General features: G+C 39.6%; 2 protein-coding genes across 5 annotated transcripts; both read left to right on the forward strand.

Moving 5' to 3' along the window:
• The first annotated feature begins 3249 nt into the window (after positions 1-3249).
• On the forward strand, positions 3250-17479 carry tlx2 (T cell leukemia homeobox 2). 4 transcript variants are annotated; one of them, XM_061726131.1, is made up of 5 exons: positions 3252-4418; positions 10849-11061; positions 12555-12792; positions 16354-16534; positions 17054-17479. In XM_061726131.1, the coding sequence occupies exons 1-5, from the start codon at positions 3896-3898 to the stop codon at positions 17063-17065; spliced, it is 1167 nt and encodes a 388-aa protein (XP_061582115.1). In that variant the 5' UTR covers positions 3252-3895; the 3' UTR covers positions 17066-17479. The 4 variants fall into 4 exon arrangements, with proteins under 4 accessions (XP_061582113.1, XP_061582116.1, XP_061582115.1 ...); XM_061726130.1 differs by lacking the exon at positions 17054-17479 and having other exon boundaries at positions 3309-3359; positions 3445-4418; positions 16354-16570; XM_061726129.1 differs by lacking the exon at positions 17054-17479 and having other exon boundaries at positions 3250-4418; positions 16354-16570.
• Positions 17480-28117: 10638 nt separating this feature from the next.
• npm1b (nucleophosmin 1b) lies at positions 28118-59695 on the forward strand. The gene is made up of 11 exons (XM_061726133.1): positions 28118-28199; positions 28481-28563; positions 31844-31963; positions 32083-32176; positions 32366-32457; positions 33787-33872; positions 33985-34048; positions 44593-44685; positions 57155-57250; positions 57334-57408; positions 59267-59695. Exons 1-11 carry the CDS (start codon positions 28151-28153, stop codon positions 59318-59320), a joined length of 906 nt encoding a protein of 301 aa, XP_061582117.1. The 5' UTR covers positions 28118-28150; the 3' UTR covers positions 59321-59695.
• The last annotated feature ends 12394 nt before the right edge of the window (positions 59696-72089 follow it).

The raw sequence follows: 72089 nt of genomic DNA on the forward strand, positions 1-72089 counted from the left end.
AAAAAAGGAGTTTAGCTCCATTAAGACTGAATATTAATGAAATATAATTTGGGTCTCCATCTATACGGTCAAAGGAAAGAAAAAGCCCGCCATTAAAAACAAATTAGCACTAATGGTTTGAAAATGATTAAACTTAAATCCCTTTAGATCAAAACACCAAATCGATGCAACTACGCTTAAACTGCGAGCGGGAAGTTACGCAATCCATCATTAAGAGTCCCAAACTGCACATAGAGATCAGATAGCTTTAAAAAAAAAAAAGAAAAAGGAAAAGGAAAGAAAAATCCCTTTGAGTCCCTGGTGCTCAGGGAGGTAATCACGGCGAAAAACTGTTGAGAATAATGAAAAGAGACACTTGGTGTCTTGTTGTCAGGCTCATTAAAGGGAGCTCTGATACCGGCTCTGCACTGGGGGTTTACGGATTTACAGCTGTGTTTGACATGACGTTCACAAAATGCACAGAAGCTCCTCTGGCATGAGCAGGACAGGTTTCAGATATAGAGGTTCATGATTTATATCTAATGACTGTTATATGGAGGATAAAAAAAGAGAAATGATATGGGAAAATCTGCAAAGCAGAGGGTATTTTGTCGTGATGGATTATAAGGATATTACATTTTGGAAAGCGACCACTCCATCCTGAAACTAAAGCACAAGAATGATTCATTTTGGTTTTGGGGGCAGGGGCGTCGATTGGGTATGAAGGTACAGCAGCCGCCACACCTTGGCTTCAGGGGAAAATGTAAATGTTTGTTTTTTTAAATACATTTATGGAATTACTCTGTCTATTTGTATTGATTATTCTATTATTTAATACATATAAAATAACTACAAATGCAAATCAGAACAACATGATCGATATTACACTGCAAAACCTCAAAATCTTAACAAGAATATTTGTCTTATTTCTAGTAAAATGTCTAATTTTTAGTAAAAAAAATTTCATTACATTTAAGACAAGACTCAAAAACTCAAAAAACAACAATTTTCACCTGTTTCAAGTAGATTTTCACTTAAAATAAGTAGAACATTTTTTCTGCTTGTAATGAGAAGATAAATCTTGTCCCACTGGGAGATTTTTCTACTTATTTCAATTGAAAATGTACTTGAAACAGGTGAAAATGGTCAAATAAGTTATTTTTCTGGCGATGACTCTTGTTTTAAGTGTAATGAGACTAAAAATGAGACATTTTAACTAGAAATAAGACAAATATTCCTGCTAAGATTTTGAGTTTTTGCAGTGAGCGAGACTGCATTTGAAAAAGTTCCAATTTTCTTGACCACACAGATAAACTACATAAACTTCTGTGATGAGTATTTGCTGGACGTGTTGATTGATACTCTAGTTAAGTTCTGTGACTCGTAACCTTGCCATACCTTAGCTTCCACTGAATTGACGCCACTGTTTGGGGGGGATTTATTTCCTGTTGTTTACGTTTCAAAGTGCGCCTTAAAACTGTTTTGCAGAATATTAGGCAAACCTTTTCTGTTGTGACGTTGGGAAAACCTGTTGCCATGCATAAACAACTGCCTGACAAGGTGGCCTCACAAGCAGGCATCACATCTCTGCAGCTGACACCAGCCAGACAAAGATGTGTCACCGCACGGAGGCTTGGCAACATTATTTTCTGCCTTCCTGCCCATAGATCCTCCTGGTTTTGCATAAACGACCAATTACCTCCCTGGTAAGCTGATCTGCGGCTCGGCGCATCCTCTCGTCCCTATTCATTTCGGTGCCACGCGCAAATATAAACAGGCCTAATAGCGGCTTGACGCGCGCTCCTCTCGTCCCCGCGCCGTTATTGATATGGCCTCCAAATCACACAATTGATTTTTATGCTTCCCCCTAGCCACCTTGTGCGGTTGAGAGATATCTTTATTCGCACGGAAAGTGAAATAAGTGCGTAATAAAACGGTGATATATTAAATTCGTTTTTCCCCGTGTCGCGCTTTTATTATGAGCCATTTTTCATTTTTATTGAATTGAGACCCCGGCGATCTGCGTCGTCGCTGCGGGCGGAGAAAGGTTAAATAATTTGTGCAAATCAGCAGCACCACACGCTCCATCCATCCATCTATCCATCTATCCATCTATCCATCTATCTATCTATCTATCTATCTATCTATCTATCTATCTATCTATCTATCTATCTATCTATCTATCTATCTATCTATCTATCTATCTATCTATCTATCTATCTATCTATCTATCTATCTGGAAACAGAACACATCTGGCTTTGGGTTTACATTTCATTACTTTGTGATAATAGCTCCACTGAAATGAGCATATGCAATCTCCTATCCAAAGGCCCTTCTCTGCACACTTCCTGTCAAATATGGATGAATGTATGTCTTAATTGTCCATCAAAATGCAATATATGTCTGCTTCAACCATTCCACAAACATATATTTGCTCACTTTCTTGCATCACAAGCTTAAATGTTCTGGAGGCCGCATCTGCTCGTCAGGCCAAATCACCCATGCGCATTTATGAGACCACTATTCCGGGTTTCCATGACCCAAATGTGAGTCAGCTCCTCCGAGGAGTCATCCGGATCACGTTGGTTGTTTGGTTTAAAAAAAGACAGGCAAATAAACCAAATTTGGTCAAATTGCTTTCAGTTGTGCAATATTTTCCAGGAATTAAGGGTTCCCTTCAACTGAGTTTTCAGCAGACACCAAAGCACAAACAATATGACATTTTTTCATCATAAAATGTTAAAGACGATCATTCTGAGTAAATTAAATGCCCCAAAAAGGCTTAAGGTGTTTATTTTAACAGATGCCATATTAGTGCCAAATTTCCTGGTTCACTTTTGTTACATTTAAGAAAAAAAGGATGTGTAAAACGTAAATACGCTCTCTTAGACTGGACATTTTCCTCAAATCTCACTTAAGCGGAGGGGGGTTCGCGTTAAAGCTCCCGGCTCGACGCCGCTCGACGCCGCTTTCGCCGCATTAAAACGCACAATAAAGGGCTGATTTATGGTTCCGCGTTACACCAACGCAGAGCCTATACGGCGTAGGGCACGCGTCGCCGCGTACCTTACGCCGTAGGCTCTGCGTCGATTTAACGCGGAACCATAATTCAGCCTTAACTCCCGTCTGAAAGCAGAAACCCTGCAGAAATGAGAGCGCGCTGCGGCCTCTTTAAGACAGCCGAGCAAAACAACTGTCCTCGCGTGGAGGAGGGAGGGATGTGAGGAATGGGAGGGATAGAAGGGAGGGAGGGTTGGCTGGAGGACCGAATGGCAGCTTTTACGCAGAGGGCTGTCACACCTGCTGAAACGCACTTCACCATTCAGCACAACAGAGCCCTCTTTTGCGCTCAACTCCAATTAATACACACTCCTGCGAGGTCAGCGCTTCCGTCCCGCTTCTCCGCGTTTGTTCCTGTGTCTTTTTTTTTTCTCCTGATTTTTTTTTTTCTTTTATGCGTGTAGAGCTTGGCGATCCTGTCATGCCCCCTGCGCATGGATTGTCTCTGCCAGAATAGGCGAACAAAGCGCATCAAGTCTCTCCAGAGAGCTGCCTATCACGGATTTCTTGTCTGTAAGTACAGGCTTTTCGGGATAAACATTTGGCAACGTCGGCTTATATCGAGTTCACTTTGGATAGAAAGGCTCTATTAAAGATGGACAGGCTAAGCTTTTTTCTTAGCCCGACGGATAGCCATTTAATTTAGGAAATATTCCGACTTTGGTGGACTAAAAATAATGGCACGGTTTTGGATAAAGCGCCGGTTGCTGGTTTCCTGGGATTAGACTGAAAGTAACTAAACAAATCAGTACTGCAATATACAAAACAAACATTTTACTGCCCCAAATATATAAAAATATAGAGACAAGCCCAAGGCTGCAGAGAAATAAAAACAAACCATAAAAGAGGAAGACTATGGAACACACTGGGATCGAGGAGGTGAGCCAGACGCACCAGCAGCAGCATGAACCCATCAGCTTCGGCATCGACCAGATCCTCAACAGCTCGGACCAGTCCAGCGGCTGCATGCTGCCCAACCGGACCGGGCAGGAGCCGGAGTCTTACGCGCTGGCGGCCCCCAACGTGTACGGCAACGGCTACGGCGGCGTGTACAACCCGGCCTGCTCCATGGCGGCCGGCCTGGCCGGCTCCTACAACGTCAACATGAACATGAACGTCAGCATGAACATGAACGTGAACGTGAACTCCGGGGCCGCCGGGGCCGGCGGCGTGATCCGGGTGCCGGCGCACAGGCCCATGCCGGCCCCGCCGCCGCCGGGGGCCGCGGCCGCACCACACCCGCCCCCCTCCGCGCACCATCCGCCCGGGATCGGACACGGGATCCCCTCCGTGCCCGGCATGGGGATGGGCGCCGCGGCCAACTTCACCTTTCCCTGGATGGAGAGCAGTAGGAGGTTTGCCAAGGACAGACTAACAGGTAAAAATGAGCTACTGAAGTTGGATGTTTTTGCTTCTGAAACTAGAGAAACTAGGGCATCACAGAAAAACAAAACCTGAATTATGGTTCCGCGTACCCTACACTGTAAGATCTGCGTTGGTGTAACGCGGAACCATAAATCAGCCTTTACGCGCATGTTTAACCGCGACACCTTTTACTATTTGGGCTGCAGCTGAATTCTGCACGTTTAAAACTGTGCCAAACATCAACAAAGTGGAACTGATGTTTTAATCTATAGTTTGTAATCTGCAACGAGGCATATGCTCGTATATGCGCGCACAGCCGCTCGTATTATGCTGGAAGGCCAGTCTGATAAACGAGAGGAGAAATTGACACGGACATGCTGATGAATCTGTATTGGACCATCACTCTCCATTTACAGCAGATGACGGATAACGATGTTGCCCATCTTCTTTTCTTTCTTTTTTTCCCTCATAAGGATGAATGGGTTTTTTTTTCTTCTAGGGGCCAATTCAGAAAATAAGAAAATGAGGCACAATAACATCCGGCAGCCTGGAATTTCTAAATTATTATTATTATTTATTATTATTATTATTCGATTTTAATTTTACACAGTTAAAGTTTGCACATTAACAGGCCCTAATTCTGTTCAAATCACAAAAAAAATATTTCATACTCTTTCGGTGGAGCTGACACTTTTCTTCACTTGATTTAAACAATATCAACCAATTTAGTTTCTTACCTTTTTCCCCTATAATATATCAATTAAATATCACGACTAATTCATGATAATACTATGGAGTTCATATGGTTCCTGAAGTGAAAAAAATGCAATGCACGTCTTCTTTCAAAAGCAAAAAAACACACAATGATACTTTGCCCTACAAATAATCTTATCGTGAAAAATTCAAATTGAATGTAGTAGATGCGTGCTTTTAAAACCCACGCACTCTCATATCCCATAGTACCGTTTTATTTGCTGCTGAAACATTTGTATTAACTCACTGCAGCATTTGCCTTCATGTATCAACATATGTTGAATCGAAACGGCAAAAACCTGAATAAGAGCTGGAATCATTCATTTCTTGGATTATATGTTTTAGAAAAACGAGCTTTTGCAGACAATATTTTGTGACAGTATAAGACCTACTATTGGTGTTTTTAGAGTGCATCAGTCTGTTATCTTCTCTTGGAGGTGGAGGTCAGTTCTTAAGTGTTATAATGATGAAAATCAAGATCCCCATATAGCCTGAGTGCGCACACTCACCCTTCCACTCCACGCATTAAATATTCATATTCCAGTTCTTTTGCTGATTAATTATTTAATACTCGAGCACGATATGTCATCTGCAAAAAGATACAGTGTAAATAGGCTTATCAATTTTACTCATGGTCACCGAGGGCCTCTCGATTAATTTCGCTCAGCTTTGTGTCGTTGTAATTATTTCGCAGCTTCTATCTTTTCCTGTGTATTGATCAGCCAAAGATGAGCAGCAGCTACACAAGCATCATACACACACATAGACATATATATCACACACACACATACAATCACACACACTCCAGATTTAGCCTGCAGGGTTTCCTGTAAAAGGCCGTAAATCAGGCGGACCATCATCTATCCTCATAGCATTTTCAATTGTTTTTTTCACAGTTTTTTTTTTAGTTGTTGGGTTTTTTTCGTCGCAGTTTAAGAGGGAACCGGATGAGGGAAGAGATCAACAAAACGGCAGCTTTAAACAGATGTTGCCAAAGGCTTCCACTTGGCATTCCCGGAGGCTGGCAGAGGCTGTTTTGTAAACGAAACCTGTTAAATTGCACCAAAGGCTCTCGTTTTTCACGGTTTGTGGCAGAAATCCATGACCTGCATCGCGGCAGCCAGAGCTGAAAGAGCTGTGGAGTTACGGGCCTCGGATATCTGTAAAAACGTTTATTCTCTGGTGGATTGTGGATATCATCATGTCGTCTCTGCAGGACTAGTGGGCGTGAAATCATTTATGTCGTCTCCCTGGTATTTGAATCTCCAATTTTGCCACAATATCCACGTTGTGTAATAGTTGTTATTATTATAATCATCCTTATATTACAGTAATAGAAAGGAGGGCAAAACTGAAAAATACATTATTTTCTATTTTGAATCTTTCCTTGAACAGAATATTATTGGTATTTTTTCTTTGTTTAAATACATATCTTATTTTATTTCTAAATATCAAAATTTCGTACGTTTATACTTTAATCCTTTCATTTTTTTAATGTATTGGTATTATTTACATCTTGATATATTTATTTCATTTTTAGAATTTCAGCATTTTAATGACGATTCTTTCTTTTCTTTTTTTAATTATTTATTTCTGTTTTGCTTCAAATCTGTTGCGAGTTTTTTTTTTGTTTTTATTAATGGTTAATAATATGACCTTTATAAAATAGATGTTAGTGTTTATTGGTAATATTTTCCCCTAAATGTCAATTAATTTTGTAATTATTCTAATTGAGAGAGTTATTCTGTTTAAAATATATTAAAAAATAGGAAACTCAGTGTATGTCGTGAAAAACGCTTCCTGTACAACGTAGCCAAATTTGTCAAAAATGTTCAAGATTAATTAAGATATAGTGGAATCTAAAATAATGCAGTTTTAAAGAAAGAAACGTCCCACTAATTCATCCTAAAAACTACTTATTTTTAGAACACCATACCACCAGCAGATATACTAACAATAATAATGGTGATTATGATTATCAAATAGTAATAATGATGACAGAAGATGATGCGGATGTTGATGTATTTTAACAATAAACAGAGTCATAATGCAACATGAGCAGCTCAATAGTCCACCCACCACCAATAAAAAACATAATTAAAGCCTTTTTCTGTGCAGTAAATCTGTGCCTGGACGTTGCTGGCAGCAGCTTCTCTCCGCAGAGCTGCTCGTCCTTCTGTGTGACAAAACAAACGCATCCTCTCCTCTTTTTCCCCCGTATAGTGTAATAAATAGCAATGTGTGTTCACGTTATATTTCAATATCCCCTTTAGAATCCTTCACGGATGTATTTATTAGATTGCTCCAAAGGTAATATCCGCAGTGGGGAAGGGAGGCGCTGTCACCGAGAAGTGTTATTGAGTATAAGTGGTTTTATTATGGCAAACATATTCTCCACGGTGGCATTTTATTTTTTGATAATGCGTATGCTAAATTGTATTACCCAGGCAGCAGATTTAGTATTTTCACCATGTGTCCCTTTTCATTTGATGAAGATGGCCTTAAATTCACATTATGCCATCTTGTTGTATTTTAGTCTCACATGCAAAAGTTTAAAAGCCTCAGTTACTCCTAGTCTTTTGGTTTTATCAAGGTTTTGAAGATACGTATTTTTTTCATGGACATTATCAGCATATAAACAGACAGTATAATAATGTTAGACGTAGTTGGCTGAGATATATATATATATATATATATATATATATATATATATATATATATATATATATTTTTATTTTTATTTTTTTTATTTATATATTTATTTATTTATTTATTTATTTATTCATATATTTATTTATTTATGGGATTCAAGGGACACTTAATTACACTGATTTTTTTTGTACTTACCCAAACTGTACAGCATTGGTTTGCTTTGCGCCATAAGATAACTTTAGTGTAGAATTGGCGCTATACGAGCAAAGTGAAAAATTGAAGGTGAATATTTATTAGGGATGATTCGTTTCATTTTGGTTTAAGAGAGTGAGGTTTCTTTATGCAATGTCGGTCTGTTAAAATGTTTGGAAAATGAATTATGGCAGGCATATTGATCTGTTTATCCAAGTGTTAATGACAAAGACTTTTACATATAAATCCGAGGATCTCGACGACAGTCGAAGGATGATGATGATGATGATGATGATGATGATGATGATGATGATAAATCCTAACATACAGTATATTTATATAGCCTACATTTATGATCCAACCTGAAAAAATGACCCCAAATGCTTGAATGTATTATTGCAATGGTCATATTTACTAATTGATTGTGACGCTCTTGGGAATGTTTGTTTGGACATATTTTTTCATTACAACCAGATTTAGAATCTATAATACTTTAATTACACAGCTACAAACTGATGTTGTCGGTGTGACACCACATCTCATTCATTTTTATTGTGAAAGGCCACTAAGCTTATAGCAATAACAAAGATGTCTTTTTTTTTTTAATGATTTTTGCAAATTTGATTTGATCTAATGGAGTCTTGTACCATCTTATGTAAAAAGTAGAAGGTTTTAATTGTTGCAGTTTCCTGTCTCAGCCTAATATGTTTTACACCTTCCCCTGCAGACACGGTGTCCGTTGCACCGGCGGGTCGTATATTTATATATTAATCTGCGTCTCAGCCTGTAAGGAAACGCCTGGCAGCAGTTGGCATCTCCAACACGGCCTGCTGCACGTCGGGTCGCCCCTGAACGTGCTCGTATGCGCCTGGCCCATTACTTAGCGCGCAGATGGCTCGAAATAGCCTTCTAATGCAGTAATATTTAGCCAGACCTGCTGCAGAGAGCAACAACAGCCAGGCCTGCTGCAGCTTCAGCTCCATCTCCCCCCACCCCCAATGACCCGTAACACGTCACATTGATTTAGGCAACAATATAAGTAAAAATATGATCACTCCCATCAAACAGGCATCGTGAGGAAGTTATTGTGAGAACCTGCATTTCACTGGAGATCCATGAAGCGCGTTCACGAGTAAACTGGTAAGGGCCAGAGAGGTGTTACAGCCTGTCTCCAGCAATATCATATAAATAAACGGGGCCTTTGTCATTATAAAGTCATTATTAAATACCACAGATGCCTCTGCAAGTCTCAAAAGGAGTATTAGAGGGGGTACAATTACGCCTTTATTATTATTGAGCATTGGAGCTCGTTGTAATGCGAGGCTGTATTTTAAAGTTATAAGACTATTACCATGCTGGAGAAGATTAAAAATAACAAGAAAGAAAGAGGGGTGTTCGGTATTGCTCTAAATCCCGGATAAAAGCCAATAAAATCAGCAGGTTTACGCGTCAGACACTAAATCTGTTTCTCATTTACGCAAACGTGATGTAAACCTGCAGCCTGTAAACCTGTGTGTGTGTGTGTGTGTGTGTGTGTGTGTGTGTGTGTGTGTGTGTGTGTGTGTGTGTGTGTGTATAACAAATGAATTTTCAGTTTGCTGCAACTCCGCGCGTCTCAGCCCCCCCGAGGGGACACCTATGCAGATGTTTTCATATTTATTTCAGCTCCTGGTGAGCTTTTCTGACAAAACAAAAACAGATAAACAGCCTGTACAACAGCAAGCCAAACAGGCTTTCAACAAGGATGCAGGGAGAGAGGGAGAGAGGGAGAGAGGGAGGGAGGGAGGGAGGGAGGGAGGGAAGACACAAACTATTTATTCAGCTTCAGAATGAGAACGTGGCTGAGGGAGTGGATCCGTGGCCAACGATCTAGTTACATTTATTGATCTCCTGTTTATCCCCGGCTGACAAAATAGACAGGATTCGTAGATATTTTATGATGCAGAAGATAAGTTATTAATACTCATCATGCAGCGTGTGAGAGTGAACCACCGAGACAGCAGGTTTGGAAAAAGAGAAAGAAAAAGAAAAAGTAGGATGGATATGACAATCAGGATGTGATTTGGATTTAAAAATATAGTTTCCATCAAAGTAAATGAAATGAAATGGCAATACATTTGATTCCCTAAAATGAATATGTTATTCAAACAGTATGTGATGAATCCTGCTGAAATTCTGTGACAAGAACGTGTTTATTTCTTCTCCCATTAAGGTCCCACTGCTGAAGTCTGAGTAACAAAGTTATGAAAGAATATTTTGTTGGAATATATTTACATGTAATAGTCCTGAACTGTTTCTTTTTTGTGGTAACACAGATAAATAATACAGAGAAATATAACAGTGTTTGAACTTGAGCAAAATCACCAACTAGACTGTTTTATAACAAGCATGTTTTTTGATTCTTGGAGCATTTGTGAGAACTAACAATCACAGGGATGTCTAACATGTTTTTTCTGGGCAGTTTTGAACCAGGGGGATATGTGCAGAGGTCTCTGAAATCCAGTTAAAGGGTTAAAGAGCTTTTATCCCTTCATTTGTAGTGGGTGACCCTGATTGCCAGGCTCTGACTGGCCCCTGCTCGTGCTTGATTTATCAACGCAGCGCTGCCAGCCGATTTCTCAGAATGGCAGATATCTCATTGTATATCTCATTTTGTAGTAAAACGTCTCCAAACGCAAACTGAAGAGACTCCCGTAAATGACATTAAAGTAGACTCTGTTGGTGATTTAGGCCTCCTTCATGTGATTAAGTGCTGTGTGTCGGGGCCGCCCGGCGGCAGCTGCTGCTGCTGCTGCTGCTGCTGTTGCTCCAGATGTGGGACCTTACTGTGTCTCCCTTTCCTTTAGGGGAGCAGGCAGAGGAGAGCCGAGCCGGGGAGGCCACGGGGGGCCCAGAGAGCGCCGGGTCCCTCTGTCCTCTCCCCAAGGGAGACATCGGCAGGGTCCCCGTTTGGAGCACGGTGGAAACATTAGCCAAATGCTATTACCCTGAGCTTGCCCACCTGCGAGACGGCACTGGCCTTCTAGCAGACTATCCTTTTCCAAAGGGGGCTTGCCCAGGTGAGTCCTGTGTCCTAGAGACATCTCTGACTGTCTTCATCTCACATGTTTAGCACTGATGCTGCACCACATCTTTGAATCTCTAGTTTTTCTGTCTTTCTTAGTGACTTTAAGGGCCAGTCCCAATCCCCCCATAGTCCTACTTTTCAGCCCTACCCATACATTTTGTGCGTTCCCCTGAGGGTAGTGGTGTCCCAATTCCTCTTTGCATGTAGGGCTAGTGGACATAACGAGGGCTAGTGTGTATGAATCTAGCCCTTCACAGCGAGGGATTTCAGATGCTGACTCGCTGATCGAGGGCTAGAGAAATTTCCCAGAATGCTTTACGTCATCATTTGCAAAAAAACATGGCAGACATTTCTTATTTTTTAGTGAATAAGATCAATATTTTGAGGTAGTTTCTGCATAAAAATGCATTTTGATTACATTTTTAGCGAGAAATATATATTTTACTTTCATAATATTCACTCAGTGAATGTACATAATCACTCGCTTGGACGTTGTTGCGAAGTCTTTTCAGATCTTGCCAGAATAAAGGCTGATTTATGGTTACGCATTACACCAACGCAGAGCCTACGGCGTAGGTTACGCGATGACGCGCGCCGTACGCGGTAGGCTTTGCGTTGATTTAACGCGGAACCATAAATCAGCTCCTGAGCCGGCGGCTCTTCTCATGCCCGAAAACATCGGAGCAAATTTCTTAACAGGCGTCATTTGGATAAACTGAGCCCAGGTTGGGCGGACATTTCTAATTTTTAGTGAAAAAAATCAATATTTTGAGTTAGTTTCTGCATAAAAATGCGTTTTGATTACATTTCTAGCGAGAAATATATATTTTACTTTCATAATATTCACTCAGTGAATGTACATAATCACTCGCTTGTCCGTTTTTGCGAAGATCTTGCCAGAATAAAGGCTGATTTATGGTTCCGCGTTACACCAACGCTGAGTCTACGGTGTAGGTTACGCGGTGACGCGCGCCGTACGCCGTAACCTACGCCGTAGGCTCTGCGTTGATTTAACGGGGAACCATAAATCAGCTCCCGAGCCGGCAGGCATCGTAGCAAATTTCTTAACAGGCGTTATTTGGATAAACTGAGCCCAGGTTGGGGATCTTAACGGTTACTTTTACGTCTGAAAAAATATAAAAACTTAATAAAGTGGCATATTAACAGCGCTACAGCGGAAATTAAAACAGCTTTTAGCTCTGGGCTTCCTGATATGGTGTGACGTATGTGCAAACGTAACTACGCAGTCGCTTACGTACCCGAACGTAAACCATGCAGTGACGTAGCAAGTGGTGTCCCAATCCCTAGGGAACATTACAAGGGCCCTACGGTTTGTGGCTTCATTTTTAGGGCTAGTGGTAGAAAGTAGGGGGGGGATTGGGATTGGCCCTAAGCGTCTCCAGCTCACATGTGGAGCTTTGTGAGCTTTTCCAGCCTCAGCGTGACCGTCAACTCACACGACTATTTTCCCCACTCCCTCCCCAGCTGCCCTCTCACCCTTCTCCGTGACCCGGCGCATCGGCCACCCGTACCAGAACCGGACGCCGCCCAAAAGAAAAAAGCCTCGCACCTCCTTCAGCCGGGTGCAGATCTGCGAGCTGGAGAAACGCTTCCACCGGCAGAAGTACCTGGCGTCGGCCGAGCGCGCCACCTTGGCAAAGGCCCTGAAGATGACGGACGCGCAAGTTAAGACCTGGTTTCAGAACCGGCGGACAAAATGGCGGTAAGACTGCAAGCAGGAGGAGGAAATTCTATTTCTATTTTGCTTTTTCTCCAATATGACCTCCTTCAGCAAAACAAGCAGACTCTGATGGATTTTCCAGAAGCTTTTTGACTCTTACGAAGGCAGGATGTTGAGTCAGAGCAAATGTTTTCAGCTTTGAATGAGTCTCTGCTCTGCCGTTGCTTGTAAAATGATTACTGATGTCAAACGTTGAGCTGATGCTTTTGGAGCAGTTGTACAACACAACACCTATTTTTGCTTAGCTGTGCTCGCCGGTCGAGGCCAGTTCACTTTACCAAGCACAATTACTCCCGAGCCTCCTGAAAGACCTTTTAGAAAGCTGCTGTCCGAAGCAATACAGGAACACTCACAGGAGGAATTGACTGCCGAGTCCATCTCCAGAACACGCAGCCCTCCTTCACTTCATTCTAACGGTTGTTTATAGCCATTTGGACGTAAATGAGTAGGAAATTAAATTATGATTGCCTGCCCATTGTTAAAGGGGCAGCACACATGTTTCAAAAGCACATTACAACAACTAAATTACCTTAAGTCATTACCTTAAGGGTTTTTTTTATGCTTAAATGGCCCTAATGCTTTTAAGAACACATCCTATTTAATGCACACGGAAAACAGTTAAAAGCTTTGTTCTGTTTCTGTTTCAGCAAATTTATTGGCTTCTTTGTCTTTAGATAAACACATAATATACCAATTAGATTAAATGATCTTTTCAAAAAAGTAAATAGTACAAAAAAAACAACACCCTCCAACACCTCGGTCTGCTACAAGCTGTAATAAAATGAATGTGCTCATAATAAAACACTGCAGCGCTGCATCCTGACTGAACGGCACGTCACGAGTAACGAGGGAATAGGTTTAACTCGTTTTTCTGATTTCCTTCTTTTGCTGAGATTCAAGCTGTTTCCCCCGTCGTGGGCTCCTGATAGGATGAGCATGAGGGATGTCTTTGCGTGACGACTACGCTAGTAACAAGAGGATGATCAAATCAACAGCCAGGGAATCAGATTATGATAATGCTGTTAACAATAATGTGTGGCTAATGGATGGAGGTTGGTGTGCATGAAAGAGTGTTTTTTTTTTTTTTTTTTTTTTTGGGGGGGGGGGGGGGGGGGGGGGTCGTGTCTTTGAGAAAGAGGTATGCTCCTGTTTGTGATTCCTACCTGCTGTTTGGATTTATCTGCCTCGTTTTGTGATGATGTCAGGCATCTGTAATTTATGGTTTTATGAGTGGAATAAATATTAATATATGAAATAGTTTAGGCTTAAATTTACGGAAGAGTATTAGGGCCAGGCAAGAGAAAAAAAATTTGAGAGTGTAAGATTTTTTTTTTATTGTGCACTTCGAGAAAAAAGACGAAATGTCGAGAAAAAAGTGGAAATGTCTTTTTTTTCGACATTTCGACTTTTTTCTCGAAATTATACTTCAACATTAATCTTGACTTTTTTCTCGACATTTCGACTTTTTTCTCGAAATTATACTTCAACATTAATCTTGACTTTTTTCTCGACATTTCGACTTTTTTCTTAAAATTTCGACATTTTTCTCAACATTTCAACTTTTTTCTCGAGATTTTGAATTTTTTCCTCAACATTTCGGCTTTATTCACGAAAGTTTGACTTTAATCACAAAATTGTATTTCAACTTTATTCTCGAAATTTCGACTTTATTCTCGAAATTTCGACTTAATTCACGAAATTTCGACTTTAATCACGAAATTGTACTTCGACTTTAATCACGAAATTGTATTTCAACTTTATTCTCGAAATTTCGACTTTATTCTCGAAATTTCGACTTTATTCTCGAAATTTCGACTTAATTGACGAAATTTCGACTTTAATCACGAAATTGTATTTCAACTTTATTCTCGAAAATTTCGACTTTATTCTCGAAATTTCAACTTTATTCACAAAATTTCGACTTTTTTCTCGAAGTGCACAATAAAAAAAAATCTTCCCTTCTCAAATATTTTTTTTCCCTGCCTGGCTCTAATACTTTTCCATAAATTTATAGATAAAAAACAGGAAAATACTTGATGTCTCCATTCATTCTGCAACCAGTAGCAATATACTTTTCACATTTCTTTTATGTAGAAACAGAACCAGAGTGTGGACCTTATTGAGGAGCCACATGTTCATATTGTTTTCACCTGGACATCTCTCTAACATGCAGAGACTGGATCTGTTGAATTATGTTGAATGTTAAAAGGAAAACAGATGTAGCGTTTCACCTCGAGACAGGAGGGGCTCTCCATCCCTTCCCCTCGCTCCCCCCCGTCCATCCCGCCAGCATCTGTCACTCATCTTGATCAGCTGTCGCGTAGCCTGCAGCTAAATTCGGGCGGTACAGGTGTTGAATAAGAATCCAGGCGTCTGAGCCATTTTGCAAAAGAGCATTGTTTATTTGCTCGTTTGTCAAAGCCTACAGAAAACGCTCTTCTTTCCACCCATTTATCTTGATTCCCTCATTGTTTGTGCATCCTAGTTCGACGGCTCCAGTTTCACTAACATCATTAGACCGCAAACCCAAACAAAACAAGAAGAAACAACAAATGAGGATGACACTTTTGGCAAACTGTCTCCTTTATTTATTTTTAATGTTTTAATTTTTTAATTTTACCCCTCTATATATGAAACTCTGACTTATTTAAAAATCGAAACCGGGGAATAGTATGAGACCTTATTTTCCCCACTTTTGTAACTCTGAAGTCACCAAATAAAGCAAATCACATGAAAACAGGTTTAATTTCTTTTCTAAATGCAGTTATTTATCTTTAAAGTTGGTTTGTATTTAGTTGCACCTGAATCTTATGCAGTGATCAGTCTCACATGAGTCCATAAACCGGATTAGAGTATTTATTTTTCTTGCCTTGGTTCATTTATTTATTTGAGACCTGAATAGCTCAAAGAAGCCAGTAATATACGGTTCAATTATGAAAGGAGTCTGCAGAAAAATAATACAAGGTTTCCATGTTATCCTCCTTTTCAGAGGAAATCTAAATATAATTTATATTTTAAAAGAAGTAATTACTTTTAAAACATAAGTAAAACAGTTCAAAAGTGCTGAGGAAAATGATGCATGTGCCTCCATGTAAGCCACTTGGTATGTTAAATTCTTTTTACACACCCTACTCTTAACTTCTGTTCTCCGCGCTGTACAGTCTCTAGCCAAAAACCTTTATCACTCCTTGCAATTTATAGTATGTTTTTTGTTTTGTTTTTGTCTTTGTTTTTTTGTCTTTGCTTCTTGTCTAGATACCTCTGTTACTTGTCCAATATATCCATTCTTTTTCAATGTTTGAACCCAAATTATTAGTTTTGTTTTGTATAAAACCTCCTGAGTCGAGGTTCATAAAAGGGTAGGCATAATACGCCTTGGCTTCAGCCTATACCTTTTCGGTTAAAATATTGGACCTTTTTTATGTTGTATTATGTTGTATCCAAATGGACTGAAATAAAAACTCAAAATCAATCAAAATCAATGACTATAACCATGGTACTGGATTTAACACAGCTCTCCTCTTGTCTTCCTCTCACCTGCAGGAGACAGACTGCAGAGGAGCGAGAGGCGGAGAGGCAGCAGGCCAACCGGCTGATGCTGCAGCTTCAGCAGGAAGCTTTCCAGAAGACGTTGAGCCAGCCGCTGCAGCCAGACCCCCTCTGTCTGCACAACTCCTCCCTCTACGCCCTGCAGAACCTGCAGCCCTGGGCAGATGACAATAAGGTGACCTCCGTCACCTCCGTGGCATCTGTGGTGTGAGTGCGTGTGAGTGTGTGTGTGTGTGGGAGTGTGTTAGTGTGTGTGTGTGACGTAAAGAAACTGGGAGGGAGGGCGAAGGACAGAGGGAGGAACAAAGCTGGGAGTGAAATGCCTTTATCAAATGGTCGTCAGTGTGAATGGACGAACGAGAGGAATTTCCTCCGTTTATTCTGTTTCTCACAATAAAACCTGGGATATCGTAGCTACCAGGAATGATGCTCGCTTTGGAGAAGAGAAAAAACTGGGAGCTTCCTCATTGCTCATTGATCGCTACCAGCACCGTGATGGGGGTGTGTGTAGACAGAGACAGCTATCTGTTACTGCCAAGACCTGCAGAAACACTATGCGGACTTCACAGCTCAGGAGCATTGCACTCACATTGCTGTTTGTCAAAAATTAAGCAGGTCTACAACTGTTATCTTAAATTTCTGAAGTCTGTTGAGTCATATCCTGCCTTACACCAAGTTTCCGCTTTTCCTTCAGCTGTCGGTCTAAAAGAGAAGAGGGCACTTACCCCTAAGTGCCAGGAAACAAATGGACACCTCTGTACATGCCCAACTATCAAGACTGTACTCCCCCCTTCACTTTGGCTCTGGATCCCTCACAATGCGGCAGAGACTCTCTGCCAGTAACGGCAAATTTAAAGCCCCCCCTCAACCCCCCCTTCCTTTTTTTCTTTTCTTTTCTTTTTCTTTGCTTTTGACTTTGTACAATGTAGTAAATGCATGTTTTAACCCTTCTCTGTGTGCACTTGGAAGTACCACTGACGTCAGCAGCTGTGGAGGCGGATCTCCGACCACGGTGGGGCAAACTAGTGGCTGCTCGGCCCCGGTCATGGATTCCTCCTTATGTTCAATTCAAAAGTGTTTTATATTAAATGATATTGTGACTTTTTGAAAAGACGCCAAACCTCTCTCTTTTTTTTGCCTCGCTCACCTCATTCACTGCATGTTTGGTTGTTTATCGCCACTGTGAAAGCAACGCAATAATACTTTATGATTTTAGGGAGCGGCTATAGCCTCTCTGGATTCAGTAATGATCGCCCGGATAAAGAAGCTTGCAGAAGGACGGTGCGAAGCTTCTTTGTCCATAATAACTGATGACTACAGCTCCCACGTGTGAATGTGAAGCAGGGCATTGGCAAAAAAACTAGAAAAACTGCAAACGACACCCTCCTCGGATAAACGAGGGCTCAAAAACCAACGTTGTAATGCAGAAACCTGGTTTTCTGAACCCTCTTGTGTCATTTCAGCAACTTTATGTTCAGATCTGATCTGATCAGATCTGTTCAGCGATTGGAGAGCAAAAACCAAAAGTAGTGCTGGGCGGTATGACCAAAAATTTATATCATGGTAGTTTTCAAAATTATATCGGTTTCACGGTATATAACAGTATTTTTTTTTTTATGCACAACTGGGTGTTAACCACATTTTCTAATGATTTGGAAAGGAATTGCTGCAGTAAATTGGCTTAGAATGGCTTATTTTACTGTCATGAGTAGGAAATATTGTAGAAAAACATTAATGTCCATACTAGTATAAATATAGATTTGCATGGCCTAACAAAATGATGCCGTTTACAATGAGTTGGCGGCACTTATGATTCTAATGAAGTGAGAGAATCAGAATGCATGACAGTTGTAGTCAAAATACAGAACCCTTTTATTTATCAAAATTTGCAAACAACGTTGCGGAGAAGTGGGGAGCGGTAGCTACGTCTGCTTGTAGCTTAGCTCTGTGCTTTTCGTATAAGTTGGGGATTGCTGTTTGGCTAAAATATTTTCGACTCGGTATCTCGTATCTTGGATCCAGAGTTTTGATCAACTCCCTGAAGCCGTGTTTTTCTACGGTACTAAGTGGTACCATGTCTTTGGCTAGGTGGACCGTGATCGCGTTTGTAATCTCAATCCACCGTTTGCTCTTTTTATCATAGGCAGTCCCCCTAGCAAAGGCGTCTTTAAGTGTTGTCTGACTTGACTTTTCTCCCGCACTTCTAGTGTTACCTGTAGACGTGGTGGACGCAGATCTCAGCTTCATGCATTCTTGATATTCTATCACATGTTTGCGGCTGAGGTGGTGGAGCAAGTTGCTAGTGTTGCCTCCCGCGGCTACAACTTTAGCTTTAAACACTTGCAGATGATTGTTGTTTGTTGGACATCGTCTTTTTTAAAGCCAAAGAATTTCCACACAGCCGACACGGCTCCTCTTTTCGGAAAAACAAGTTCCCCTGTGTCATGTTCTGGAACAGTTGTGGGACTTTCGTTTTCAGCCATCTTCACCCACATGTGTCCGCTGTAAACAATGCAACTGCTAAACAGTCCCCTCACAAACAGTGTCCAGCGGTGCTACGTTCCACCGCCCGGCGGGACGTAGCGCTGCGCGGCGTTCCCAACTTTGTGTACGCTACTGTACATACTCACCGGTATTACGGTATATGAAAAATTCATATCACAAGAAAAATAAACACCGGTATTCGGTATGAACCGGTATACCGCCCAGCACTAACCAAAAGCAACAACATTCACAGCTCCTCAGTGGTTGAAGGTTTGTTTCCTGTTCACTGTGACTTAAACAGAATTTTTCATTCTCATTCAGCTTGCTGTTTATTAGAAGCTTAATTTGAGTTGGGTCTAAGCCAAATGAAAAAAAAAGCAACCCGTGTATGTATTTGTAGTAGGACAGTCTTTCACAACAAAGCTTTTTTTCTTCCCTTTGTGGCTTCCATTGTTATCTCGGCCAACGAGACACCCAGCCGTCGTAAACAGTCGGTATCAACACATCCAGGTTATCATGCGAGCGCTTATCGCTCGAGTCAAAACAAAAAAACAACCTACCTAGAAACACAACACATAATTCAGGTTCCCTGCTCGTAAATGAGCCGCCAACACCGCCAACGTCACAGGAAGTGAGCGTCGCCACGCCTTTCACCCGCCTTTCATGACTCTTTGACCCGAGAGCAGAACGCTGGCCTCATGTTGATCTTGGCTGCTCCTGCTGGAAAAAAAAACACAACAAAACCTGTCGCAAGAGTTTTTTTGTGGGGGGGTTGTTGCTTGGCAGAGGTGTCAAAAGTATTCACATTCATTACTCAGGTAGAAGTATAGATACTAGAGTTTAAAAATACTCCTGCAGAAGTTGAAGTATCAACTCAAGTTTTTTACTCAAGTAAAAGTATAAAAGTACTGGTTTCAAAACTACTTAAAGTATAAAAGTAAAAGTAATGTAAGGGGGAAAAAAGCCATTAAGGACAAAAGCCATTGAAAATGAATGCATCTTAGTATAATGCAAATATATTAAAGAAGCATATATGTGTACTATTGAGCATTAACATGTGTTTCAGAGAGCAGAAGATATGATGACTAGTTGCCTATAAGTATTGTAATGGTGCAAAAAGTCAAACTTAAGTGGCATGTTATCATTTATCCTAACCTTTATTGGAATGTACATCCAAGTTTAGTTTCAGGAATCTGAGGGAACGGATGTAAGAACAAAACTGGACAAGAACATCTGAAACAACCACAACCAAATTCACTCTATCCGGATGGAGCAATTTAACTGGATAGTTTTTTTTTAAAGGCCAAAATGAAATAGAGTAACGAGGCTGTTTTTAAAATGTAAGGAGTAAAAAGTACAGATAATTGCGTGAAAATGTAAGGAGTAAAAGTAAAAAGTCGTCTGAAAAATAATTACTCCAGTGAAGTATAGATAACCAAAATTTCTACTTAAGTAAGGTAACGAAGTATTTGTACTTTGTTACTTGACACCTCTGAAAACCAACAACAAAACCTGTCCACAAGACATGTGTTTTTTTGGGGGGGTTGTTGCTTAGATATGACTGTCATCTGCCGGGTGGAGCCTGCAGATCTTTGCTCGGAGCGGTTTGATGATCAGGTTGGAAGCAGCTGTCTGCAAACGCAGCCACCCTCGACCAAGCCTCCGCTCTCCGCAGGGCACAAGGCCAGCGTTAGCCAGTTTTTCAGGGCGTCTCGCCTGGTTGGGATCGTGTCAATAACACGCAGCTCTTCCAGGTGACGCCTCCTCAACCCCCATTTCCTCTCCTCCCTCCCTCCTTTCATCTCTCTGTCTCGGGCCCTGAAGACGTGACTTGGCCCATTTTAGAAAAATTCCTTCCCTTTACTGTTTTCAAAACCCTGCATTGTGTTTTGCTACAGGTGCTTAAAGATTTTTCTCCTCTTCTGTTTTTTTTCCATCGCCACCAGAGAGCCCTGTCCTTATCCAATAAAATGTCACCGCACAAGATGAACAAGCGCCCAATTCTCAGGGTATATCAGCCTTCCTATCAAGCACTTTGTTGTGAGCGCCGGCACTACAAAACTATTTACTACATGCGGTTTGTTTAGCTGCTTTGTGTCACGGTCTGTCTGTTCTCATCCGCTGTTTCCACTCCTGAAAAACGTACCAAACATGTATGTCACGATAAGACAGCTGTTGATGCTCCTTTTGCATTCAGAGCAGTCGTCTGAAATACGTCGCAGCTTTGTGACAATCAGATAACGTAAAAAAGTTGTGTAAATAATATAAAGCAGGTCGTGTAACATAAACAGTGACACGTTTTTACATTATCGATACATTTTCTCATGTCGTGCACTTGGTGTAAAAGCTCAGCGGCTCCTATAGCAGGGGCGTCAATTGGGTATGGCAAAGTACGGCAGCCGCCACACCTTGGCTTCAAGGGAAAATGTAAATGTTTGTTTTTTAAATACATTTATGGAATTACTCTGTGTCTATTTGTATTGATTATTCTATTACTTAATACATATAGAATAACTACAAATGCAAATCAGAACAACATGATCGATTTCGCTAGTTATTTTACACTGCAAAAACTCAAAATCTTAACAAGAATATTGGTCTTATTTCTAGTTAAAATGTCTAATTTTTAGTAAAAAAAATCTCATTACATTTAAAAGGAGCTTGAGGTCGGATTGTGGCAAGATTTATGAAAAAAATCCGTATACATTTTAAGTTTTCTAATAATGTCAGATGAAGCGTTCCAAACCCAAAAGAATGACGCTGCATGCGCGTTCTCCCCGTTCTCCCGTGCCGGCTTCACTGTTGGCTGCAGTACCCCCAACGGCCGTCGTGGTGAAGGGTGGCGCTAGAGAGTCTCATTTCTTAAAAGGAGCCTCAAGCTCCTTTAAGACAAGACTCAAAAACAACCATTTTCACCTGTTTCAAGTAGATTTTCAATTAAAATAAGTGGAAAAATCTGCCAGTGGAACAAGATTTTTTTGCTTGTAATGAGAAGATAAATCTTGTCCCACTGGCAGATTTTTCTACTTATTTCAAGTGAAAATGTACTTGAAACAGGTGAAAATGGTCAAATAACAAGTTATTTTTCTGGTAATGATTCTTGTTTTAAGTGTAATGAGATTTTTGACTAAAAATGAGACATTTTAACTAGAAATAAGACAAATATTCCTGGTAAGATTTTGAGTTTTTGCAGTGAGTGAGACTGCATTTGAAAAAGTTTCAATTTTCTTGACCACACAGATAAGCTACATAGACTTCTGTGATGACTATTTGCTGGACGTGTTGATTGATACTCTAGTTAAGTTCTGTGACTCGTAACCTTGCCGTACCTTAGCTTCCACTGAATTGACGCCACTGTCCTATAGGCACCTAGGCAACGACCTCAACATCACCTCTCACCTTTTTTCCTCCCTGGCAGATGAAACAATATCACTCTGTACTTTTAACAACCAGTTTCGGGCTTTGACAGCTGCTTGATTTCAGAGGAAGGCAAACACTGAGTGACAGTGCTAAACTCTATAAGCTCGCTGCTAATTTGTTGACAAGGGAGGACTGTGTTGTCAAAAGGCTTCACGGTTCCCGCCCGTGAACTCATGCCACGGTCCGTTACTCCGAATGACTTGTGGAATAACAAGTGCACAATGAAGGGGGAATTACAGTTAAAACTAACAAAAGTCCTCCACTGTTATTTGTTTTAAAATCTATAATTGTATATTCACAGAATCGTCTTGTGCTCACCTGCAGCAGAGCAGACTCTCCCTAAAGTCTGGTCAAGTATCAGCCACTTTACCTTGCAAGCGAAGCAGCAACTGTGACAGTCTTGGTTCAGAAGTGCAAGGGCTTGTAAATGTAATGGTTGTTCTGATTGTTATTGTTGTTTTTATCTTCTTATCCGTTGCTTCTGGAGATGAATACTTCCCAGTGATGTGTGCTGACTTAAGAAGAAGGATTTACATTTGTGTATTTATTATTTTTGCTGAATGCCTTAAAGAAGGTATGTGCTGCCGTTCGTGGGCTGTTTTTAATAGTCCGGTTAGGACATGTCGGTAATAATGAGGTCACTTTAGAAATGCCTTGGCTTGAAAAGTTTCATTTTTTTGTCTTTTCTTCCTTTGACTTCTCAGCCATCCATCCATTATCTCTACCCACGTCTTCCTGTGTAGGGTCACAGCCTATCAGAGGTGTCAAAAGTATTCACATTCATTACTCAGGTAGAAGTATAGATACTAGAGTTTAAAAATACTCCTGTAGAAGTTGAAGTATCAACTATATATATAAAAGTATAAAAGTAAAAGTAATGTAAGGGGGAAAAAAGCCATTAAGGACAAAAGCCATTGAAAATGAATGTATCTTAGTATAATGTAAATATATTAAAGAAGCATATATGTGTACTATTGAGCATTAACATGTGTTTCAGAGAGCAAGAGATATGATGACTAGTTGCCTATAAGTATTGTAATGGTGCAAAAAGTCAAACTTCAGAGGCATGTTATCATTTATCCTAACCTTTATTGGAATGTACATCCAAGTTTAGTTGCAGGAATCTGAGGGAACGGATGTAAGAACAAAACTGGACAAGAACATCTGAAACAACCACAACCAAATTCACTCTATCCGGATGGAGCAATTTAACTGGATAGTTTTTTTTTAAAGGCCGAAATGAAATATAGTAACGAGGCTGTTTTTAAAATGTAAGGAGTAAAAAGTACAGATAATTGCGTGAAAATGTAAGGAGTAAAAGTAAAAAGTCGTCTGAAAAATAATTACTCCAGTGAAGTATAGATAACCAAAATTTCTACTTAAGTAAGGTAACGAAGTATTTGTACTTTGTTACTTGACACCTCTGGAGCCTATCCCAGTCCTCTTCTGGCAAAAAGCAGTTTGGGTTTTTATCCTGTTTTGGTCAGATGGTAATAAAGAGGACAGGACATATTCTGAAACAGGCTGCTAAATGAAACACAATCATACATATATACCCTGAAGACTTTGGTGCAAATGCAAAGAAAAGAAAGCTCATAGATTTTTGTTTATTACAAGTAAAAAGGGTAATAGCCTTGAAGTGGAAGGATGTTCAGAGTCCTAATTCCACGCAGTGGTTAAAAGAGATGTCTTCACACCTAGTATTGGAAAAATGTACATACATTCTAAGAGGTAAAGTTGGAGAATTTAATGACATATGGTCACCCTTTTTACGTTTTATGGACAATCTGCCCAATGATTCTCATGGACAAAGATTAGACGACAATTAATTCGTTTTATTTTTTTATTTATTTTTTTTATTTATTTATTTATTTTTTTTATTCTTTACTTTTGATTATTACTACTAGTTATTTTATGTATTAACATATTTTCTGTTGAGTACTTTTGCTGAGGACCCTGGGGGGGAGGTTAGGGAGGGGGGGGTGTTTTTGGGCTTGTTATGTATGTTTTGTATGTTTATTATAAGAGTGAAAATCAATAAACAGAATTTGAAAAAAAAAAAAAAAAAAGAAACACAATCAAATCAAAGATATTAAAATGTGAATTAAAGTGATAGAGTGGTGACGTTAGCAGGGTGTCCCTCCCCCTTTCACCCAATGATGCACCGCTGTGACTGAGAAAGATAAAGCGTGGACAAGGAATGCTTTCAGCAGATAAACTACATTCGTAAGAAGAAAGAGAAAAAATATATCAATGCTGTGTCAAAGAAGTGTGAATGGTAATACTAGATGGTTTGAGAATATGGTTTTTAGATGACAACCGGCTGCTCGAGCATGAAATTCCAGGAGCTTCAAGTCCCTTCCAGCTGAGTCAAGTGATGAATGAAGAACTCTTTCAACACGCTGACAGCTACAGATGGATTTCAGAGTTGGCTCGACGGGCTGGCAGGACACACTGTCACGACTCTTTCAGCTACTCATCCACGCTCTCTCACACACGGTTATACAGATGCATGTTTGACTCCTGGAACACGTGCAAGGACTAAATCTAGTATGGACACAAACACAAGGAGTAAATGATACTGTTTTTCTGGTAATGATTAACCATGTCTTGTCTAAACCTCAGAGGATACCAAGCAACGTCAGGGTTTTGAACTGGCTCTGTGGTGATGAAACATCAACATTTTACACTATATCAAGTAAATGTTAAGGAATCTGAATGAAAGTGTGTGAAAGTGAATGGAAATATGTTCAGTGACTCCTTCTGCATCAGCATCACATGAACCATGACAGACCTGCAGACGTGTCCTGACAGTCTGTGACACATTAAGGCTTTCACAAATTTTCAGCCACGCATGAAGTGGACTCATTCCTTTTAGCTGCTGCAGGTTTTAAAGATTAGTCACATTTATTTCAGATAATTTTATATATTATGTTTGGGAAGACTGAGATAACTCATCTGCTGTTTTTGTCGACTGCAGATTAGTTTTTTTTGTCCTGCAACGGAAAGTATTTTGAAGCATTTTGACGAACCAGCTCACTACAGGTGTTTTGTGGTGATGTCGTGGAGGTTTACACACAGAGGCAAATACATCTACATCTACAGATTCATTTACAGTGTCAATGAGTAAAAACACACTGCTCGCAAAAATTATTAGTTTTTATCACTCAGGCCCTGTCCCAATACACCCACTTCCCCTACTTTTCATCCCTACCCCTAAATTTTGCGCCTTCCCGTGAAGGTAGTGGTGTCCCAATTCCTCTTTGCATCTAGGGGTAGTGAAGAAAACAAGGGTAGTGGCTATGAATCTAGCCCTTCACAGCGAGGGATTTCGGATGCACTCTAGTTGACCGAGGGCCAGAAAAATTTCCCAGAATGCTTTTCGTCGTCATTTGCGGACTGAATAAAAAAAAAAACATGGCGGATATTTCTTATTTTTTAGTGAATAAAATCAATATTTTGAGTTAGTTTCTGCATAAATATGCGTTTTGATTACATTTCTAGCGAGAAATATATATTTTACTTTCATGATATTCACTCAGTGAATGTACATAATCACTCGTTTGCCCGTTGTTGCGAAGTCTTTTCAGATCACGCCAGAATAAAGGCTGATTTATGGTTCCGCGTTACACCAACGCAGAGCCTACGCCGTAGGTTACGCGGCGACGCGCGCCGTACGCCGTACCCTACGCCGTAGGCTCTGCGTCGATTTAACGCGGAACCATAAATCAGCTCCCGAGCCGGCAGGCAGTTGTTATTCCGAAATTTTTGGAGCAAATTTCTTAACAGGCGCAGGTTGACCCGGCCGTGAGCTGCTGCTGCGCCCCGGACCGGCGACTCTTATCATCGCCGAAAACATCGGAGAAAATTTCTTAACAGGCATTATTTAGATAAACTGAGCCCAGGTTGGGGATCTTAACGGTTACTTTTACGCCTGAAAAAATATTAAAACTTAATAAAGTGGCATTTTAACAGCCCTACAGCTGAAATTAAAATAGCTTTTAGCTCTCAGCTTCCTGATATGGTGTGACGTATGTGCAAACGTAACTACGCAGTCGCTTACGTACCCGAACGTAAACCACGCAGAGATGTAGCAAGCAAAATTTAGGGGTGGTGCTGAAAAGAAGGGGTAGTGGGGGTATTGGGACAGGGCCCTGGGAAGATTTCAAGTGCCCTAAAATCTGTGGCTTCTTTTTTTAGGGGTAGTGGTAGAAAGTAGGGGGTGTATTGGGATTGCCTTAGCAATCAGAATATAAAACTCAAACTCAAAAGTACTTTATTTTTCCATTAGGAACTTCGTTGCGGGAGCACAAAAGTGCAAGTGCAAAAATCACAGTCCACGCATCCTTACATGCAGTACAATAATAAAAACAAATTCCTACATAAGCACAAGTACTCGTAGCAAGGGTTAAAAACAATCACATAGGCTACAGGATAAAAAAGTTACATAGGGTAAAAGAAAGAGACAGGTCTATAGAAAAAGGAAAGACGGGTTAAGTGTTTAAAAGTGGGATTGAGGTGGGGATGAAACTGGATGATGCTCTCTTTGTCCGGAGTGGGAGTGACCTGTATCTGATTCTGATGGTAGTGTAGTGTAGTTGCCATGTAATGTGTGTGTTGTGTCTGTTGCGATCTGTGTGCCTTTTTTCTTGACCTGAGTATTGTAGATGTTGATCAGTGGTTCCTGTTCCTGACCTATGATTTTATTTCTGAGTTTGACTATTTTATTTAGACTGTTCCGGTGGGTGATGCTGAGTGAACCAAACCAGGCTGGTATGTTGAATGTGAGGATGGATTCAATGAAACATTTATAGAAAGCAGAAAGTATTGTCTGATGAACCTGGAGTTTACGAAGTTTACAGAGAAAAAAGAGGCGTTGCTGACATTTGGAAACAAGATGTTCACTGTGAAGTTGAATATAAGGTAAGGAAATTATTGAGAATGTCCACCTCTATGTAAAACCTTCAATTCTTATCAGAGGTGTCAAGTAGCGAAGTACAAATACTTTGTTACCTTACTTAAGTAGAAATTTTGGTTATCTATACTTCACTGGAGTAATTATTTTTCAGACGACTTTTTACTTTTACTCCTTACATTTCCAAGCAATTATCTGTACTTTTTACTCCTTACATTTTAAAAACAGCCTCGTTACTCTATTTAATTTCGGCCTTTAAAAAAAACTATCCAGTTAAATTGCTCCATCCGGATAGAGTGAATTTGGTTGTGGTTGTTTCAGATGTTCTTGTCCAGTTTTGTTCTTACATCCGTTCCCTCAGATTCCTGCAACTAAACTTGGATGTACATTCCAATAAAGGTTAGGATAAATGATAACATGCCTCTGAAGTTTGACTTTTTGCACCATTACAATACTTATAGGCAACTAGTCATCATATCTCCTGCTCTCTGAAACACATGTTAATGCTCAATAGTACACATATATGGTTCTTTAATATATTTGCATTATACTAAGATACATTCATTTTCAATGGCTTTTGTCCTTAATGGCTATTTCCCCCTTACATAACTTTTACTTTTATTAGTATTTTTGAAACCAGTACTTTTATACTTTTACTTGAGTAAAAAACTTGAGTTGATACTTCAACTTCTACAGGAGTATTTTTAAACTCTAGTATCTATACTTCTACCTGAGTAATGAATGTGAATACTTTTGACACCTCTGTTTAGGACGATAAAAACAACTTTAAAACCACCTTAAAACACATCACGACAGCACCATCTAGTGTAAAATACCCGGTTTCATTCGTCCCGCCTCCTCTTAAATCCTATTGGCTGACGTGACTCCTCCCCGCTGATGACGTTCTCGCTCCCTATTGGCCAGAGCGAGTGCTCGTCACGCTGTTTTCCAGGGCAACAGCCCACCACAAAGATGGCGGACAGCATGTCAGGTTCTGGCAGACCTCATATGTATTTGTTCGGTGAGCTCCCTCGTTCACATCAAAAACATCAATAAATCTGTTTATGGGTTGCAGTCAGTGTTATTACAATGTTATGGTGCATGCATAGAAGTTTTTTTAGACGGAGAGAGTTAGTAAAGAGGCTGGTTAGCCTGTGTTGCTGCAAACTGGCGCCAAGTCAGCTCTTTTGTCTGTCTTTATAGCTGCAGATAAACGTGTGTTTATGAAACTGTTTCATGCATATGTTTGTTTTTTATCAAGTGCAAAGCGTGAGGGTAATTACACCTGTTGTTTTCATGCAGGGTGCACCTTAAAGTCGGATAAGAGGGAGTTCAAAGTTGACATAGACGACGACGATGCGGAGCAGCAGCTGTCACTGAAAGCTGTAAGAACCTTGTTTTCTTCACGTTTCTGTTTTTCCCCGCTAACTATTGAGTCTATTTCAAAGTGTATTATCAAAATAGAGTTGTTGTTTTCTTCAAACGCGTTTACGACTTGACTGGTTGTAATTAAATCCTACTTTAATGTAACTTGAACAGATTTCAGTAACAGCTCCAGATGCTGAACATCTGTCTTGGTTTTAGTTTACAAAGCAGGAAATAAAAGTGTTGATCATTGTAGTAGATGTCCTTTTCATCTCATCAAGAGGAGTGTGTGGAAGGGTGAATGTGTCTAGATATATATATATATATATATATATATGTATATATATATATATATATATGTATATATATATATATATATATATATATATATATATATATTACATTTTATTGGATTGTTTTTTCAGTTATTTTATTTAATTTTTTTATATATGATGCGCTGACTGGAGAGCACTTTTAATTTCGTTGTACATAGTTATAATGACAATAAAGATCTATCTATCTATCTATCTATCTATCTATCTATCTATCTATCTATCTATCTATCTATCTATCTATCTATCTATCTATCTATCTATCTATGATGGCAAACTAATAATGCAATACATAAATAACAAAGAATAAAGACAAAAAAATAAGTGTGTGTGAGTGTGCATGGGATATTGTTTTTACAACTTGTATTGACTCCTGAGCAAATAAAACTACCGGTAATGGTAGAAATTATCATGTTACTATGAGTGAAACACAAAAAAACATGGATACATGTACAACATTACATTGGGAAAACAGTTACAAAACAGCAGTCAAGTGGTCCTTGAAACATCTTTTATAACATTTCAAAGAGGAAGAGCTCTTTGCCAAGTGGGAAAAATTATTCCACAATTTAGTCCCTAAATCTCATCGAAAATTGCCCTCTGCAAGTGAGAAATTTAGGAGGATGAAGATCTGAGGATTGTCAAGTTGAATAAGAATGAACCTGTGAATTTGATTTAAAGTAAGTCTTGAACTGTCCAGGAATATTCCCTTCACTTGAATTTATCTTATAAATAAAAATGCATATCTGAAAAATATTGATATCATAAGTACTTTTGACAATATATCTATGTCTATACTCTCTCTTTCTGATCTCCCTTTTCCTGCTCCGGGTCCCCCTTATGATCCAGGTCCTGCTCAAGGTTTCTTCCTCTTAAAGGAGAGTTTTTCTTGCCACTGTTTGGCGTAAGGTTTTTCTCCCACTAGGGGAGTTTTACCTGCCATTGTTTATGTAATAATTGTTCTGGGTCTCTGGAAAGCGCCTAGAGAAAACTATTGTAATAGACGCTGTATAAATAAATGAGTTGCGGTAACAAGCCCGTTAGGTCAGTATTGTTATGTGAGATTTCTTTTCTCCGTCTCAATGGTATGGGCGGGTTATGAGACGTCAGTGCCAGGATTCATCAGGCTCAAACTGTGAAGTAACGGTTCACGGAGCATGAGACATCATTTTAACCCGAGTCTGTTCAAATCACTTTTAACTATATAGTGCCAATTCCCAAGAAAAGTCATGTCAAGGCACTTTCCAAAGAAAGAAAACGCATTTACCGGCAATGCGGTCTGATTAAATATAATTTAATTCCAGATCTTAACCCCACTGAGAATAGTTTGGACTTGCTAAAGGAGAGTTGATGAAGCAGCACTACTTCAAGAATGAACAAACTCTGGACATTTCATAAACTTCTCAAAAAAATGCCAATCAAAGTTAACGGTGGTCCAAGAAAGTATTAGTGTGTGATTTTTTATTTTTTTTTCTTGGCCAGGTAGAGGATGGTTTATTCCAGTATTTTGATTATTTTATGAGCAATATAACTGTTCATACAAAGACACTGAGTGGCTCCTGCATCTGCGCTATGGATTTAAACTTCCAGCATCATAATGCAAAGTGATGTTTAAATGCAAGCAACAACTCCTACTGATTATATAGTATGGTAGAAAGGAACAATTGCCAACTTTTTGTCAGTAAAAGTAAAAACAAAAATGATCAGATAATAATGGTCTTAATGTTCAGCCAGGTTTAAGATGGAAACTGCAACAGTGAAAAGAACAGACTCCACTAATGCTAATACCTCACGTATTTTTGCACATATAAATATTATCCGTTTTTGGGTTTACTATTTTCTCTTGTACATTGCTCATTTTTCTACATTTTATATTGCTCTTTTTTTTAAATTATTTAGCTATTTATGGGTTATTCTTATTTTTTTTTTTAGGATATACCGGTACTTTTTTATACCTTGTCATACTTTCATTTGTATTTGTATAAACCGTTGAGCGTGTTGTGTGTTTTGCTGCTGCACAACTGAATTTCTCCTCTGGGAGATCAATAAAGTCTATTCTATTCTATTCTATTTTATTCTATTTTATTCTATTCTAATGAAGCAGAAATAATTGCAATTCAACTTTTGTGGTATTTTTATTTCTACAAAACAGAAAAAAATACATGTTCAGTGGCTTGGATTGCAGAAAACATCCTGTGACTTATACAGTTGTATTTGAGAATGAGAAGGAAAAAATAAATCATGTTTTCTGTCACCGGTAGTTGAAGAGAAACAGCTATCGATCAAGCACAGTACCCGGCTTCCAACGCTGGAGCTGCTTTGACTTTTGTTTGAAATCAGAGCAAATTAAGATCAAGATTAAGATCAAGTTATTGTTGGCAGTTTTGTTCTGGGCTTGTTAGTCTCAGAAGAGAGAGCTGGGAGCTAGGGATGGGCGGTACGGACTTAAAAATGTATCACGATAATTTCTGGCATTTATCCCGATAACGATAAAAATGACGATAAAAAAAATACCAATTCAACTCCATCTTGTAACTATAAATCTATCACCGCATTCAGTCTTTGGAGCCCCCAAAACACTGCTCTAAAAGAATACTAAATGCTACTAAACTACACCAAGTAAATTGAATTTAAAAAAATCAATTAAATTAGTACACCTGTACTGCAAAACTGTAATGACTCAAATGTAATGACTCAAATGAAAGTTTGAAATGTAAGAACAGATTCAACATTTATTCAAACGGTATGGCTTAAACAGTGGGATAACAGTGCAAACGCCGTAGGCTCTGCGTCGATTTAACGCAGAACCGTAAATCAGGCTTTACACAAAAACGTCATCAACGGGAATTTATCGTTTTTACCGCGAGATGACAAATTTTTACTGTGGGTAATTTCTTTGACGATTTATCGTGAAGGGTAAAATATCGCCCATTCCTACTGGGAGCTAAGAGCTGTGCTTCTCCTCCAGGTGTGTCTGGGAGCTGAGGCCGAGGACAAGTTCCACATGGTGGAAGTGGAAGGGCTCACTTACGATGCAAAAACCACCAAAGTGCCACTCGTTGCCCTGAAACCGTCGGTCCTGCCCTCCGTGAGTCTGAAGCATTTCACTGTCTTCAACTGTGTTGATGGTTTAAGTCAATCAGCAAACACACGGATGCATTAATTTATGAATGAACGTCATTGTAATCGCTACTTTTTATTATCCAGATGAATTTAGGCGGATTTGAGATCACTCCCCCTGTTACCTTTCGTCTTTTGTCTGGATCTGGACCCGTTCACATCAGTGGACAGCATTTTGTCAGTGAGTATTACAGCTTCACCACATCGTTTAGGGTTTATTTTCCATCGTCAAAGAATGTCACAACCAGCAGCAAATTGTACTTTTACAACTGTTTTAGTGTGAGAGACACATTTAATTTAGTCACTGAAATGTCTAAATGAAGAATAATGATGGAGATGTCCCCACCACTAACCAGCCTTTACATCGTAGGTGTGAAGGAGTCCGATGATGAAGAAGAGGAGAACAATACGTCGCCAGTGAAGAGACCTGCAAACCTGTCGTCTGCGAGGAAGCCCCCACTGGTATTATTTCTTTTCAGTTTTTCTTTCCTACTTGGCTGAAAAGAGCTGTTTTGAATGTCCGGCCGAAGACAGCCGTCCCAGAGAAGGGAACACTCAGGTTCTAAGGTTTAAGATTTTCTCTGGAGGTGACAAGTTTAAATTAAAGCTGCAAGCAGCGATGAACGGGCCCTCGCACTCATGGCCACCACCCCCCATAAGCATATCAGAAATGACACCACCCACGACTTCCTATGTCAAACCAGTAAAAAGTTATGGCAGAAAATAGGAACTATGAAATATCGACCAATCAGAAGAAGGGGCGGGACTAATTCAGGCCAATGAAGGTCAAGTACTCAAAACCGAGTCCGATGACACCACCCACGAGTCTTTATGTCAAACCATTCAAAAGTTATGGCAGAGAAAAGTTTTCTAGGGGGCGCTGTTGAGCCGTTAGGCCACGCCCATTAATGCAAACCATGAAATATCAAATTTATCACCAGGCCTGGCTTGCATACCAAATTTGTTGACTTTTGGGGAACTATCATATATGGACCAATCAGATGAAAGTGGGGCGCGCGTTTTGGCGTCTAGCGTCGCCACGGTAACGCTTTTGAAAGAGAAAAGTAATGCGCGTCATCGCAGGATGGAGACGCACATTTTGATGTATAACACACCTGGGTGCACGTTACGGTTCGGGCTCTGAAGCGGTTGAAGAAATGGCATAAATTTCGCCAAAATGACACGATTAATTCAAAATGGCCGACTTCCTGTTCGTTTCGGCCATGGCGCCAAGAGACTTTTCTTTAAGTTGCGACATGATACAGGTGTGTACCGATTTTTGTGCAGTTACGGCAAACCGTATTGTGGGACTTGAGGCACAAAGTTTTCTAGGGGGCGCTGTTGAGACATTAGGCCACGCCCATTAATGCAAACCATTAAATATCACATTTTTCGCCAGGCCTGGCTTGGTGCAAAATTTGGTGACTTTTTGGGCATGTTTAGGGGGGCAGAAAGGCCTTCCTTTCGTCAGAAGAATAATAATAACAATTCCTACAGATACAATAGGGCCTTCGCACTGTAAGTGCTCGGGCCCTAATTAAAGGATCAGCGAGGGGTAGACAGGTTGGAGATAGAATAAGAGAATCTAGATGGGCTTTGGAGACAAAGGAGTATGATGTTTGCGGTGAATCTGTGAGTCAGGAGAGAAAGGGACCAAAGAGGATATGCGGTGCGAGTGAGGTAGATGCAAAAAAACGGGGTAAGATAAGAACTGGTTGACGACCCCTAAAGCAAGGGTCCAAAAAAGTCTATAACAAATAGTCTAAAACAAATCAATCACATTGTTTGCAGAAAAAACTGAAGATGGATTCTGATTCCGATTCCGATGATGATGATGACGATGACGAGGAAGAAGACGACAGCGACGAGGATGACGAGTATGATTTCCCTTCATTCTGAATTTTAATTTTGCACTTTAAAAAAAGAATTGGCTGTTTATAGTCCGCATAAAGGAGGATTTACTGAGTTCTCTCTCTACTTTTTTTGTAGTGATGATGACAGTGAAGAAGATGATGTCAAACTTCAGAAAATTATGGGAAAAGTACTCAAAAAAGTGAGTAGTCTGTTGTTTGTTCCTTTTTGAGAATGTATGTTTGTTGTGCATCTTAAAAACTAGTCAGAAACTAAAAGATGCTGTCGACTGTATTTGATAAAGTTGAACGTGATCATTTTGAACTGGTGGGTAACAATAACGATGAATATATGGTAATATAATTTAATGCACATACAGTAACCGTGTTAAGGATGACAAAAGACAGAATGACGTTTGAAATAAAAACAGAATGCAGTGATTTGCAGAAATCTTAAACCTCAACTTTAATTAAAAATGGTTGCAGGATAAATTACATTTTGGACATTTCTTTGGGGAATCCTGGATGCCATGCCTACAGTAGACTGAATGATTACTACAGATTAGTGTTTAAATATGCTGCCATCTAGACTAAGGCTGCAACGAATAATCAACGCAGTCGACAGAAATCGATGACAAAGATAGTGATAATAATGTATTATTAATTAGATGGCTCGTGATGTCTGTTTCATGCTGTGGACTGGAACCAGAAACACTTCTTTAAGGAATAAAGGTGTTTATGGTTCTTTTAATTGCATCAATCAATGTAAAATCTTAAAAAAGTAAAAAAAACAACACAGATATTTTTGTCTGTTTCAGTTGGTTGATATGCTCTATGTGTCTCTGCCAGTTCGTAGGGGCAGAACTCTTCCGCAAGCGATTCAGAGAGCAGACAAAATTGTAAAAGCCCGACCACAAACATGCTTGGCGTATTTTTTTAAGACCGAGGCCCAAATATCTCACAAATTGCTCACCAAAACTCCGTAATGTCTCGCTGCTCAAAGCTGCTGGTGGTCCTTCAGCGCGAGATTACTGTAATGTCGAGTGTATCATGCAGTACTCCATCAGACGATAACTAGGACAGTGGTTCCCAAACTTTTTTTGCCAGGCCTTTTGTACGTAACAGAATTTTCGAGCCCCCCCCGACCCCAACACACACACACACACACACACATCTTTTGCATTCAAATGCGACTGCAATTTATTTCATATATTGAACATATGTGCAAAAAAACTGTCCATCGCTGTAAAAATAGATTTTCAACCTGACCAGCTCCCAGAGATTGAAACAACAACAACAATACACACAGGAGCCAAAATCTGAACATTTGCTCTACAAAAATTACACCTCTTATCCCCACATCTTTTCAGTGATGTGAGTAGGCTTGCTTCATGTGTGCAACACGTTTCTTTTTTTTCCTTTTTACTGTACAATACAGTATGCATTACTTTCAACATATTTTAAAATAATAAAAAAATAACCATCTCCCTGAGGAAAAAAAAACAGCAGCAACAGCTAAACAAATAATCAAAATTTCAACAATTGCTCTGCAAAAATGTCAGTTTTAATCCCCACACCTTTGCAATGAGTGGGGTGGACTTGTTTCATGTTACAGATCCTCTCAAACCGGTTGCAGGTGAGAGATTACCACATGCATCTTCCTTCCAGTAGCACCGGGTAGTTGTGGGATTCCCCCTATTTCCTGTCTCTCTCTCACTGCACATATGTATTGAAGGCAAAATCTTAAAGAAATAAAAAATCTTAAAAAAAAAAAAAAACATCTTTTTTTTTTTTTTTTTTTTAATCTACCTTCCAACCTCGCCGCGCCCCCCCCTGCAATATCGCTGCGCCCTCCAGTTTGGGAACCACTGATCTAGGAGCAATGGTAGTGAGAAGTAACTTCACAGATTAGTGAGCGTAGACTGTAAATAGATGAGGGAAACGCTGGTGAATCTTGTCTGTGGTTTTACTTCAGAAGTCCCTGGGGTCCAGAAAGACTCGTTTACCTGCCCAAAGCTCTGCTTTCCAGTCCTCTTTTCCTTCCAGCTGCTCCCTTCAGAGTAAATCCTCCACCTCCATCTAACCGTATCCCCTCACACCAACTAACATCATGTCCTCTCATTTCTGGTTGCTTTTACATTTTTTCTAAATATCTTCACAAGTTCACAAGTTAAATGAATCACATATTTTTGATTTGCCACCTTCCGTTAGGTTCTTAGGTTAATTTTAAAACCTAATAGCTAAACAAAATGGTTTTTGGGCAATTCATAATCCAATTGCTAGATTAATTGTTTCAATAATTAATAATCTAGTTATTTTACAGAGAAGACGTTGATTATTTCAGCAATACAATGCCAAAACTCTTCACGAACACTTTAGAACAGCATGACTTTGTGGATGAACTATTCTCCAGTTCGGACTTCCCGAAAACGTGAGATGTGTTTAAAAAAAGAATAGCATTGTTCTTGTATTTCTTCAAATGAAACATCAGCTGCCAATAATAATGTTTAAAAAAAACAGCAATCATTGCTAGACCTGTTGGAACAACCTTGAAATTAAACTTGTGAGTTAAAGGAAAACAACTTTGAGTTTAGAGCTTTAAGGGCTGGAGTTTTTCTTTTCTTTCTTTCCTTTGTTTTTTCTTAAAAAACTCATTTTGCAGAAGACAGATGACTATTTGAAATAGCGTGTCAACAGATGACCCCACCAGGGCTGGATAGATAAGTTTAGACCTTGTTCAGTTAAGTTTTAACAGTTCATCAATTTTTAATGGAGAGCATTGTTTACATCGGATTGGCACCACATTTAGTCTGAATGGATGCTCTTTTCAACGATTTATTTGTGTTTTTTGGGATTTTTACGCACCAAATGATGTGGAATATTAACAGATTGGGATCAGAAACATGTAACAGTATTTGATTATTAGTTCTCAGAATATTAGAGCTGGACTTTTGGATTTTGTTCAGTTTTAAGTTCATCTTTTTTTGTTTTTACTTGTTGTTAATTACTTGCATCACTGATTTGGCCAAACATAAACTGTCATTTCCATTTTTTACACTTGAGTATCAGCTTGGAGGGTTTCCAGTTATGTGCCGTCCACTAGGTGTCAGGGTAACCAACGGTTTCCTCTGTTATTTTGCCATCAAAAGACATTTCTAGTCGTCGCTGCCGTCTCCCCTCTCCCCTCTCCTGCTTCTGCCACATCATTTGAACATCTCCAAATGCAAAAGCAGCATTTAATTCCAACAAGCCCTACCCATTCCTGCACCCACTGACCGTCCATCCCTTTGTATGAGACAAAACATGGAACTTTTTCATCCTGCTCGCTCATGTACCCACCTGTTTTCCCAGAGTAAAATACAGGGTTTGTGTGGTGTAATGATTGGATTTCTCCTCTGTAATCTACTTGAATTCTCATCGTCTCACTTGCGAGACCACGTTATGCTACACGCACTCACATACTTGAAAGATACACACTGTTCCAAGTAAACGTTTAAAAAAAAAGGTCTTAAGCGTGGGTACTTTGCACGCCAGTCCAAAACATTATTGGGATATATATCGATCGTGCAGAGGCAGAGAGGCAGTTTCGCAAACTCTCTTAAGTTATGGGAAACATCTTCAACCATTTTTCTGAGGCACTGCATATCTTTGTCGCTCTGTCATCCCACTGTTAATATGATTGCTCCTTTTTATCGTTTCTCATGCCATTGCAGCTTTGCACCTGGCTTTTGCCTTTGAACACTTGTTTTGCGTGTTTCCACAATCGCTTGCAAGTGTGTGCATGTGTGTATGTGCCCAATTTTTACATCAGTGTCTGTTTGTGATTTTTTTTTTTTTTTTTTTTTTTTTTCTAAGCACGCTTGTTGCAAAACTGTGCCAGGCGAAAGATCAAAGCAGGACAGATGCGCATACCTGCGACGTTAGTGCCGATCCTTCCCTCGGGGTCAGATGACAGCTGAGCATTTTTGTCACCTGTTGATTTATCCTGTTGTCTTCTCGTCCCGTACTCCCTTCTCTGCATGAACACAACCCTCCGATACCCAGGCCCATTCTTTAATAATGAAACTACAAAGCTCTAGAAAGTAGGGGCTGGGAGCAATTATTCTTTTTCTCTTGCTAATTCAGTTTAAAAATAAATGTTGTTTTTCCTCGTGTAGGGAGACCTCATCACTGTACAGAGATTTTTACCAAAATCAAAGGTGCGTTTATGGACCAGACACTGATCATTATCAGTAAATATTCGTTCTAAATAGTTCAGTTTGTCACTGAAATGAGCAGAAAAATCGATTAGGAACTGAAGAGCAGCCTTGGCTCATCTAAAGGCCAAAGATGGAGCTTTTACTAAAAAACTGACATTTATTCTAGTGAATTTTATTTATTTTGTGGTGTAAAGACTTCATGTTCGGTTCAGGTAACACAGGAAATGTAGTACATACCTTTTTTTTTTTTTTTTTTTTAAATGTATATATATAGTGCAAACAGCGACAAAAGACGACATCAGTTGATGAAAGTAGATAAATAAATTAAGAATATTAATTTGAGAATAAATAAGTGAAGAAATAAATAATTATCATTAGGGCTGTTCGATTTTGCCCAAAAATACAATCTTGATTTTTTTTTCTCTCAAAATCCGATTTTCGATTACGATTACGATTATTTGGTGAATTGACAAAAGGCAAAGAAATGATTTCAAATATGCTGTTTTTTTATTGAACATTTGCCCCAAAATGAATGAATAAAGTGCAAAACTCTGTAAAATAAGTTGAAAAAAAGTTTTAAAAAATATAATAAAATATAAAGTTTTATCTCTGAAAAAAAAATCAGCAAATCAGCACTTGCAAACATACAGTAAGTTATATTTCCAATAAAAAAAAAAAAAAAAAAAAAAAAAAGTGAAAAATCGATTTTACGAGTTTCAACATCGTTCTAATTACATAATCGCGATTACGATTTAAAATCGATTAATCGAACAGCCCTAATTATCATATAGAGTGATGTAGCACAATATAATATAAATATAGCATAATAATACAGTAATATCCTAATATAACATAATAATTTTTTATAATATAACGTATAACAAAATGATATCACCATACTATAATATATAACAATATAATAATACTATAGTTTAACATCCCATGAGATTTCATAACTTAATAAAAAAACAGCCTTGGCTCATCTAAAGGCCAAAGATGGAGCTTTCACTAAAAACTGACATTTATTCTAGTGAATTTTATTTATTTTGTGGTGTGGAGACTTCATGTTCTGTTCAGGTAACACACACGACATTTGGTACATACCTGATATTTACACAACAAGTGTCAGTCAGATGTCGGCGGTGAAGCCGAGCTGATGACGGAGTCAGAATCATTTATCACCAAGAGGAGGAGGCCCGTTTCATTTTTCACTCGGTATGTTTATGTTGCATTCCTCCGGCAGACCTTTCATCCAAAGTGGTTTAAAAGTGAGGAACAGTTAGTGGCCGAGGACGTTTAGGGATGTAACCTTCTGTTTGAAGACGACCCCTCTGCCTCCTGAACAACGCTGGATCTAAAACGGCCACTGAAAAACACAAGAAATTGTCCGAAGTTGTTTTTTCTTCTATAAATAAAACACGTCGGACCTGAGTCTGGACAGTGGAAAGATGCTGTGCAGTTAGAAACCTGTTCGCACACGTACGTTGCCAGGATTGCATTTTTGCAGCATTGTCTGTGGGGGAGTCTGACGCTGCCCCGTGTGATGAAAACCTGCACATCTACATGTGAAGTGAAACGCAGGTGAGACGTGTTCCAGTCGAGCATGAGACGGCAGAAAGAACATGGGGCATTGGTGAAATATGAAAAACCTGGATAAGTTAATGTCATATCTCTACTTTACTCAGTTTGGTATAAAAACAAATTTGGGTTTTCTCATATGAAATTATCTGACCCTTAGAGGTTTTATCCCTAAAATGAACATATTTGTTGAGTCAGTAGGTCCTGACTTCAGTTTCAATTTCGAGACGGTGTCATGAGTCGTGTTATTAACAAATTGATCAGTTTTTATCTGCCGCAAACTTAACAATATTAAACATAAGAAAACAGGAAATCAGTAGTTCACAGGGGAATGCTGAAACTGATTTACCCTGCACAGTTTATTATTAATTTATTAAATGCTGGTAAATGTTGCACATTTGGCCTTTATTTTATTCGTTATTTAATAAAAATCCCACTTAATCTATTACAAAAGTGCTCGTATTTAAGTTTTAAGCTGTTACAAACAGAGAGGAATATGGTGCATATGTTGCCTTTCAGTGAATTAGCAATAGTCAAAAAATGTATTGATTAATTTGATGATTGGAAAAACAAAAAGGTCTTGTTAATTGTGTTATATGTTTCTACTTTATTTTCATTTCATTTAAATTTAAATCAGTAATTTAAAAATATGTGACACACATCGATGCTGAAGGAATCTCACATTAAGAACATTATTCCCGTCATTCATAATCAAGCAGAGCGACATGGTTTCAAATGAACTGTTTAACTTCAAAGTTTTATTTAATTTTTTAAAAAGCATTTAAAATAATTATACCGCCTTGAGTTTGAGGCATTAAGTCTAACTCTTTTTTTTTTCCCAACATCTCAGTTTTTCTTGCGTTGTGCAGGTAACAAAATCAAGATCACGATGAGGTGCTCAAATACTTTGTTCATGCTGATTAAACCATATATTTACCCAGAGATCTCTGCAGCTCTACGCTGCCCCATAATGTGCCATGGCTCTTTTGATGGGATATAGTTTGTGTGTCGGTGGGTCATAAATTATGAAATCATAATCTGCTGAGTGAACGAACTGAACCAACTCGCTGACAGAAACTCATCCGTTCATTTCACGATTAATCTGAGCTCAGGTGTGAACGAGGCGGCGAGCAGAAACTGCACACGACAGAACAAATGTGATGGTGGTGCAAACAGACGACTAGTAAATCAGCTGTTCAGCCCACGCTTCCCGTCGGTCAGGCTGATGTGCCGTCGGCAGAGGTGGGTAGAGTAGTCAAAGATTGTACTCAAGTGAAAGTACTGTTACTTCAGAATAATATGACTCAAGTAGAATAATAATTAAATAAATAATTACTTGAGTAAAAGTAAAAAAGTACTGAGTAACTGTTGAGTAACGTCTGATTTATTTTTTTAACACAACCATTCAAACAGACAAAAGTACAAAATAATCATCTTAAGGCAAATTAAATCAATAAAATAAATTAAAATGAATAAAAAATAGCTTAAACTAAAATAATCTTAAAGTAAATTCAAGTACTTTAATAAATAATAAAATAATAACAATAAAAAAATAAATTAAGCACAAATAGCACAAAATTTCCAGCCTTTGTACTTTTCTTTTTTAACCAGGCAGAACTAGAACAAGCCCATGAACTCATAGAAACTCTGTGTGTGTTTGAGTCTGTGTTTATGTGACAAAACATGCAAAAACAAACATTTTTCACAAAGAATCACCCAGTGATGTCATGAGATTGACGCGTACGTGGATAAAAGGGATAAAAGAAAAGTAACAGCTCAACGTAGCCTAATGTAGCGGAGTAAGAGGAACAGTTTCTTCTTCACAAATCTACTCAAGTAAAGGTAAAAAGTATAGTGATTCAAAACTACTCCTAAAAGTTACTTACTCAAGTAAATGTAACGGAGTAAATGTAACTCGTTACTACCCACCTCTGGCCGTCGGAGCTCCGATCGTGTACCGAACTATTGGGTTGAAATAGTCTTTTCCGAAACACGTTTTAGCCGACAGATTGTGGTGAGTCAGTTTCCAGAAGAGAGCATCTGTTCCCATCACTGCACACCAGTGGAACAAAGGGAGCGGGCGGCGATGCAAAAGGTACCTGGAGTTTATCTAAACCAGAATCCAGCGTATCTGTGACAGATGTTAAAGACAGCTGTAAACGAAGCAGGCCTTTCATAAACATAGTTATTAAAGAAGAGCATACTAAATGACTCGAATAAGCAGCTCTTTGTTGTGCTGATTATACAGGACTGTCTCAGAAAATTAGAATATTGTGATAAAGTCCTTTATTTTCTGTAATGCAAAAATGTCATACATTCTGGATTCATTCACAAATCAACTGAAATATTGCAAGCCTTTTATTATTTTAATATTGCTGATCATGGCTTACAGTTTAAAAAAACTCAAATACCCTATCTCAAAAAATTAGAATATTCTGGGAATCTTAATCTTAAACTGTAAGCCATAATCAGAAATATTAAAATAATAAAAGGCTTGCAATATTTCAGTTGATTTGTAATGAATCCAGAATGTATGACATTTTTTGTTTTTTTTAATTGCATTACAGAAAATTACGACGGAGTATTAGGGCCAAACAAAAAAACAAAAAAAGGAAATTACGAAAATAAAGTCATAATGTAATGAGAATAAAGTCGTAAAATTACGAGAATAAAGTCATAATATTACGAGAATAAAGTCGTAAAATTACGAGAATAAAGTCGTAAAATTACGAGAATAAAGTCATAAAATTACGAGAATAAAGTCATAATATTACGAGAATAAAGTCGTAATATATTATAAATATATAAATATAACTTCACAAGATGCTCAATATCTTAATAATAATATAATTTTTTTATATAATAATATATATTTTTAACACAGGGAGAAGAAGCTCTTCCTGTCGAGTTCTCATAAATTATATTCTCATAATATTACGACTTTATTCTCGCAACATTACGACTTTATTCTTGTAATTTTACGACTTTATTCTCGTAATATTACGACTTTATTCTCGTAATTTTACGACTTTATTCTCATTACTTTATGACTTTATTCTCGTAATTTCCAATGTTTTTTGTCTTAGTTTGGCCCTAATACTCCGTCGTAAAAATAAAGAACTTTATCACAATATTCTAATTTTCTGAGACAGTCCTGTAATCATGCTACCTTGGTGGTTTACCCTTTTTTGCGCATCAAATGAGCCACTATACATTACAAAATCTAAAACAATAACTTTATTGTGTCTTGTTGCATGAAAGAATGGTGTTTAAAACAAAAAAACAAACAGTTTTGGTGGTTCAGGTGTGTTCTTTACGGACGGTGGAAGCATGAAGACGATTCGTGCTGCTCGGTTGATCTACGTCATCCTTATCCAGGAAAAAAAAGAAAGTCCCAAAAATGTTGATTTCCAACTGTAACTTCCTTGATCTTAACGCCGGGCCTTGTTGGAGGCAACAGCTTGTGTAATTGCCTTGTAGAAATTGTGTCAACACAGGCAATTACACTGCTGGGCCCTTCTCAGCTGAATACCTGTGATTGCAATAAAAAGAATTGGCGCTGGGGAAATGCAGGTGCTTGTCTTGGCTGTTACAAGGTAATTACACAGCTGACTGAAAGCAATGTAAACCTGAAGGGAAGGCCTGAGTGCCGAACAATGACAGGTTATTGGGTTACTCGGGGCCTGATCACTGAGAACCACAGCGTTTGTCTAGTGTTTCCTGCAAAATCGTACAAGGTACAAGACTGAACCTTTTTACCACAATTAGACCAGAATGAACTTTGGGCTTTTGTGTTTATTTAGAGGGATGTGCTGTTTGTTTTTTATTGTGGTGTGTACATTGTGTGTGTGTGTTTTTGTTTTTTTCAGATGCAATATACCTGCTGCATCACTATTATTATCATTTTATTGCTGTGGTTAGAAAGGGTGCATGTGAACGCTTGATGACGAAGCAAATGGATGTAGTTTATGTTCCGATAAACAGCAATTATAAAATATACACATATATTTTTCTGTTTATAAGAAAAGGGCTTGCACTTTGACGTGGTGCAGAGCTTTAAGTAGTGGTAAAAGGCTGGCATTGCAGATTAGGCTTTAGTGCTCGGTAGGGATGGGCGGTATGGACTAAAAAATGTATCACGATGATTTCTGGCATTTATCCCGATAACGATAAAAATGACGATTAAAAAAATACCAATTCAACTCCATCTTTTTAACTATAAATCTATCTCCACATTCAGTCTTTGGAGCCAAAACACTGCTCTTTCTTTCTTTCTTTCTTTCTTTCTTTCTTTCTTTCTTTCTTTCTTTCTTTCTTTCTTTCTTTCTTTCTTTCTTTCTTTCTTTCTTTCTTTCTTTCTTTCTTTCTTTCTTTCTTTCTTTCTTTCAGGCTCATTTCTCTCTTTCTTTCTTTCTTTCAGGCTCATTTCTTTCTTTCTTTCTTTCTTTCTTTCTTTCTTTCTTTCTTTCAGGCTCATTTCTTTCTTTCTTTTTTCTTTCTTTCAGGCTCATATCTTTCTTTCTTTTTTTTCTTTCTTTCTTTCTTTCTTTCTTTCTTTCTTTCTTTCTTTCTTTCTTTCTTTCTGGCTCATTTCCTTCCTTCCTTCCTTCCTTCCTTCCTTCCTTCCTTCCTTCCTTCCTTCCTTCCTTCCTTCCTTCCTTCCTTCCTTCCTTCCTTCCTTCCTTCCTTCCTTCCTTCCTTTGTGCGTGGATTTAACGCAGAATCATAAATCAGTTTTACACAAAAACATCATCAACGGGAATTTATCATTTTTACCTCGAGATGACAAATTCTTACCGTGGGGAATTTTTTTGACGGTTTATCGTGAACGGTAAAATATCACCCATTCCTAGTGCTCGGCCTCCCGATCGGAGGACTTTTCATTCAAGCAACGACTACAGCTACACGTCCACATGTGCAGCAAACGTGTCTTTTAGGTGTCTCACTTGACATGTCATTTGTTTCCTCAGAGCGCGGAGTCTGCCCCTAAAAAACCCAACAAGACGCCCGTGAAACAGAATAATCCTGCAGGGAAACCATCAGGATCAACAGTCAAACCGCAGGTTAAGGTACGAAAGGACCGACCCAAACCCTCATACACATGAACAGTAAATCACAAGAGTTATATTTCATTTATTCCTATTTTTTCTAAAAGACAATATTTATTTATTCATTTTTATTTGTTTGTGAGTTGTTGTTTTGAGTGATTAATAAAAGCACGATCTGCTGTTATAGTGATCCAAATGTGAATCAAGTTTGAAGCGTTTGATTTATACTGCCACGTCATTTGCTAATTCAGATTTTTGCCTAATTTGTCGGTTCATTTTTAATGTTTGCATAATTTCCTGAAGTCTTTGCTGTGGTCGCCATACAGTTACAGCTGAACACCAGTGTTTGTGGAAGTGTTTATGTGTTGCTTTCATATGTTATATCGACTTAGTCGATCAGAGCATCCTTAATAAATGCATTTAAAAAGACCCACATTTGCTGTATTGTTGATATTAAATCCAGATTTACCTGTTAACCCTATTACATTTGATTATTATCATCATTACATCAGAATGCAATCCAGAATCTTAAATTATATTCTGATTGACATGCTGTGTAAAGAAAATGAATGACATAAATAGATCAGATAGGTATCTTTGCTCTTAATGAACAAAAACAATTATGAATTTATTCTGCCTCAAATTGTGTGGGAAGAAATTAACCCTCTGCTGAATGAATTCAGATTCAGATTCAGAAAAACTTTATTTATCCCCGAGGGGCAATTGCAAAAACAACTAAGCAGCATGACGTTGAAAGTACAGAATAAGTACAGATAAATAAAGCATGTATCGTATAGAAAAAATATATAAAATATAAAAATATCTAAAAATGTAAAATAGAGTGACTGTAGTGGTATAAAGTGTCAACAGTGTAATCAATGATGGGAGTTTCTTTTTCCCGTGCAGCAGGAGATAAACTAATTACTCACAGCAAGTAAAGTCTGTATTATTATGTGTTAGTCTGTTCAACTAAAAGAAAAAAAAGAAAAGAATCCATTCAGAATTATTTGTGCTCACATTACAGACAGCGTGGTTTCACACTCAGACCATCACAATTTAAAAAATGCAGGAGGGGGAAAAATGCAGGAGGGGGGGAATGCAGGGGGCTTTTCATGTTAAATCCAAGGAATGTGGTAAATGCAGGTTGCAATTAGTCCAACCTGATAATTAATTTCTAGGATAGAATATCCTGGACGTCGGCCTCTCAAAAGCCAACACTTGAGCTCTGACTGTGCTGAAAGCAAACACACCTGACCTCTAAACACGTCTCCCGGGGCCGGGTTTAAACCTGCGACCTCACGGCTTGACCCAGATGTCTTGAGTTGCAGCTCCTTTGATGCCCTTCACCCCTCCGTGGCTCATGTGCACGTTACGGACGACAAATTGGCAAGCGTCTCTGCGTGTTTATACCTTTCACAAAAGACAACTTCAGAGGGAAATCCTCGGATGGAATCTCTGTTTCCGTAAAGGATGGGTTGCAGGAAGACGTGACATACACTTAAAGGTAGGGCTGCGGATCGATTCAAATGTCAAGAATCGATTCGATTCCGATTCTTAAGATTCAGAATCGATTATCAAGATTCGATTCGATTCGATTCCGATATTGATTTGGGTTAGTGTTATTAAAACTGTTTTTTGAGCTGTTGCATGAATTATATGACTGTAGTTCTGCAAAATATTACTACTAGTATTATATTGAGATTAAACAGCAAGTATTGCAGCTAATGATGCTGTAAGGACCAATCAGCTCCCAGAATGCTGATAGAACTGCTTTCAGAAACATCTTGTGGGTCAGAATTACCAAACAGATCCAGGGAGGAAACAGAGACGGATGAAATCGGTTTTATTTTTTCCCACATTACGTTTTTATTTGTTCTATTTTCGGTCTATTTTGGTTTTTAATTTTTGAGCATTTGGTTTTTAGCATTTTTTGCAAATGTAACCCCAATACAGTATATAAAGTAATGAAATATAGACAATTTATGCAATTACAGGGTGCTTGCGCAAGTCTTGAAAGTCTTAATAAGTATGGAATTTTGAAACGCTGTTTTCCAGACCTTGAAAAGTCTTGAATTTTGTGTGAAAGTCTTAATAAAGTATGGGGGAAAAATGTATGGTAGAATTTTACAGTATGCTCAAAGGCATTGTGAAAATGTGAAATTCATGTACTTGTGATTTTCATGTTTTGAAACGTTTTCATCAGTAAAAACATAATTTACTGTGAATAATGCATTCGTTCATTGAATACTAGCCTATAAAAAATTCTAACAAACAGTTCTAATAAACACAATTGGTACAATCTCAACCAATGAAGTAGGCAGTAGGCATCCAGGGCAGCAAGCAGAGACGGATGAAATCGTTTTTATTTTTTCCCATATTCCGTTTTTATTTGTTCCATTTTCAGTCTATTTTGGTTTTTAATTTTTGAGCATTTGGTTTTTAGCATTTTTTGCAAATGTAACCCCAAGACAGTATATAAAGTAATGAAATATAAACAATTTATGCAATTATAACCTAACACTTAATGTTTTCATACCTTTAAACATATTTAAAGGCAAAAACATGGCACCAGTTATTCTCGTGTCCAACAAAACATTCCTTTTTTGGGGATAAACAAAAAAATAACCAAAAGTTGTAATGTAATGATGAAAAAAAAAAAAAGATACATACATAAATAAAAGAAGAAAAAAAAGAAAAAATAATCGATCTTTAGACAGAATTACCAAACAGATCCAGGGAGGAAACAGAGACGGATGAAATCGGTTTTATTTTTTCCCATATTCCGTTTTTATTTGTTCCATTTTCGGTCTATTTTGGTTTTTAATTTTTGAGCATGCATTTGGTTTTTAGCATTTTTTACAAATGTAACCCCAAGACACTATATAAAGTAATGAAATATAGACAATTTATGCAATTATAACCTAACACTTTAATGTTTTCATACCTTTAAACATATTTAAAGGCTAAAACATGGTACCAGTTATTCTCGTGTCCAACAAAACATTCCTTTTTTGGGGATAAACAAAAAAATAACCAAAAGTTGTAATGTAATGATGATAAAAAAAATACATAAATAAATAAAATAAAAAAAAACAACCAAAAAATCAAAAAAAAATCGATCTTTAGACATATGAATCGATTTTTAGGAATTAATATGAGAATCGATTTAGAATTGGGAAATCGATTTTTTCAACACAGGCCTACTTAAAGGTGCAACACCAGTAACTTGCACACAAAACTGTGGTCTCTGAGGTCACGACAGAGCTTGATAAACACTAAGCCTGAGGATTGCTAAACTCCTGAAGATAGAAACAACCCTCCAGGGTGACATTCTTGCTGCGTGGGTGCGAGAGCGGTGAACCCCGCTGCCGCGGCTGCTGCCCCGGCGTCGCACAGTGGCTCTCGGGGATTAGTCAAAGGGCAAGTGAACAGCCGAAACCTTCCCACCAGTTTAACTTTCTGGCCCTCTGTGCTTTTAGTACTCCCATTCCCTCACCAATACTTCACAACTGTTCCCTCTCTACAACCTCTTCACACCCCTCACTTCCTGGACACACCTTCTCCCAATTGCTCTCATTACCAGCGTTTGATGTCTGGTGCAGCTTGCGCTTCCAGATGCCCCTGAGGAGCGAGGAAGCGGGCGTGGATGTCTGTTTTTTTTTTTTTTTTTTTTCCTTAATGCAGGTGACTGGTCATTAGATTGGCTCGTCAGATCCGTTGCCAGTACCGCAGTTCTCACCTCTCTGCAGCCCAAGCTCGTAGCTGCACCTTCTTGTGTAACAGGCTCAACATGGGAAACCAGCTAACTTTGAGTTTTTCTGCTGAGCTTAGGTAACCTTATCTCGCAGCTGGTGTGTTGGGATTGATGGGTTTAGAGAAGTTGATGCCTGCAAGCACACGTCACAGTCGTAAAGTTGTTAACCACTTTACACGGCTCTATCCCTGAAGGGTGTGAGTCATTGTTTTAGCAGCTGATTGACGTGCACTGCAGCAGGTGCCTGTCTTATTTATTCGCGTGGATTTTCCTTTCCTTCTTTTCTTATGACCTGAGAAATGTCCAAAGAGAGCGACGGCTCCTTTTTGCTTTTAAAGTCATCAGGCCGGTGAAAACACCTGCCAGAGCAAAAATAGTTTGGTTAAATGCTAAAAGGAATGCCAAACTGAATTATTGAACATTTAGTGCTATTATGTCCCAAAGCTGAAGAAAACTTATACGTGATGCCATCGTCTCGTTTCCTTTTGTTTTCACTCTTCTAGAGATTGTTTTTGTTTCTTCTAAGCATTGATTATTTACTTTCTCTGTTAGTTGTTTTTCTGAGATCCGTCTTCTGTTTGTTTTTTACTTGATTTTTCAAGTATTTCATATTTAGGGCCCGAGCACCTTCAGTGCGAAGGCCCTATTGTATCTGTAGGAATTCTTTCTTTCTTTCTTTCTTTCTTTCTTTCTTTCTTTCTTTCTTTCTTTCTTTCTTTCTTTCTTTCTTTCTTTCTTTCTTTCTTTCTTTCTTTCTTTCTTTCTTTCTTTCTTTCTTTTTTCTTTCTTCTGTCAAAAGGAGGGCCTTTTTGCCCCACTAAATGTGCCCAAAAAGTCACCAAATTTTGCACGCAAGCCAGGCCTGGCGATAAATTTGATATTTCATGGTTTGCATTAATGGGCGTGGCAAAATGGCTCAACAGCGCCCCCTAGAAAACTTTGTGCCTCAAGCCCCACAATACGGTTTGACGCACATGCACGAAAATCGGTACACACCTATATCATGTTGCAACTTAAAGAAAAGTCTCTTGGCGCCATGGCCGAAACCGAACAGGAAGTCAGCCATTTTGAAATAATTGTGTAATTTTGGCGCAATTTATGCCATTCCTTCGGCAGTTAATACGGCCCGAACCGTAACGTGCACCCAGGTGTGTTATACATCAAAATGTTCGTCTCCATCCTGCGACTACGCGTATTACTTTTATCTTTCAACAGTGTTACCGTGGCGACGCTAGACGCCAAAAAGCACGCCCCCCCTTCATCTGATTGGTCCATATTTGATACTTCCCCAAAAGTCACCAAATTTTGCATGCAAGCCAGGCCTGGCGATAAATTTGATATTTCATGGTTTGCATTAATGGGCGTGGCCTAACGGCTCAACAGCGCCCCCTAGAAAACTTTTCTCTGCCATAACTTTTGAATGGTTTGACATAAAGAGTCATGGGTGGTGTCATGGGACTTGATATTGAGTCCTTGACCATAATTGGTGAAAATTAGCCCCGCCCCTTCTTCTGATTGGTTGTCCTTTTTTCTGCTATAACTTTTGAATGGTTTAACATAGGAAGTCATGGGTGGTGTCATTTCTGATATGCTTATGGGGGACGGTGGCCATGAGTGCGAGGGCCCGTTCATCGCTGCTTGCAGCTTTAATTACGTTTGTCTTCCTTCTTGTTTTGCATGTGTGTTTACTTGGCTGTTTTTTTGTTTTGTAGATTGTTTGTCCTTGTTGTATTAGTATCAACTATGAAGTAAAAGTTAAAAAGGGTAGGTACAAGAAGCTTAGGCTTCAGCCTAAACCTTTTGGTCGGTTTATTCCTTACTTCTTTTTTTATTATTTCTTTCCTACAAAAGGAAATTAAATGCAATGTATTGTATCAATTGAAACTGATCGACCAAATAAACTAAACTATCCATATGAACAGCAGTGGTTGTTGCCCTGAAGTTGTAGCAGAAAAAAGATTATTTCAATGTTATGTTGACTGTTTTATAGTTATAATGTCCAAATATTGGGACAAAGTAGGGCTGGGCGATTTTGGACAAAAATAAAATCCCGATTTTTTTTTTTCTCTGAAAACCCGATTTTCGATTTCGATTTCGATTTTTTTGGTAAAACTACAAAAGACAATGGAATACATTTTTTCAAATATTTTATCTTTATTTTTAAAGAAAAATAGCAAACAAATTTCCCTATTGGGAATGAAGTGCAATTGAAAGATACTGTAAATCCTCCTTGAGTTTAGTAAAGTGACAACATTTACAATTTTCTTGACCAAACAAAGATGACTAGACGAGCTCTGTCTGTAATGCAGCCAGCTGCAAAAAAGGAAAATCGATTTTCCGATTTTCCTTTTTTTAACATCGATTGTGATTAATAAATCCGATTTAGATTTAAAATCGATTAATCGCACAGCCCTGGGACAAAGTATCAGAAAATCCAAAAGTATAAGCCTGACTTGTGGTGGGAGCAAACACCACCGTCAGTGTAATCTGGGAGGAAACGCTGTTACACAGAGAGTCACAGTTCCCAGTGATCTGAAAGTTTCCCCAAACATAAGTTCTCATTCCATTAAAATGACAATTGCTATCCCTGGACAGAGTTGATGAGCAAATGTGTCACAACCATGTGTTTGCACTGGACTGAAGACGGGAGATTGCATCAAATCATAGCGTGCTTGTGATTAAGTTCCATGTCTCGTGGCATCTGTAATCAGCGTCTGGCCCAGATGAAAAAGCTTGCTGCTTTTGTGTGTTTATCAGCTGTTTCAGGCCCACAGCTGTCCTTTGGATGTCGAGAGCTGCCCGTAAATAATAAATATGTGGTGCATTTGTATGGCCAGGAGCCAGCAGTGTGTGTGTGTGTGTGTGTGTGTGTGTGTGTTGTGCGTTTGTCAAGGGTTTTTGTTCGTTTTATGCCTTTTGATCTCTGCTGTAAAATGCAGATCTCTCAGGGACAGGGACAGATTGTTAACTGGAGAAAGAATTTATTTTCTTAAAATTATCCCACCTGTGTTTTACTATTTCATGTTTCAGCCTAGGTTTGTGATTTAAAAGGGATTAAACCCAAAAAGGCTGTGACACGTTATGTCGTTATAGCTTTTATTCGCCCCGTTTTAGTTCTCAGGCCGGGCCAATTTATTTCAAGTGAGTCTGAAGGAACAAGCTGCTTCATTTATACTCGTACACTTTTGAAATGGACTCTTAGTTTCTAAGTATGATGTTATAAACAGAAACATCTCTCCCAAGAAACCAAGTGTCTGGGAGCTGAAAACACCCCTGTTTTTACATATCCAGTTGTTCCTGGCTCGAGCCCCATGTTCCTCCATGTGCTTTGATGTGAAAGTAACAGAAGAAGTTGGCTTACAAAGGACCATAAAGTTGGTAACAACAGAGAAAAACTACCAGGGATCATGTGCATCTCATATGTTCATAGTAAAGCGAACAGCGCTTATGAAACGCACAGAGCTGTAAAAGCATCCCGTTGGTGGCTGGACATCGCAGCAATTTGCTGCAAGACCAATTACTGGAAAAATAAAATGGTGTGAAAAAAGATACTTTGACCAGCTGATTGGGCCGAAGACGAGCCGTCTTGTGGCTCACGTGACGTGTTAAGGTGCTGCTACTCCAACAACATCAGGATTTGTTGAAGTGAAGCAACAAGGATGACCCAGCTCAGATAAAAACATGTTAAAGTAAGTCAAATTTTATTTATATAGTAAGGAAGCGTATTGCATTCACTTGAGAAAAAAAAAAACTGCTCTGTTTATCTGAATTAACGAGATAAAATTTAAAAAAAAAATAAAAATCTGCTCTGTTTTTCTGAATTAACGAGATAATGTCCAGCAGATCAGAATGGGCTTTCCGTCTGAACAACCGCCTGAGTCCTGAGTTGCCTGAGGCGCAAAGTCGACAAACTAATAACAATACCATCTATAAAACTTAAAGACAAGAGTATCTCCCAACGTTTCAAACCAAATCAAAATAAAACTGGATTAAACTGGACAGGAACATGTTTACTTCCATGAAATCCAGCTCTCGAGTGAATGACAGATTCTTGCAAGTCGTTAATTCAGAAAAACAGAGCAGATTTTTTTTTTCTCAAGTGAATGCAATACGCTTCCGTAATATAGGACCTTTTTTTAAAATATATATATATATATATTTTTTTTTTATCACAATTTTTTTTGTTCCCATTTTTTAACCCAGATTAGTAAGGGGGGGTGACGTGTGGATACTTGGGACACTTTGTTATCCTTGCAGCAGCGTTCTGGACAACCTGAAGACTTTCTGGTGATTTTTCGCTTAAACATTTGAAAGTCGAGTTACAGTAATCAAGACACGGTTGATCATCTCCACCTCAGACGCCTCCGCCGTGACATAATTGGACTCAGCTTGGCAATATTTTTAACTGATAAAAACAAGAACGAACAAACTTTAAAGGGGACTTATTATGGCATTTAATGTCTATTTTAAACAGGCCTTGAATGTCTTAAAAACAAGCTTTTGATAGTTTATTCTATATAAATTGAAAAATTTTGCCTCTGGGTCATGTCTTTATCTTTACCGTTTCTAACCTAATTATCTATGCAGGATTCTGAGTGGGCGGGGCTATGATAATGAGGCTCTGTGCTGATTGGCTGCCTGAATGACGCGATACACCGCTACGAAAAAATGGTGGAAGCTTCGGCTGGCGGAGTTAAGGCTGATTTATGGTTCTGCGTTACACCAACGCAGAGCCTACGGCGTAGGGTACACAGCGACGCGCACCACACCCTACGGCGTAGGCTCTGTGTCGATTTAACCACCTGCCTACACGACATTAATACCTGGATGAGCAATAACTTCCTAAAACTCAACGGCAATAAAACTGAGGCTCTTCTCATCGGCTCCAAATCCACCCTCACCAAGTCACAACCCTCTCCCGCCCCTCCCATCATCATCGACGGCTTCCCGGTACCCTTTTCCCCCCACGTCAAGAGCCTCGGCGTCATTCTGGACAATACACTCTCATTTGCACCTCACATCCACAACATCACCCGGACTGCATTCTTCCACCTCCGCAACATCTCCAGACTTCGTCCAGCACTGTCCCAATCCAGCACCGAAATTCTGGTCCACTCATTCGTCACATCCCGTATCGATTACTGTAATGCTCTCCTCACTGGCCTCCCAACCAAACTCACCAACAAACTACAACTCATTCAGAACTCGGCCGCCCGGATCATCACCCGCATCAAGTCATCTGACCACATCACCCCCGTTCTTATCCAACTCCACTGGCTCCCAGTCCAATACCGTATCATTTATAAAAACCTCCTCCTCACTCACAAAGCCCTTCATAACCTAGCCCCCACCTACCTCTGTGACCTACTGAAAGAATACACCCCCTCCCGTACCCTCCGCTCAACCTCTGCTGGACTTCTTTTCACTCCCACCTCACACCTTAGCAGCATGGGTGCCCGAGCTTTCAGTTGTACGGCACCCAGACTCTGGAACTCCCTCCCCCCATAAATAAGACAAATAGACTCCATCACCACATTCAAAACACAACTCAAGACTCACCTGTTTAAACTTGCCCATTCACTTTGACCGGTCACCACACACTACCTCCCACCATACTGTTCTGTTAGCTGTACTGTTGCTCCTTGATTGTATGTATTGTGTATGTGTGTATGTATTATAATTTCTACTTTATTATTATTGTATTTCCTTTATTGTATTGTTTTGTTTTTATTCTGTAAGGTGACCTTGGGTGACATGAAAGGCGCCGTTAAATAAAATGAATTATTATTATTATTATTATTAACGCGGAACCATAAGCCATGCCGTTTTGAGCTGAACATTTGTTGGACGCCCTGCTTCTATTTTCTTCCTGCCGCTCGCGTTGAAAGCCGGTTGAAAGCGCTGTAGGAAACAGTCATGGATGAGGAACGCCTGATCCAGTTAGTTGAAATGAGAAGTTATCTCTATGATTCCTCCTCATTTCACTACAAAAACCTCAATAAAGTGGCAGCTGCTGGAGGGAGATGGACAGAGAGCGTCCGATGTCACGCAGTGCTACGATAGTCGGACGCTCGCATGCAGTTACACAGTTTTACAGTTGTGGGCGTGATTTGCATTTTGTTTACATAACGAAAATGCGCCGAATCTTATTGATTGAGCTACTAAACCAAAGTCACAGGTGGAGTTGATGGCTTGTTTGATTTTGTGCACAAAGGACTGCACTAAAGCCGTTTATCACTCTATTTCTTCTTTGTGTTTGTGTTCCTTTCAAGTTGTTAACATGTTGTTGTGATCGGTTGTTGTGATGCCTGTCAATCAGTCTGATTGGGGTCCAGGTGGCCTCTCGGAGCACTAAACTGTAAATGGGCTCACACTGCTCATTCGCTGACATTGTGACTGGCTACACATGCTGGTTACAGGATTTTGTGGCGTGATTCTTTGCTTTCAGCATACTTGGATTTGGCGTTTTGGCTCCAGCAGTTGGAAAGCAGAAACCAGAAGATAGGAAGGGTTGTTGATTAGGGCTGCAACTAACGACTATTTTAATAGTCGACTAGTCACCAACTATTGAAACGATTAGTCGACTAATCGGATAATTAGTCATTTTTTCTTAAATTTAGTATGAGGTTGCTTTAATTATGTGGCAAATGATAATAAACACGAGAAAGATGGGTACGTCAATGAAAAATAGATATTTTATTCAACTTTGCTGCTGTTCATACAAGAAGTAAATAAAATGTCCTATCTAAAACCAAGCACAGGCACAGTGATCAGTCAGTATAGACATAAATCCATAAATAAATAAACCTCTGTCCATTATTTTTCATTTTTTAAGGACAGGCAATTGTGTTATATAAAAAATAAATTATAAAAAAAAATAAAACGTTGCATATTTTTTCTCCATCAAGATGGTAAAATGGGTTCTGGATGGCAGGACGTGCTCTGGGTTGAACTGGTGTATCATTTGTTGAAACCCGTCACCATCACCATGGAGAGCTGCTCATATCACAGATCAGCATCTATTGATCAGTGAGGGCAGTAGCCTCTTACTACAGGTCTGCTTCTTTTGCAGAAAGGGCTCCATGGTGGCTCTTTTTCGGTCTGCGTGCATTTAATTTAAAATAATTTTGTCAGGCAAAGTCAGGCACAACGTTAAAGCTCTCCTTTAAAGCCAAAATACGCTTAATATCTTACCAAGGTAAGTCCGTTTCATTCAACTGTCCGACGTGCTTTCTCTTCAAATGCTCGTGCATTACCGACGTGCTCCTGTGATAAGCATGCTTTGCAAGCCTTGCAAGTAATCTTTTTATTTGCCGTATTCAGGCTAAAATGCTCCCAAACTTTTGAAGTTTTGTTACATGCAGCTACTGTACAGGACGCCGTCATTTTTGTTTACGCGCTACCCGCTCGGCTGAGACGCAGAGATTGTATTGAAGGGAGATGCCTCACTCCATTGGAAAAACACGTCTGGCGACAATTGTCGACAATGTAATTCATTGTCGACAATTTTGATTATTGATTTTTGTCGACAAAGTCGACGAATCATTGCAGCCCTATTGTTGATGAGATGGTGCACACGATTTCCAGTAGGAATCGAGACTCTGCACCTGAAACTGCGCCGTACTCCACTCACCAAGCCCAGGAAACAGTGTTTAAATCCAACAGGGAAACAGTCATCAACCAAACAAAAATATATTAAATGGATAACCGTTTCCAGATGGAAATGTTGTTTTTTTTCTTTCGTTGCATTGGGTAAACATTTGCTTTGTGCGTTGCCTCTGTTGTCTTCCAAATGCATCCCCGGTTATCAATGAAACCCTGCAATTTCCCTGGATTCCTGGCTTTGCATGTACAGACAAGCTTTGTTGCTTGTGCAACATGCAGTGTGTGTGTGTGTGTGTGTGTGTGTGTGTGTGTGTGTGTGTGTGTGTGTGTGTGTGTGTGTGTGTGTGTGTGTGTGTGTGTGTGTGTGTGTGTGTGTGTGTGTGTGTGTGTGTGTGTGTGTGTGTGTGTGTGTGTGTGACACACCCACCGACTGGTGCAGCTCCAGTTGTTTTCTCATCTTCACAAACAAGTTTGGAGGAAACACTTTTTTAACGTCCTCAACAAGACGTGGACAGAAAGGTTATCGTGCTGAACTTTCACACGTGCCGCCGAGAAACACGTCCACTATGTGGACGTAGCGCATTTCATTGGATTTTTGCACAAAGGCAGCGATTCCACCTGCACTCTTTTTTTTTTCTCTCTTTGATTTAAAATTTGACATCAATGGAAAGCCACAATTTATGGTCTTTATTGTTTATTCCAGACTCATAGTTTGCGCTCTCTTGTTTGAAACCAATAAGAGCATAATTTGTACCTGATGTATTTGAAAAATTAAAAAGAAATATGTAACTAGGCTGGAATGTGTTGTCCTGTTAGTGCGTTTTATCTCCTTCCAGCTCGTTGTCCAAGCCAAGCCGGCGAGCACAGACCCAGAGTAAGTGGGTCACAATAGGACTGTAGCCCAGACTGCATTGTGGGTCATCAAAACTGTTAATTATCAACATATTGTAACCTCCAATTTTATTTTTAGAAACTGGGAAAATATAATTAATTGTGAGAATTAACCCCTGATCAACATGAGCCATATTGTGAGTTAATTTGAGGCCTCGCTGTTATGGATAACTCCATGAATCTCTTGCTTGTCATGTAACGAGTGTTCCTTATCAAGCCGATGTTTGTTTCCAGACACAAACCCCAGGAAAAGACAAACCCCAGGCGGACGCGTCTAAATCTCCAACTCTTGGAGAAATTAAGAGCAAGTTGTCAACAGCAGCGAAAGAGGCAAGGCCACCAACGTTTTATTTTACTTTTGCTCTTACGTCTCAATCGAGGCTCGACCTTGACTTAATGATCTTCTCCTTCAGGGGAAACCGCTGCCGAAGACGGAGCAGAAGTTTGAAAACTTTGTGAAGAATTCTTTTAAAATCTCAGACAAAACGGTACGTTGTGTTTTTTTTGGCATCACATGTGCAGTTTATATCAATGTTCTGACGTATCACGATCAATCCATTTAGTCTCGTTGCAGCATATTCAGCGGGAGTTGCTTCCTACTAAATTTGATGAAACATTCCTTCATTTGCTGAGTTAGTCGCCATGGGCACATTTATACAAACCCCATTGAGTATAAAGCGCTCTTTGACATTATTTAATAAAGTTTATTTTGTCCATTGCTTTACAATTTAACTTGCTGAACTTGCCTGATGAAGGCGAAAGTACGGTGGCCGAGACCCGCCATTGCTGAAAATAAAAGTTACGCTGCAAACAGAAACAAACGCAGCTGAAAATAAAATAAACGCTTAGCAAATAAAATAAACGCTGCAAACAAAAAGAAACGCTGCTGCAAATAAAAGAAACGCTGAAAATATAAAGAAACCCCGCTGCAAATAAAATAAAAAAACCACGCAAATAAAAAAGCCACAACGGAAGTGAATTACCGGGGACTATTTTTGCTGATGCACCGGTGTTTTTTACGTGAGAGGAGAAGAAGAAGACGAAAAAAATGACACATAGCGACGTTGAAAACTAACCTTTTCACTTATTTTCTCGTTCGTTGTTCTTCTTATTCCTTGCTCTTCTTATTTCTTCCTTTTCACTTACGTCCTCTTCGTCTTCTTCTTCTCCTCTCACGTAAAATCACCGGTGCATCGGCAAAAATAGTCCCCGGTAATTCACTTCTGTTGTGGCTTTTTTAATTGCGTCCTTTTTTTTATTTGCAGCGGCATTTGTTTTTATTTGCAGCGTTTCTTTAATTTGCAGCGGCGTTTGTTTCTGTTTGCAGCGTTACTTTTATTTTCAGTAATGGCGGGTCTCGGCCACCGTACGAAAGTAATCGCAGAAACACATCAGGTATTTAAAAACTTAAATATTCTTGTCCGACAAAAAGAATCACCAAATTAAATCGCTCTTTGCCATGTTAGATACCCAGGAACGAGGTATCAGTCCTCAAAACTGTCCAGTCTCCCTGACATAACATGTTCTTTTGAAAATCTGCCCATGTTGTGTTGGAGCGCTCTTCCGAGATGGAATGGGAGTACACCTGTCAAGGCGCACCGGCTCTGGTGATTTACGGCAGTTGTGTCTTCTGCAGCCTTAATGAAGACTCCGGTAGTGTGTGAACGGTGCCGGTCTTTTTCACTTTCAAGGCCTCTGAGAAAATGCAGCTCTTAAATCTTTTCCCCCAATGCTGCTTGTCGTTTCGGGAGAGAAACAAAACCCTCATACGTACATTGCTGTTGCAAAGCATGAATTCATCACCCAACGCCCCCGGATGATAACTGCAGACTCCAAGAGTTGGACTGTAAAGCCTTTATCAAAGCATCTTTTAGATTACGATCACTCGAAGCGGGCTATTTAACGTAATCACATGGCTGCATTAAAATGTTCAGCGTACAGTCATGAGAGCAGGTGGAAGCTCTTTAGAGCGACACGAAGGCTCTACGGACGAGGGAAAGGGGTGGGTGGAGTCGGGTCGGGGAGAGCTTGTTGATCCCAGTGTGTAGAAACATCTGTGGAAGTGCTCTGGTTTCATCAGCCAAGGCTGAGATCTGTCAGACCTGGAGCACCTAGTCATATACTCTGGTATGTACTGCTGCCCCCACCCAACCCCTCGTCGTTCCCCAGCAGCCCCATCCAAAAACTCCTGCGTTCCCACAGGCCAAATGCACAAAAAGCATGCTGTAGTAAAAAGTGAGTCATGTGCCTCGTGCTGTGTCGCACTTCATTTGCCTGATTTATAATTTCACCCTTTTCTGTCTTTCTCATTCGGCTGTTATTCCTCTCTTCTCTCACCTTCCTCAGGTGGTCAAGGACCTCTGGAGGTTTATGCAAACACTGAAGACCGACAAGAAGTAAAACACGTCTACGGCGAAGCATTTCTTTGTATGTGTTCCTGCCAGACATTTAAAGGCCCCATCGGTGAGGTTTCCTCTCGGCCTCATCTAAAGACTGGTCTAGAGGCGCTGACGTTTCGTGAAGCCATTAACGCATGGATTCAGGTGTCTGCTTTCTTTTTTTCTTGTTTCTTTTCATATAGATGCAAAGCACCAGCGGAGCTGACTCGGTCATAATTCATTCAGTCATGCACTATTTATAGATTGAAATGATAAGCGTTACCCGTTGTTGCTCAGTCGAGGGTAGAATGACTGCTGGACATTTCTATCATTTGCAGGCAATTGATGTCAAAACCTGTGTGTCTTTCTAAATCAGAACAAATATCACAACCCTGAACACCCCTGCCCTCCTACAAATACTTTCCTTTGTAGTAGAAAGTCACATTTATGTACCATTAAGTAAGGGCTTGGATGTTTTGCGACTGCGAACGCATATCTGCATGTTACTGCTGCATCAAATCAAACTTATATCAAACTTAATCAAACTTGTATAGCACTTTTCATGCATAAAACACAAAGTGCTTTACACAATACATACTAGGGATGGGCGGTATGGAGTAAAAAATGTATCACGATAATTTCTGGCATTTATCCCGATAACGATAAAAATGACGATAAAAAAAATACTAATTCAACTCCACCTTTTTAACTATAAATCTGTCACCTCATTCAGTCTTTGGAGCCAAATCACTGCTCTAAAAGATACTAAATGATACTAAACTACACCAATTAAATTGAATTAATAAAAACCAATTAAATGAGTACATCTTTCTTTCTTTCTTTCTTTCTTTCTTTCTTTCTTTCTTTCTTTCTTTCTTTCTTTCTTTCTTTCTTTCTTTCTTTCTTTCTTTCTTTCTTTCTTTCTTTCTTTCTTTCTTTCTTTCTTTCTTTCTTTCAGGCTCATTTCCTTCCTTCCTTCCTTCCTTCCTTCCTTCCTTCCTTCCTTCCTTCCTTCCTTCCTTCCTTCCTTCCTTCCTTCCTTCCTTCCTTCCTTCCTCCCTTCCTTCCTCCCTTCCTTCCTTCCTTCCTTCCTTCCTTCCTTCCTTCCTTCCTTCCTTCCTTCACGTACGTTGTGCGTGGATTTAACGGAGAACCATAAATCAGTTTTACACAAAAACATCATCAACGGGAATTTATCGTTTTTACCACGAGATGACAAATTCTTACTAACGGTAAAATATCACCCATTCCTAATACATACAATGCAATATAAAACTTATTAAGGAACACAACTGTCTTCATGTACGGGTGGTTCAGGCATGTCCGAAACAGCTGGCTGCCGGTGCTTTGCATCTCACGTTTTTTTGCAAACGTGTCCAGAAAACAATGCAATAGTGAATATTGCAGAATGTACCTTTTTTAAATATCGGTTCTATTAGCAGAGATAAATCATAAGTCCCGATTTGTGTGAATTAGAGCAGTATGTCCCCAGGTGTAAACGGCCATTGGCATTAATATTTTTTTATATTCTGACAGCAGCAGTTCTTGTTTTTTTCTTTGGTGCTTCCGTCCATTCGTTTATTTTTGACTGTAAACGCGCTCGCAGATTTTACACTGAATTTCTCCGGCATGCTGTCAATGCTCCTGTCATGCAAACATTCACACAGCCTGCCTAACTGTTTTGAAATCCTTTCACTCAGTTCAGCCACAGCTAATTCTGCAACATGGTATGCAGTAGCTGGAGTCTGTAAAATGCATATCCAGGTTGGTCTGCGGCTCCGCAGCTGACGAGCAGACAAAGGACGCGTTTCCATCAGGACCGCACTTAACATTCCTGGATGAGAGCAGTGTCATCCTGATATTTTTTTTTCCTTCTTAGGTTTCAGGATCATTAACTTCCGTCAGAGGAAATGTTAATCAGAATAGTTATACACCTAAAAATTAAGTGTAGCAGAAATTTGAAATGTCTTAGTTTGTCAGTTAGTGGCCCAGATATTTTAAGCTAAATTTCAGATGCTAGTGATTCCTTCTTTACGGTCCCCGAGGTGTTTTTCTTTTTCTTTATTTTTTTGTTGGACAACTTTAATCCAGAGCGTTCTGTCAGTGATTTTTAATATTTTCAATCTTGTCAATTTGTCCAATTTTTTTCTGTAAATAAATATCTGGCAGCTGAACAAAAATGTAAATGTTTTGCTTGTTCCCCCGTTCCCAGAAGCCGTTTTTGAAACTCTGATCTTTCATCATCGTTTTCATTAGAAAAATGGTAACTTTGTTGCTTTTTTTTTTCTTTAATAATTTTTTTGCCTTTTGTTTTTGTCTTTCTTTAATGCTGTATAAAGTCCTTTTTTCATGGAGCAATGCGGATGGCGGATTCGTGATACGTTTTTATAGTTTCATTTATGTAAAATAATTGCTTAAAAATCTGGACTGTGTAGATACAAAAGTTAATGTTTTTGTGATTGGCTTTGTAGACAGGTGATCAGTGGCTGGTCAAGCTTTTTACGATTCTTCTGACTGAAATTAAAGATTAAAATAGAAAAACAAAGTTATTGCTTAGTGTATTGGAGTGTGAGTTCTGATAAGTAAACCTTATTTAGGAGTTTATAAATCTGATCATCCATCCATCCATCCATCCATTTTCCGCCGCTTATCCGTTACCGGGTCGCGGGGGCAGCAGCCTCAGCAGAGATGCCCAGACTTCTTTCACCCCAGACACTTCCTCCAGCTCTTCCGGGGGGAGTCCGAGGCGTTCCCAGGCCAGCCGAGAGACATCATCTCTCCAGCGTGTCCTGGGTCTTCCCCGGGGTCTCCTCCCGGAGGGACATGCCTGGAACACCTCCCTAGGGAGGAGGGACATGCCTGGAACACCTCCCTAGGGAGGAGGGACATGCCTGGAACACCTCCTTAGGGAGGAGGGACATGCCTGGAACACCTCCCTAGGGAGGAGGGACATGCCTGAACACCTCCCTAGGGAGCAGGGACATGCCTGGAACACCTCCCTAGGGAGGAGGGACATGCCTGAACACCTCCCTAGGGAGCAGGGACATGCCTGGAACACCTCCCTAGGGAGGAGGGACATGCCTGGAACATCTCCCTAGGGAGGAGGGACATGCCTGGAACACCTCCCTAGGGAGGATCCAGGAGGATCCGATACAGGTGCCCAAGCCACCTCAGCTGACTCCTCTCAATGTGAAGGAGCAGCGGCTCGACTCCGAGCTCCTCCCGGGTGACCGAACTCCTCACCCTATCTCTAAGGGAGCGTCCAGCCGCCCTGCGGAGGAAACTCATCTCGGCCGCTTGTATCCGCCATCTTGTCCTTTCGGTCACTACCCAAACCACATAACTGCGGACGCTGCACCGATCCGTCTGTTAATCTCCCGCTCCATCGTTCCCTCACTCGTGAACAAGATCCCGAGATACTTGAACTCCTCCACCTGAGGCAGGACTTCTCCACCCACCCGGAGAAGGCACACCACCCTTTCCCGGTGGAGAACCATGGCCTCGGTTTTGGAGGTTCTGATTCTCATCCCTGTCGCGTCGCACTCGGCCTCAAATGAAAACTGCATTGTTCCTCCTGAATCCGAGGTTCAACTATCGGCTGTATTCTTCTCTCCAGTACCCTGGCGTAGACTTTCCCGGGGAGGCTGAGAAGTGTGATCCCCCTATAGTTGGAACACACTCTCCGGTCCCCCTTTTTAAAAAGAGGGACCACCACCCCGGTTTGCCACTCCAGCGGCACTGTCCCCTTCCTCCATGCGATGTCGCAGAGGCGTGTCAACCAAGACAGCCCTACAACATCCAGAGACTTGGGCCCAGTCCCAATACACCCTACCCCTACTTTTCAGCACTACCCCTAAATTTTGCGCGTTCCCGTGAGGGTAGTGGTGTCCCAATTCCTCTTTTCATCTAGGGCAAGTGGCCAAAACGAGGGCTAGTGATTTCAGATGCTGACTTCGCGACGGAGGGCCAGAAAAATTTCCCAGAATGCTTTACGTCATCATTTGCAGACTGAATCAAACGAAAAAACATGGCGGACACTTCTTATTTTTTAGTGAATAAAATCAATATCTTGAATTAGTTTCTGCATAAAAATGCGTTTTGATTACATTTCTAGCGAGAAATATATATTTTACTTTCATAATATTCACTCAGAGAATGTACATAATCACTCGCTTGCTAGTTTTTTCAGATCTCGCCAGAATAAAGGCTGATTTATGGTTCCGCGTTACACCAACGCAGAGCCTACAGCGTAGGTTACGCGGCGATGCGCTGCATACGGTGCGCGTCGATTTAACGCGGAACCATAAATCAGCTCCCGAGCCGGCTGCTCTTCTCATCCCCGAAAACATCGGAGCAAATTTCTTAACAGCCGTTATTTGGATAAACTGAGCCCAGGTTGGGGATCTTAACGGTTACTTTTACGCCTGAAAATATATTAAAACTTAATAAAGTGGCATATTAACAGCGCTACAGCGGAAATTAAAACAGCTTTTAGCTCTCAGCTTCCTCATATGGTGTGACGTTTGTGCAAACGCTACTACACAGTCGCTTACGTACCCGAACGTAAACCACGCAGTGACGTAGCAAGTGGTGTCCCAATCCCTAGGGAAGATTACAAGGGCCCTACTCATTTTTAGGGCTAGTGGTGTATTGGGATTGGCCCTTGAGGTACTCAGGGCGAATCTCATCCACCCCCGGTGCCACCGAGGAGCTTACGAACCTCCTCAGTGACCTCGGCTTGGGTGATGGATGAGCACGTCCCAGAGTCCTCACTCTCTGCTTCCTCAATGGAAGGCATGTCAGTTGGATTGAGGAGATCCTCGAAGTATTCCTTCCACCGTCCGACGATGTCCACAGTCGAGGTCAACAGCTCCCCACCCGCACCGTAAACGGTGCCGGCAGAGTACTTTAACTTCAGAGTACTGCTTCCCCCGGAACGGTATAAATCTGATCATTCTAATCATATTCCTTTCTGCTGTCAGCTATCACACCGACATGTTTTTTAACTTTCAGGCACAAGTCTGAATATGTGCAAGTAGACCACGGTTGCACCAAATATGCTTTTAAAGAAGCTTCATTGATTAGTTTGTAGATGATGGTTGATGGTAAATATTCATGCTTTGTTACAATAACATATCTTTTCTTTTCTTTGTCTATCCCTACCAGTAACATGCTTCCCTTTAAAAGAAACTAAGTCCTCTTATTTGCTTTTATTTCACTCGTCTTTTTTTTATCTTGGTTGTTTATTGTAGATAATTTGTATGGAATTATTAGATTTGTACTCAAAGCTGCAAATCAACAACAGTTATGTGGAACCTAATTAGATGACACGCAGAAAGTATAACATGTGTTTTTGTTTGTTTTTTTTAAGAAAAAGAAGTGTTGTGATTGGCTTATCACTTTTTTGTGATTTTTTTTTCAAATATTCTTTCTGTGTTATGTTTTAAGTCAAATAAAATGATACAAAAGCTTACATTTTTGTGCGTTCTCTGACATCAAGAAAGATAAGAGATAAAAACATAACGCTTCAAAAATATAGTTTTGCAGAATTATTATTTCAGTAGTTAATCCTTACATTTGTACAGGCAAGTATTAATATTCAGTAGTTCAAATGTACTTTAAAGGGGACCTATTATGAAAAACAGGTTTTTTCTTGCTTTAACATATATAAAGTGGTCTCCCCTCAGCCTGCCAACTCAGAGAAGGAGGAAAGCAACCAAATTCTGCAGTGTCTGTACAGCCGCCTGGATGAGCCGTCCAGTGTGATGTGGATCTACGAGCCAATAAGATTCTGCTCCCGTCGTTACGTAACGAAAATGCAATTTACATAATTTGGCCTCCGATGCGTGAAACCACGCCCACAACTAACTCTGCTGGCCGGAGCTTCCGCCATTTTTTCGTAGCGGTGTGTTGCGTCATTCAGGCAGCCAATCAGCACAGTGCCTCATTATCATAGCCCCGCCCACTCAGAATCCCGCATAGATAATGAGGTTAGAGCAGGGGTCGGCAACCCAAAATGTTGAAAGAGCCATATTGGACCAACAACACAAAAAACAAATATGTCTGGAGCCGCAAAAATGAAAAGTCTTGTATAAGCCTTAGAATGAAGGCAAATGGCGAAAGTTGAAATGTTGAGAAAAAAGTCGAAATGTCGAGAAAAAAGTGGAATGGCGAGAAAAAAGTCGAAATGTCGAGATTAATGTTGAAGTACAATCTCGAGAAAAAAGTCGAAATGTTGAGAAAAAACCCGAAATGTCAAGAAAAAAGTCGAAATGTCGAGAAAAAAGTCAAAATGTCGAGATTAAAAAGGAAAGGAAAAAGGAAGAAAAAAAGAGAAAAAAAGGTCAAACATTTTTGATAAAGCTCCAAGAGCCACTAGCGCGGCGCTAAAGAGCCGCATGCTGGGTTGCCGACCCCTGGGTTAGAGAATGGGAAGATAAAGACATGGCTCAGAGGCTGAATTTCTAATTTATTTAGCAAAAACAATCAAAAGGCTTGTTTTTAAGACATTCAAGGCCTGTTTAAAATAGGTATTAGATGCCATAATAGGTCCCCTTTAATATATCCCATAGTATTATCAGTAATAGTATACTTGACCAATGTTTAAGTTTGTTGAAGTTTATTGTGCTTCATGAAGTTAGCATGTGGCTAAGTTTGTCAAAGCTGACTCGAACTTCACCAAACAAACAAACAGACTGCAGGTGAGTGATGGTTTGCCACAAACCATCACTCAGTAAGTCACCTACAGTAAGCATACGTGGATGGATAACACTGAGCTAACAAGTGGGTTCATTTAAGGTCAAACTTTCCATAGTGATGGTTTCACAAACATTACTCACACATCAGCTGCCATCCATTAGCACATAGTTGCATGATTCTGTCGCCTGGTGCTTCGGTCATCTAATTTGGTGGGTGGCGCTGTCGTGAAAAACAAGGGTCCGGGGAACCGAGGTCCTGAAACGGCCGGCTCTGCGTCTCAAACTGATCACTGACTGATACAGCATGGTTGTTATTGTCCCCTGGACCAGTGTACGTTACAGACTTTGAATTACAATGTGTGCACAGTACGTGGTGTGGGGTTCTGGAAATGGTCATAGATTTACATGAGCCGGGAAGTGTCTGTTGGTGCCATATCTTTTTTTTTTGTGTTTCATATTTTTTTATTGATGCAGTAGTAAAAAAGTAAAAAAGGCACTTACATATGCCAGGGCACATTGGTGACAGCAATGAACATGGTTGTATGCACCAGAGAATTTAAATGTACATACTTTTTAAGAACCAATAACGACAACACAAAACAAGACTGGATAAACAATACAATAAAATAGACATAGTCGGTATGAAATAATTAACTGGGCACATAAACATAAGGATAGACAAAATGTAAAGATCCTAAAAACAAAAAAACAAAATCCAAGTAAAAAAAATAAAATAAAATTAAATAAATAAAAAAAAAAGTCCATAAATGGTTGCCATTTATTATATAATTTGTTCAAGTTTCCCCTTCTTGAGTATCTAGTTTTCTCTACTTTTAAAAATGACATAACCTCGTTAATCCACTGTGTACTGGAAGGAGCTGTTGTGAATTTCCATATTGGTGCCATATCTAAATGGCTGGAAATTCAGAGATCATCTATTCAATAAATATGTAAGCACAAGTTTATAGTTAAAACATTGAGAAGTTGATATTAAGCACGGTGGTGGTATCATCATGATCTGGAGGCCTTTTTTATGCAGGTAAAAGTGGTCACTTTCACAAAGTAGATGGATTAAAGAAGAACCATGATTACTTCATAATATTTTGGGATTACTTCAGTTTCACTACATGAGTCAACTTTTCCGATTCCCTTTTCAAGTTTTTTATATTTATGCTATTGATTATTTGTGAACTGTGCTTAAAAACTGGTTCAGAAAACCAGGAACAGTGGTTAAAAATCCAACCAGATTGCTCTCAGGGGATAAAAGGTGGAACTTAACAGCATTAACATATATTTAACCAAGTATGGATGATATTTTTTATTTATATTGTGTTCAATGATATAGCCTTAAAAATGTTATTGATTCTATGCAATTTTTAACCTAAAAGATTTTGTCACATTTAGTGAATACATCATAGTCATCTGCAAAAACACCATTTCATGAGTACTGTACTTTGTAAAAAATGAATACGGTAAGTAATTCAAATAAAACAACCACACACTTTTGAGCCCAGATCAGTACTTAGATATTTATGTCAAACACAGGCCAGAAGCAGAGGCCGTGAACGCCGCTCCTTTTGCATCTAGTGACGGTAGTTTGGCAACATACAGACTTCAAAAAAGATGTTATCAACTACACAAATGGCCCTTTTTGTTCACTTTTTGTACACATACAAAGTTAAAATGACCTCTGATTGTCTGTAAGGACCCTGATGACACTATCAATTAACTGGAATGACATTTATGAGTCTTGTCAGAGGCATGTAACATATAATTTTTTAATATAGCCCTATTATCTCCATGCTAATATTAATAATATTAATAATAATACCTTTATTTATAAATCGCTTTTCAAAAACAAGTTACAAAGTGCTTTACATGCAATTTAAAAACAAGAAACAAACAATTAGTACAATATTAAGATAAGACACAATTGAGAGATAATAAAAACAGACAAATAATACAGTCAGTTAAACGCAACTTTAAAATAGTACGTTTTTAAAAGTGACTTAAAAGAAGACAATGTTAATTGCCATTTTGCTGCTAACACACATTCCATTTCTCTCTCAAGACTGCTTTGATTCTTGTCATTTGTGTCCCTAATGCTAGTTTACACTCATAATCATCTAATAACAGAACAGTAACTCCCAAATGTTTTTAAAATAATTAAATTATATATTTTTCTGTTAATATCAAGAAGAAAAAAGCAAGAGCAAAAGAGTTGAAACTTACAGCTCCACCAGCTGGATATAGACATGACTCCAGACACCCAGAGATCTACTCTCAATCTTCTCATTTAATTGTAATCACCATTCATCATTGCTCTCACCACTGGATGGCACTGAAGCTCAGAAATTAACTTCCAAACCACCAGCCTCCAGAATAACTTAAAGCATTAAGCCTTTACCTGAGGTGTGAGTCAAGCATGACCTCATCACTAGCTAAAAGATTTGTGCCCTGTGGCCACAAGGAAGTGAGTGGATGTATCCATGGCATGACCAACATTTTTATATTCCAAGCACGACGAGTGAGTGGCACGTGGAAATCCCCCTCATTGTTGCCGAGTTGAGTTGAATTCCAGTCCAGGGTTCGACTGAACCAGCCCGGAGGTATTGACACACACCACAATCACTTACACAGAGAACAGTAGGCCTCGCAGGTTGGATTGTTCCAGCAGGAGGGAGAATAATATTGACGCTTAAGGTGTTTATTTTTACTTGAGCCATGAGTAACCAATCCAATAAATATGTGCATTAGCAAAGGTATATCCATAAGCCAAGAGCACTGTATATAAGAGAACATACAGTGCCTTGCGAAAGTATTTGGCCCCCTTGAACTTTGTGACCTTTTGCCACATTTCAGGCTTCAAACATAAAGATATAAAACTGTAATTTTTTGTGAAGAATCAACAACAAGTGGGACATAATCATGAAGTTTTTAACAAATAAAAAACTGAAAAAGTGGGCATGCAAAATTATTCAGCCCCTTTACTTTCAGTGCAGTAAACTCTGTCCAGAAGTTCAGTGAGGATCTCTGAATGATCCAGTGTAGCTTCAAACATCCTAAGGAGCACTGTGCAATCGATAATATTGAAATGGAAGGAGTATCAGACCACTGCAAATCTACCAAGACCTGGCCGTCTCTCTACACTTTCAGCTCATACAAGGAGAAGACTGATCAGAGATGCAGCCAAGAGGCCCATGATCACTCTGGATGAACTGCAGAGGTCAGAGGTCACCTACAGCTGAGGTGGGAGACTCTGTCCATACGACAACAATCAGTCCTATACTGCACAATTCTGGCCTTTATGGAAGAGTGGCAAGAAGAAAGCCATTTCTTAAAGATATCCATATAAAGTGTTGTTTAAAGTTTGCCACATGCCACCTGGGAGACACACCAAACATGTGGAAGAAGCTGCTCTGGTCAGATCAGACCAAATTCGAACTCTTTGGCAACAATGCAAGACGTTATGTTTGGCGTAAAAGCAACCCAGCTCATCACCCTCAACACACCATCCCCACTGTCAAACATGGTGGTGGCAGCATCATGGTTTGGGCCTGCTTTTCTTCAGCAGGGACAGGGAAGATGGTTAACATTGATGGGAAGATGGATGGAGCCAAATACAGGACCATTCTGGAAGAAAACCTGATGGAGTCTGCAAAAGACCTGAGACTGGTACGGAGATTTGTCTTCCAACAAGACAATGATCCAAAACATAAAGCAAAATCTACAATGGAATGGTTCACAAAAAAACATATCCAGGTGTTAGAATGGCCAAGTCAAAGTCCAGACCTGAATCCAATGGAGAATTTGTGGAAAGAACTGAAAACTTCTGTTCACAAACGCTCTCCATCCATCCTCACTGAGCTCGAGCTGTTTTGCAAGGAGGAATGGGCAAAAATGTCAGTCTCTCGATGTGCAAAACTGATAGAGACAAACCCCAAGCGACTTACAGCTGTAATCGCAGCAAAAGGTGGCGCTACAAAGTATTAACTTAAGGGGGCTGAATGATTTTGCACGCCCACTTTTTCTGTTTTTTATTTGTTAAAAAAGTTTGAAATATCCAATAAATTTCGTTCCACTTCATGATTGTGTCCCACTTGTTGTTGATTCTTCACAAAAAATTACAGTTTTATATCTTTTTGTTTGAAGCCTGAAATGTGGCAAAATGTCACAAAGTTCAAGGGGGCCAAATACTTTCGCAAGGCACTGTACATCCCTTTGTTTTTGGGTGTACCGACTCTTGAATCCTGTCTCTCTTAGTGTCGGCACCGCGAGAGAAGCGCAGACACAAGGCAGTTGTGGTGTAAATGCAAGATTGCTGGTATCGGTAGCCCGATGTACCAGCCAAATACAACATTCGGCTGTTAGGGAAATATTGCCCTTTTCGTTAATCCAGGCGTCACCCGACATGGCAAAGGACAGTCGTCATTCTCCGTTCTCGGGTGCAGATGTGTCCGTCTGAAACTGCATCCCGTGTGTGCTTTTGTGCTCTTAAGAGAACAGGTGTGTTTTGTTTGTGAGCGTTGTGGAAGCACGGGACACGCACCTTGGCCAACCATCTGCCTTATAAACGGCCTACGGACCGTGTGTGTGTGTGTGTGTGTGTGTGTGTGTGTGTGTGTGTGTGTGTGTGTGTGTGTGTGTGTGTGTGTGTGTGTGTGTGTGTGTGTGTGTGTGTGTGTGTGTGTGTGTGTGTGTGTGTGTGTGTGTGTGTGTGTGTGTGTGTGTGTGTGTGTGTGAGAGAGACAGGGACAGCCCCTTTCATCCATAGTTCATTATTTGTCCTGCTCAGGGGAATTTCAGCTTAAGGAAAACATGATTAATAATAAAGAAAACAAAAACAACTTAAAATATGAAAACCTGCAACCCCACCGTACACAAGTATCTGTTTTCACAACACTTAGTGAAACTCAAGATGAGGAGGAACAGATGATAACATCTAATGGGCTCAGGATGTTCCTGCATACTCACAGTTATAAAAGCACAAATTACAGAAAAAAAAAAAAAAAAAACATTTTTATAGTTGCTTAAAACCTCTCAAGTACTTCTCAAGATATTAGATGGCTGTGTAAAATTAACAAGACAATGTTGTACGGGTTGCTTCAAAGAGACCTCACCCAAAAGTGATACCTCAATCTATCCATACATACGTTAACTTCACTTTATCCACGATAGTTGCAAGGCAGCATCTTCAGAAGTGAGGTCCAGATCTCTCTCCCTGCCCTGGATCACCTTCTCCAGCTCTTCCAAGGGAACTCCTCGGAGTTCCCTTGGAAGAGCTGGAGATGTAGGCCCAGTCCCAATCCCCCCTACTCCTACTTTTCAGCCCTACCCCTAAATTTTGTGTGTTCCTGTGAGGGTAGTGGTGTCCCAATTCCTCTTTGCATGTAGGGGTAGTGGGGAAAATGAGGGCTAGTGTGTATGAATCTAGCCCTTTACCGCAAGGGATTTCAGATGCTGACTCGCCGACCGAGGGCCAGAAAAATTTCCCAGAATGCTTTACGTCATCATTTGCAGACTGAATCAAACAAAAAACATGGCGGACATTTCTAATTTTTAGTGAATAAAATCAATATTTTGAGTTAGTTTCTGCATAAAAATGCATTTTTATTACATTTCTAGTGAGAAATATATATTTTACTTTCATAATATTCACTCAGTGAATGTACATAATCACTCGCTTGCCCGTTGTTGCGAAGTCTTTTCAGATCTCGCCAGAATAAAGGCTGATTTATGGTTCCGCATAACACCAACGCAGAGCCTACGGCGTACACCGTAGGCTCTGCGTCGATTTAACGCGGAACCATAAATCTCTTCCCGAACCGGCGGCTCTTCTCATCCCCGAAAACATCAGAGCAAATTTCTTAACAGGCGCTATTTGGATAAACTGAGCCCAGGTTGGGGATCTTAACGGTTACTTTTACGCCTGAAAAACTATTAAAACTTAATAAAGTGGCATATTAACAGCGCTACAGCGGAAATTAAAACAGCTTTTAGCTCTGGGCTTCCTGATATGGTGTGACGTTTGTGCAAACGTAACTACGCAGTCGCTTACGTACCTGAACGTAAACCACGCAGTGACGTAGCAAG

Source organism: Cololabis saira, chromosome 7, assembly GCF_033807715.1.
Source record: "Cololabis saira isolate AMF1-May2022 chromosome 7, fColSai1.1, whole genome shotgun sequence".
Lineage (NCBI taxonomy): Eukaryota > Metazoa > Chordata > Actinopteri > Beloniformes > Belonidae > Cololabis > Cololabis saira.

What these genes read in the sequence shown, in the direction of transcription:
- tlx2 (XM_061726129.1), top strand. Translation starts at nt 3,896, where the DNA reads ATGGAACACACTGGGATCGAGGAGGTGAGCCAGACGCACCAGCAGCAG. An exon ending in TGCCAAGGACAGACTAACAG is followed by an intron (nt 4,419 to 10,848) that starts GTAAAAATGAGC and finishes CCTTTCCTTTAG; the next exon opens with GGGAGCAGGCAGAGGAGAGC. An exon ending in AACCGGCGGACAAAATGGCG is followed by an intron (nt 12,793 to 16,353) that starts GTAAGACTGCAA and finishes TCTCACCTGCAG; the next exon opens with GAGACAGACTGCAGAGGAGC.
- npm1b (XM_061726133.1), top strand. Translation starts at nt 28,151, where the DNA reads ATGGCGGACAGCATGTCAGGTTCTGGCAGACCTCATATGTATTTGTTC. An exon ending in ACCTCATATGTATTTGTTCG is followed by an intron (nt 28,200 to 28,480) that starts GTGAGCTCCCTC and finishes GTTTTCATGCAG; the next exon opens with GGTGCACCTTAAAGTCGGAT. An exon ending in GATCAACAGTCAAACCGCAG is followed by an intron (nt 44,686 to 57,154) that starts GTTAAGGTACGA and finishes GTTTGTTTCCAG; the next exon opens with ACACAAACCCCAGGAAAAGA.